We start from the raw sequence: 72,089 nt of genomic DNA, 5'->3' as shown, positions 1-72,089 counted from the left end.
CTCAACTTAGAAACGGGGAAATTGTTTTACAAAACACTGCTTATGCATTATTTAGCCGTCTTTCCCTTTTACTCACCGCTCGTTTGTAGTCCCACTTTTTGGACATGAGCATGGCGAGATCTTCACACAGGAAATGTCCTGGAACACCGCTACTAATACTTTCAATTTGCTATGAGCCTTTGCATTAAATTCACACTTTAATGCTAGAACTGGTTTTAAAATGGTTTGTTGGTGTGAATGTGTCTAGTTGTTCATATAAACTGAGCCAGTCCAGCTGAAGATGACTCTGTGACCATATTTCAGTGACAAGGCGGGGCGGAGATTATGTAATTGTCCATCCATCCGTACATCCGTCCGTCCGTCTGTTGGCAAGATAACTCAAAATGTTCTGGATTGATTTGGATGAAACTTTCAGGACATTTTGGGAATATTCAGATGATTACATTTTGGTGGTGATCCAGAAGAGATCCTGGACTCTGGATCAGTTTGAAATGTTTGGTCGCATTGCAGTCAATGGAGCGTCAACATTTGTTCCTCGCTATCTCGGTTGATTATTGACCGATGTTTATGGGATTTAACACAGTCATGTAGGGTGCGGACCTCTATCGCATCACCGAATTTCATCTGGATCGGACCCAGTCAGTAAAAAACATGAAAACCCCATTTACGGATTCAAAACTCAGTTAAAAATACACATCAACTCTGATTCACTTTTACTTTTCATGTTTGGTGTATAAAGATACCAAGAACAAATTAGAACCTTTTGGTGATGATCCAGATCACCATGTGGACGGTGTAAATCTAATCATGAGGGGAATGAGCTGCTTGGGGGAGGTCTGCGCTCTGAGTGCTTTTCTGGTTACTCCACACAGTGTAGGGGAGGTGTCCATGTGGTGGTGGTGTCTTCTTTTCATTCGGGAGCTGCAGATGCAGAGGAAAGGAAAAAAAGTGTGGAGGCGGTGCTGTGGCGCCTGTGTGGTACGCATCATTTCATGGGTGAGAGAAGATGGAGAACCCCATTTGGTGCCTCAGTTGTGCTCAGAGAAGCCAGGGGACGGAGTCTTTAGGGCCAGGAGATTAAAAGAGAGAGAGTTTAAAAGTCAGAGTGAAAGAGGGGGGGGTCTGCCGTCACATGGGACAGATCAAACCGCAGCTGGCTGATTTCATCCGTCCCAGGCTTCCCACTCTTCCCACACTGGAGATCATAAGGGTTTATGCAGCTCTGTCTGATGATCGCTTACTGGTTTTACAAATTACATTTTTTTTGTACTTAACTTTTCTTCAAAATATTACTGCATGAAAGCTACTAATTTGTATTTGTATTGATGAACATATTATTTGTATAAAATACAATTTTCTCTGTTATTTCCTCTGGGAGTGATTATAAATATGGTGTTTCAAGTTTTCTACAGCCCTGTCTTTCCTTTCCTCTTCTAAAGCCATTCAACTTGAATAAACAGGTGATGGTGAAGCTGGTGCAATGCTAAACATGTCCACCTGGTATCCAAGTACAACATTGCAGTATGCTAATACTGTGTACTTAGTACAACAGTCACGGAGGATTATATCTATACACCAAGGAATTGTTCATACGGAAGTTCCTTCATGTGAAAAAGTCTAAATGATTGTCCAGTGTTTCATGGGCAACCGTTAAATGCATGTCTGCTCATTCCAAAACACATCTCACTGGATAGGTTGAAGATTTTACCTGTTGGTGATGTCAGCTGAAGATTCAAACAGTCTGGAACTGTCTTATCTAAAATATGGGTCCTGGTTTTTCCATTCATGGTTCACTTATTTAATGTTGTGCGTGTACTCGGAGGCATATCTGAGACTACAGAGTAATGCAGTAAACGGGTGTGTGTGGTGAGGCCAAAGATCCACGGCAGGCCAAGTGAAAGAAAATGAATTTACATGAGTTGTGGGATTGTAATTACATGTGTTCTGTCAGTGTTCTCTGGTTCTTTATCCCAAATGTTCTTGAATATAACGTCCAAATAAAAATGCGGGTAATCAAAAACACATGACTCAAAGACACAGGCATACAATCCTCATGACCACGAGCACTTGGCCATATTTCAAACAACGATGTAACTCCCTCCAACACTTCCTGCACCGTGTTCTCCTTTTTTCCATGCAGAGGAGGAGGAGGAAGGAGCAAGATCAGACCACACATACAGATCCAGGCCTCAACCCTCCACCCCCAGCCTCTAGTTCCCCCGCCATCTGTGCATGTCCCTCCGCTTGCAACTTCATAACAACAAGGCCCTGAACCTCTGCTGAGGAGTCAATCCATCACTGGAGAAAGAGAGAGTGAGACAGACAAGGAAGAAAAAGAGAGGGAAGAAGAGAAAGAGGGTGAAGAAGGAGAGGTGAGGAAAAGTGAAAGTGAGATGCCATGAAACTTAATCACAGAAAGGGTCGTGTCGGGCAGAGGAGGGGAACAGATTAAATTAGCATAGCATTAGATATGGAAAATGATCTCTGTCAAAATCATCCGTTGCACAATTATAATATGTTAATTACTTATTTCATTAAGGAAGTTTATTATGGCCTCGCAGATGAAATCATGCAGGCCAAAGACACCTGGAGGAAAAGCAGTGATGCCTGAATATCTCTCTCTCCCTCTGTGCCGTCACTCTTCTGCCTCTCTCACACCCCCAGCACCCCCGCCCCCCTCCAAACACACACACACACACATCCTCCATCCTCATTCCTTTAATCTCCTTTGATTCTCCCCACATCACTCACACTCCCACTTTAAAATAATGTTTTAGAATCTCTATAATCACTATAGAGCTGTTGTACTGATGATCAGCAGAGAAGGCCACACACACACACACACACACACACGTTTGAATATTAGATCATTCCAAGTGTGTATTTTAATTTAATTTGAATTAAAACACTTCTTACAATTGTATCGTGATATAGGAATCCTTACTTTAAAAATAGTTTTTCAATAATGCTAAATTTAGTTGTAAGAGTTCTGCTTGTAGGTCAAACTAACCAAACGTATCAGATCATTGTCAGACTTTATATGAACAACCACATTTTTGCTGCCTTTACATGAATCAAACTTTATCCGTCTCTACAGAGCAATATACCAACGTGCCCGATTCTCATTCATTATTGAAAGCCAAGTGCTTTTATTTTCATTTATTCATCTGTGAAGCCAATTTACTCTCTCCCCAACCTAAGAGATAAAAAAAACACACCTAATTCACACTCCATTTGTTGTCAAAAGTTTACATAGAATTTGCTTGACAGTTGGACGCAAACGGGGCGCACAGGGCAGTTTGGAATTGGTTTCCACAGCCCTGCTGTCTGGCGAGCTGGCCGGCTGCCTGTCTGGCCTGTCATCGCCGGTCGGACAGACCGACGGTGATGATGACAGTCATCAGAGAGCAGCTTTCCACTCGTCCGTTCAGCAGTTGGAGCGAGAGAAGCAGGTGCAGAAATTGGAGAACAAAGAGAAATGAATGAGAAGAGAGCGCAGAAGGGGGGGGGGAGGTTAGCCAAGGACAAGAAAACCTTCCTCATATTTTATCAAGGAGTCCAACGCTGTGTTTATTAAAACTACATTTGGATAAGATTTCCACAGATAAAAAAAAAAAAAGCATCAGCAAAATTATGGTGATGCAAATATTTACACCAACCCTTTCCTCATTTTATTTACAAGCACAATAGGAAAATAAAACTATTGAGTCAACATGCTCAAAGCTACAATGCTAACATGGTGAGGGAATGAATTAACCCTTCACTGACTTATTTTAGAGTGGTATAAAGCTGAAATTGGCAGTAATTGCCAAATATCATTGGTGCGTAGTGCTTTAATTCTCATAGAGACAAAGGTCATAAAATTAGACACAAACTAAAAACATGTTATGATGCTCTAAGGCACTAAGAAAAAATAATATCCAAATAATTTTTCTAGTCAAACAAATTTTAAAAAGTGCAGGAACTCTATACTATAGAGTAGATAGCTGCACCTCGTAATTTTTTGCAACATGTCTTACATCCCTCAGGTAGAGGGTTTTTTGTTTTTTTTTTGGTAATAGGTGATAGTATCATGGCAGAGTATAAAAGAATCATCCTCCAAAGGCTCGTCAATCACAAGAAAAGATGGGCAAAACTGGACAAAACATTCTGAAAATCTGAGTGGGCAAAGAGTTTAAGAGAATCTCAAAGTTTTTAATTGAAAGGAATTGCATGAAATTTGATGATATATCATGTACATTTTAGGAAATCTCAGCAAATCAGAGCTCATTGACACAAACCAACGGTGACCTTCACGGGCTCAGGAACACGATGGCAGTTCTTCTGAATCTACATGTGTACTTTAAGACTTGACATTCAGACGTGCTGCGGAGTTCTCTGGATCCGAGCTCCTCCAATTAAACCTGCACTTCCACCATTTGGTCTATTTATGAAGAGAACTTTTTCTTTTCAAGAATTAAACGAGTGAGTATACTCACAGGAATCGTGTTAACTCTCACACACTGCATGCAGATCTGATGTTGTAGTGTTGGTTTCAAATGAAGCAAAAATAATTTCAAAGTAGATTTATGAATACATAAATATGTATATCACATGTTCATTTTGTAACTCTAACTGCTACATCCCCGATTTAGTGATTCATTAATAGATTCAAATGCGAGAATCGGAAACATTATATAAAAAGATACAGGGAGATCAAAGGTAGCTGATAAAAAGATATAGCGTCTGATGCACGTAGAGTGTGCAGCTGCAAACTGGGAAAAACAAATTCAGACATTTAGCATCTCTTAGATGATCCCAAATTCTCAAAACATCTTCGCTGTTTAACATGTTTAGCATCCCGACTTCAAGAATCCCATAACTCCTCTCATATTGCCCGCAAGGATTGAAGTGAAAACAGCATTGATCAAATAGTGAGAGGGTTGCAGAAGATAAATGAAAGGGAAAAAGAAAGGAGATGAGAAGAGAACGGGATATGTATACGGCAAGTGAAAGAGAGAAAAGGAGACACTAGCCAAATAAACCAGGGGCAATATCTTCAGTATCTGGGGCTCTGTTCTGTAAGGAACACAAGGAGGAGGGAGGGAGGAGGGGAAAAAAGAGGAGAAAAGAGGAGGAGAGCCTGAACATCTTAGAGAGTGTGTACAAAGACAAAGAAAACACATACGGACCCGAAGGCTGGGGTCACAGTCAGAATGCTAGCGAGGTGCAGCAGAGCCGGCGGCGATGGAACACCTCGCTCTGCCTTTAATATACCCTGCCCACCGCACAGACTCCAAAACAGAGAGTCAAAAACAAAAATCAACACCCCCAACACACACACACAACCATGTACATAAACTCTGCAGCCCCATGCAGATGTTGAGTAGTCTTGTTAGATCGAGCTCAGAGGGTGGGAATGGGTAAATTCGACAATGGCAGCCTCTGGGGAATTGCAAACAATCTCTCTTTCTCTCTCTCTCTCGTTCTCCACACACACACACAGAGGAAGAGGGAGAAGTGAAAGGTAAGCTTTTCTTATGGGTTCATGCATAATTCTGCCCTATAGCACCAAACATTTTGATGCATTTTCAGAGGGAATCTTTCTTACCTTTGCGTGTTTTTTGGTTGTGTGTTTCGAGGCCACGATGTGCTGTGATGACAAGATAGCCGAGCTGGGTCGAGCAACAGCATGTTTTCAATCAGGACATTTATGAGAGGTTAAATCATTTATGCGCTTGGTGTCTCGGGCACATGACAGATCCCTTGGAAACATGAATTATCATGTTGACTTGCAACAAACACTGTTTAATTACATCATGGCCTGTCGAGAGGCATTAAGGAATGTTCGCCGTATTGCCAAAGTAATGAGCCGCTAATGCAGCAACGTATGACAGTCGCTGGCTGTTCAAGGATGCACACGCATCGACTGACCCTGAATAATGATACATGTTCAGTTTTGTAGGTTATGATATTGAAAGTTCTCTTGCATGCTGGCTCGATTTCAATAAAAGGTCCAGTAATAGATTCACAACCAGGGACCAATGTTTCTGCATCCCGCCTTACATCCCCCCGTGTATCAGTCCTGTTTCTAATTTCATTTATACATTTCTATTCTTAGGTGAGGAATAAAACTGCCCTGACTTTGAGACCTATTTGAAATCCAGCTGCTCCCGCCATGCAAAGGAGCCAGAAATGGGACAGTCCTCCTGCATGTGTTAGAACTGCACCGAGCATCTATCTATTCACAGAGGCCTCTTTAGGAGCAGACTGCTCAGGGCTGTTTGCCTTCCCAATGTAAGAGCGAGAGAAATTGGGAGGGCCATAGACCTTAATGGTGTTACCCCCTCTCCCTCTCCCAAACGCCCCCAGCCTCCTATCCTTAAATCTGCGGGGAATAAAGAGTGCTGTTAAACCAAACTGGAAGAGAAATGGTTTTGTTCAATGGGAAGCCACCTCCATAAATCCCCACTTAATGCAGCGGAAGAAGGCTGAAGCAGAAACAGGTGAATTCGCTGCGGTGATGGAGGCCATTCATTACCTCTCCGGAGTGGCGAGAAAGAGAAGAAAAGAGCACTTGGATGGACAGAAGAAGGGATGAGTGGAGAGAACGATCTTCTTCCGGTTTCATTTTGGCCCAGAGTCGAAACACTTATTCTTCTTTCTATTTTTGTGCTCATTCGATGCATTGCTTTAAAAAATGTGGATGGAAACAGAAGGATTTGTAGAGTTGAAAAACCTTTCATGGTGAAGGGGGGGGGGGGGGGGTCTAATGCACATCAGGATAGGAATATAGCTTTTCCAAATACATTCTGATGATGCATTTAATTCTGTGACCTGTCAGTATGAAACATCTTTCTGGATTTCCATTTTATTAACATCATCTTTTGGAAACAAAAGTGTAATTGTCCATCATCTACCTGTCAGTACTGGAAAATAATATATATATATATATACATATAAATGAATCCTGATACACTTAATATGTCTGATCGCACTATAACTGCGGGACCTGTGAGGAATCCCTGCCCGTTAAAAGCTAAAAGTGACTTCTGTTCAATAATGCAATATTGGGGCACACGACCGTGGATTTATTCTCCGAAGAGATGAGGCGAGGATAAATTGAGACGAGAGACTCTGAAGGGTGAGATAAGTGAAGGGGGGAGGAAAGGTAGGATGGGAACGTTGGTAGAAACGGTGGTTGTGGGAAGAGGACTGTAGTTTGGAGTGAGCGGTAAGTGAGTTATATTTAAATCATTAGGCAGCTTATTCGCTCAGTACAAATGCAAATGAACTGGCATTATCATCACGGCCTCTTCCCTGGAAATCGAATCCCTCTGTAATACCTCGGCAGAAGTGGACCGGTCGTGAACCCGCCTCCCTCAAACGGCCTACATAGACGACTCGACGCACGCGCACAGACACGCACGAAGCCAGTAGCCCTCCTCTCCTAGGCAGCCGCCCAAATCAGAGATCAAAGGCTGGATTTGTAAAGCTAATGGCTGCTGCGCTGCAGCCAGGGACAGGCAACGGGAGAAGAGAGCAATAGCAGGAAGGAGGGTAAAACAGACAACAACAGTGGGCACAGATGCATGGGAAATGAAAATGTATTGTGTTTCTGAAATCCAGTCCCTTTAACACAAAGTTGCATGAGAATGGGAACTGAAAATGCCACGCTATTTAAAAAAAAATGATAATATGGAATATAAAACACCTTGACGAAGCCACACTGAGACGTTCACACTTTAACTTGTACTGGGTGCAGTTTTACTTTTAGGCAAAGTGATAAGAAACACATCCACAGATGGTGAGTCGCTCTCTCTCTCTCTCATCACTGTGTGGGATTGTGGGATTGATGGTGTTGAAACAGACCTTTCTCTTTGTCTCACACATGGCACAAGTGCTGCTGCTATTCCCACAGTGCAGTGAGAGGGCATTGAGATAAATGGCATGTATATAAAAAAAAGAAGAATAAAAGCGGGGGGGGGGGGGGGGTGTAGTATATGCCTTAAATAAAGCAGAAATCTTAAGCATTTGTCTGCCAGCATGTATTGTCCCAACATTTATAATGCTTTGCTTGTCAGTAGTGCTCAGTCACTCCCACTCATTACATTGAAATCCTCACAGTCACAAGTAAAAAAAATCACATGGAATGATTTCATGATCACAGGAACATATTGTGAAGCTTATTTCAGTGCTAAACTCACACACCAAGTATGTGGAATCTCATATATTAGCAGCTCAGTTCTTTGCTGTTAGAATCCATTCTGGTAGCGAGTGTCTCACTGATGGGGGGCTGGCCAAAATGCTAAATTTCTCCTGGTGACACAAATACTGTGACCTAATTATCATGACAATAAACAAGCAATATTAGCAAATATGAACGTGTCAGCGCAGCAGAAATGTGACTGAGGCTCGTAACAGCCCCACCCTGTCGTAACACCATCAAATATAATTTCCCTATGGGATTATTAAAGTGTTCTGATTCTGATTGATTCTGATCTATGATGTCCGTATCCCAACATGTTATTTGATTCTCTGTGAGACCCTGTTTTTTTTCTACAAAAGGTTCAGTCTGGATGCCGACCACTTTGTTCACTAACCCTCAGGCAGGGATTATTTATAGTTTATTTGTCAAAGCTCCTTGCTGTTCGCTCATCTTAAACAAATTGATGGTTCATTTCTTTATTTCCTGCTTTTATTGTCTGGTAGCGCCGGCTGAGACATCAGACATTTCCAATAGCAAAGTGACACCCTAATCGTTAGCCTATCATCTTGCTACTGGTTTTTTATTAAATGATACATCCTCCATCCAGTTGATTCACTTGACTCAGCAGAGTAATCGGCCACCACCACCATCAGTGTTTACGCTCCATAGGGAGCTTGACTATCCTGCTGCACAGGCCAGATGTCCTTCAATCAGAATCTCCCCAAGTGCCAAAGACTGTTTGACAGAGCAATAAACACTTATCTTTGCTTCATTCACTTGCATCGTCCAAATGAACTCTATTTAACCCATTTTAATGCACGGAGGCCGATGGATGCCAAGGTGAATGAATCATTTTCAGTGTTGAGCAAGCTGCTTGGAAAGTGTAGTGAGCTAAAACATCAATTACTTTACATTAAATTAGGCTACCTCTCAAATAAATGTAACAAGCATTAGCTTCAGCAATACGGCAGCAATAGCTTAAGGTAGCTAATTTTTGATGGCTCATCTTCATTGCATCAAACTATTTTCTTAAATTACAAAATAAAGTTCTGGTGTGTATTTTGATTAAGATATGCCTTTGAGTAGCCTATCAGGCTACGATCACCCGACTCACTTCTTTACTACCCATCCTTGAGCCTCCATCAGTCATCATGATGGGCCACTGAGACCCCTCCATTCCCGTGAGACAGAGAGGATGAGGAAGAGGATGATGCAAAGGGATGAGGGCCAAAGCCAGAGCGCTTTGTCAGGTGACAAAAGCTTTCCAACCCAACAATAGATATCATTCACTCCCCGAGCCTGTCGGATTATATGGATCACTATACAGCAGTGGATGTATGTGTAGGTGTGTGTTTATGTGGAGGAGGTTAGGAGGGGGTGAATTGGGATTGTGTGTGTGTGTGTGTGGGGGGGGGGGGGGGGGGGGGCTGCTCTGTTCTCCTTCACATTGAACATTCACTCAAAGCAGTAGATCATATCAGCCTGCTTACATACCAGACAAGACTTCAACCGATGTTAATGTAGACAAGGTCAGGTGATAAAAACAGGAAGTTATTCTGCTTAAATACATATATGGTGTGTGTGTGTGTGTGTGTGTGTGTGTGTGTGTGTGTGTGTGCATGTGCGTGTGGATACACTCCATTTACTCAATTAAATTATTAGTTAATTTTAATTAGCAAGAAGAGAAGACATAGAATTGAAAAAATCTAATCGTATAAACCAGTTGTTTTTTGTGGTTAGGGTTCCTGGTGGTTAGGGTTCCTGGTGGTTAGGGTTCCTAGTGGTTAGGGTTCCCAGTGGTTAGGCTTCCCAGTGGTTAGGGTTCCTGGTGGTTAGGGTTCCTAGTGGTTAGGGTTCCCAGTGGTCAGGGTTCCCAGTGGTTAAGCTTCCTAGGTTAAACTCCTGGTATGGGAACTCATTTCTCTACATTTCCCTCTTGGGGATAAAGAAAGGCTTTTGAATTGAACTTTGCACAAATTAATATTAATATCCATCTCCATAAAGAACATTAAGCGTCACCGGCTCATTTACACCAACAAGTCTTGTAGTACAACATATCCATCTTGTGTGTATAAGCTAAGTGTGTATGTCTGTTATGAATGTAAAACACTGCAGGGGTGGAGATCGGAGCATTGCCAGTGACCTCCAGCTCTGCTGTCTCTCAGGTCAAAGTTCACGGTGAGGACAATACAAAAGGATCTGACTCGGTGGAGCCTCAGAGGGAGGCTAGGTAAAAAATAAAATAAAAAATCAATGTGTGGCAAGTGGTGGGTCGCCTGCTCAATCAGCCACCATGATAGCTGCGCCAGATGGCCGTTTTCTGTCAGGCCATCAGTATCATTATTACCAATAACATCCAGCCTGGTCAAAAGCTCAAGGGGTGGCCTTGGTAGAATTGTCACCCTGAAACACTGGGGAAGAGCCATGCATTTATATTACAGTCAGAATGTGTGACATTTATCTATTTTATGTAAATAGAATATCCTAATGTTCGCCGAACACAAAGCGAAACACGCAAACACCGAAGCAGTGGTGCAGAAAGGGATAATTCATCATGAGAAGTCAACACTTCACATTTCATTTGTACGGAATCGGTGTAATCGCTGACATGGAGAAAATTTTAGCTGTCTGATTTTTTTCTTGTTTTATTCTGTTTTCTACAATATTTTTTTTTTAAGTCCAAATATGGAGATTTGACCAGATTTGCTTTGAGAGCAGGACAGGCCTTCTAGGAATAATAGTCTCCCTTTGTCTTTAGAATGAAGACGACCTCTGTGAACTCGGGAGTAACGCTGCCCTGATGAATCTGAGGTCACGGGGCCATGGCAAGGTCATAGGTCACAGAGACGGCTCCTGTCTGACCTTTAGCACTGACAATCTCTCTGTGGAATGAGGAAGCAGGGTGTTAGGAGAAAGTAATATGGGAACATTAGTTCCTTTAGCATGGAGTGGTTTGGTCATCGGTGATCTCGCCCTACCTCCGTGATGCTGGTTGAAGTCTATGGTTCTTACAGGATACTTTGATATTTCAGGATACAAACATTTCATCGTAAAATCCAGACACAAATGTCCAGCATGCATCTTCTCTCAAATGTCAAACTTGAACAAGAATTGAAAATAATAATGGGACATTGCACGCATTTCATTAAGATTCTCTTGCCCAGGGGGAGACGAGGATGCACCACCTCACGTGATCACTCCAGAAGCAGCTGTGCAACATAAACAAAATGACTGATGACGTTACCGTAGCGATCAGCCTATTTTGCAGCCAGATAACAGCAAACAGAATGAGGAAATCACTTGGAAGATGTGGTCAACACAGGCTATCCAGCAGAGGTGAGATTTTAACTGCATGTTTTAATACTTGTCAACAGCAGTATTCTGCATAGCGTTAGTCTCCAGGGACAGACTGTTTATCGTTGCTTGGCAGCACCACCGGCTGCTCCGGGATGTCTCTCTCATTGGCTACCGTACCTCGCAAATACTGATAAACAAATGCACAAATATAGATGCAATCATCCCTATTCTGACTCCTAAATACACAGCATGTTTAGAAATGACTAGATTAGCTTGATGGGTCCATAAGCAGGTCAATAGACATGAAGCAGAACTTGCAACTAACCAAAAGATTCAGAGCAGATTCCACCACAAATTGCATCAATCCAGGTTAAATCTTCCCACAAAGCCGTTTTTTATTGAGGCCTAATGGCAGCCGGCAGCCGGTCGGCCTTGTATTGACTGGAAACAGGGAGAAACCATCAGACTATTTAAGTACAAGGTAGCAAAATCTGCCACAGAGCTGTGGCAACATCATCTATTCTGCATGTAGGTGTGCAACAAATAGATGGGTACATCAAATGCTACAAAAGAATCTGGTCAACAGAACATTCAAAAAGTGTTGACTTACAAGTTCTGTCTTGTCTAGTTAATTCAAAAAAACACTGACCAGTAAAAAGAGACACATCGTCTTCTGCTGGTAACCTAAACCAGCTGCTGGTTTCTAGCTTTACACTGACAGCACAGATAAGAGAGCAGCGGCAAAAGTTGGTAAATGAATAAAACACAGGTTCATTCCAACAATCACAAACTTCTTGAGTCTTGGACTCTCAGATAAATCACAACACAATTGTCCCACTTATTGAAAAGGAGCATTGCTGCATATGCTTGATAGCAATCATGACATATTAGCATAATTAGCTGTGTTGCCGAACAACTCTGTAATTGTTTGCACGGTTCAAACATAAAATCAGACAACATGCGTGCAGAAACCTGTTAGGCCTGCTCCAAGTTAACCACGTCTGCTGCGTGTTCTTGCAGTGTATTTAGCACACTGTTCTGAAGCTATACAATTATGTTTAGTGATGCAAATACAGTCAACATCTAGCAGGAGTGCGTGTCGTAAAAATTAAAAGGCACTCTGAATGAAGGTGATGTGCTGCTGCCTTTGACAGACAACTGAGTTCCTTTGTTGGCTTCAGCTGATTAAACACAATGAAGGATCAAGCCTGTTTTGTTTTAGGATTGCTGTCTGTTTACTGCCCTGCCTGGTTAAAGACTCACAGTGTGTGCATGTAAACATTATGTGGCGTCTTTCGTCTGTATGGGAAAAACAGCAGTCATGTAGGAGGGATTGCAGTTAGAGTGTGTCTGGTGAAGCCACAGATTGGCATAACCGTCCAAACAACAGATGCAGCCTCACGTACTCCGGAAAATCACACACGCACACACACACACACACACACACAGACAGACACATAGAGTCGCTGTGAAAAACACACCCACTTGCTACAAAATACATGGGCTACAAGTGACCTTGGCCCATTGATGGCACCCACCTACGCTACAATCTGTGTGATAGGGAAAGGCAAAACACATGAGATGCCCGCTCCTCTTCGTATGTCTTCTTGGATTCCTCCGTGGCGCTGATATTCTGATCTGCGTTTGCCTGCAGTGCGAACTGACAGAGATCTGTCTCTCATCAGCTCCCTGTACAGATGCTGAAAAGGCTGAAATCTTCAAGTTCTTAATGGTTAATGCTCCAGGTGAAAAAAAAACAACGTTTCACTTGAAAATGTGCTACTCGCATTACTTATTGCTGTGTTGCCTGGTCTGATTGGAGCTCTGGTGAAATGTCTCAATCACTTCCACGGTAAAGTGTTTTATTTGTTCGTATGAATTCTAAAGTTTACCTCAAAAAGCCTTTTTTTTTTTATTATTGATTTGGAAATTTGAGTTTCAAATTTAACGAGAATAGCGGTGGCTCATCAAACTCAATGCTCCTAAAAGTTTGCAACAAAATACAATTTCAAACACCTACGAGTGCGAATATTTCTTTCTCAAACACGTATTCTTGGAGAACTGATCTTTTGAACCCTGTAAAAAAAGAAAAGGAGAAAACAACAAGAAAACCTAAAGGCTGTTGAACTACATTTGTCTCTCAGACAGCACCTACAGTTTGCTCTGCCAGGCAGGAAAACAAGGAAGGAGCAACCAGGGGGGGGGGGTGCTACTCTGCCATGTTATTGAAATCTCCTAGTCCTGGAGCACTCTGCTGTACTTCTCATTAACCGGCACAATGTTGCCGGGGTGTCTCTTTCCTCTTTAATAATAAAACAACGCCCCCCCTCTTTTCTGCCGACTTAAAGGATTTCCTAATTTAATCAACACAGGCAGAAACAATAACAACAAAAGCATCAACAATGGTAACATGGCCCCCAGTGTCTTGTCGTACTTCTGCGGAGCAGCAAACATGCCTGGATGTGGGACGTGCGTTAAAAACTTGTATTGTGGTTTCCATGTTTGGATGGAGCGAAGGAGGCGAACGGGACAGATGACATCACTGTGTGCTAATAGTGCAGCTGTAAATCTGTCGGCAGCTAACTGATGAACGCAGGTGAAGATGACACTGTGTGTATTCCGTGTTGGTCTGAGCGCATGTTTACACTAGAGGATGAGACGCAAAGTGTCCAGCAATGAAGCTCCTCATACCGAGGCCCCGTGACCACTGTTTGACCCTAATAGCGCACCGTAGATACAAGGCAACCTGACCTGACTCTCACCCCCCAATATCACTCCAACACCCCAGCACTCCCACAGGCACTCGCTCTTACAAACACACGCCACTGTTAATAGGGTCTGCTGACCTCATGATCGCCCTCTCATGGTCCAGCTGGCCTCTTCTTCACCCTTTGGCCTCTGGATCACCCCAGACAGCTCCCTGACAGAAACAGAGGGGTGTGGGGGTTGTAGGTGGAGGATACTGTCAGCCATGCACATCTCAGTGGGAGTCATGACATTCACTTGAAATGAGAACAGCATTTAAATATACTTTCAAGTACTCAGACATACCTGTAGGATTACATTGAGTATCAAGGTTGAAATTATAGCCTTATCCTACTGCACTACTGCACATAATGTTGTATTTGTATATGACTGTATTTTAAATAGGGACAGCAGGGCAGTGTCGTGGTGGCGCTGGTGCCTCACAGCAAGAAGACCTTCTTAGGTTCAAATCCAGCTTGGGGCCTTTCTGTGAGGAGTTTGCATGTTCTCCCCGTGTCTGTGTGGGTTCTCTCCGGGATGTCCGGCTTCCTCCCACCAACAAAAAAACATGAAACTTATGCAAACGTATGCAAACTCAATTGTCCTATGTGTGTCTATGTGTGGCCCTGCGATGAACTGGCGACTTGTCCAGGGTGCACCCCACCTCTCGTCTGTACACTGCTGGGATAGGCTTCTGTAACTCGACCGGGGTTCCGGATTATGCGGTAAAGAAAATGAATCAATGTTTTAACATTTTCCAGATAAGCAATTTTTCTTCATGTTGTCACAGTCAAAACAACAACAAGGACAACTTAAGTGCAATAAAATGCAAGCAATGCACCCGACATTTTAGGGTTTGGGGTGAAGAGAGCTTTACTGGAGGATTTGATTGCCCCCCAATAGTCTCCATATAACAATGGTCACTCAAATGGACTTCTACCCGTCATTGCAGTCTATTTTGTCACGTTATTTTATTTATATTATTACATCCATCTCTCTGTCCTCATGGTGGCAACCCGTGTTCACAAAGTGAGTGTGTAATACATCACCGAGGGTTGCTGACACTGTCTCTGCCTCCGACGACTGACAAACCAGTGTTTTGACCTTTTTTATTATTATTATCATTATTCTTTAATTTCCAGACTGCCCTCTCTGGATGTGAGGAAGCCCACATGTTCTGGAGGTGAGGATTTCTTTTTTTCTTTTTCTTTTTTATTGGCCGTCCCGTGGATTGATGCTTAGTCATCTCTTAAGAAGGTGAATCTAATTTGAGCTAATGTCACAGATATATTTTTAAATGATCAAAAAAGCATATTAAGTCAAAAAAAAAAAGACTTTGGGTACCTGGATCTAGATTATATCATGCAATTCTTTCATTTGACATAAAACCATGAACATATCAGCCCCTCTTGTAGACATACAGTATTGCGTTATTCACTTCTCACATCTTTACTGGTCCAGACGATGCTCCCACGGGACTTGATTAACAGTTCTGAACTGTAGCTACATAACGCTAACAAAGAGCAAGTCCTCACACAGAAGACAAACATTGTAAAGGAAAACATTTTAACTTGGTCTCCCACTGAGGATTAACATGTTACATACAAGAATCCAGGGACACATTGAGGGAAAAGGTAGAATTTTGTGCACAATATGCAATAGCTCCATCATATTTGAAATGCAAACTGGCTCCTTTGGTGAGAGACTAGTGGGAGTTGGAGGTGCACTGCAATGGCTTCTGGGAGTAGAAAACAAACAGCGCTGTCAAAACAAATGCTTTAATGCCTGCGGAGGCTGTCCTGCACTCTGCAGTTAGCAAGACTGGTCCGTACCAGCCGGCTTAATGGGCTAATATGGATGAGAACATTTTATCCTGTTCTTTTGTAAGCTGAACTTTACATCAAAGACCCATGATTAATTACTGATAAGGGGTTAATAAAACATTAATGCTTTTTGTAATTAACTACGACTCTGGAATACAGTACCCCCCTCCCCACCGCTGCCGCTTCTCTCCTCACTCACCCCCAGCTATGTCTTGTCTTCATCTTTTCATGTCACATTCTGCTGCATCGTGCCATCTTGCTTTTTTTTTCGGGGGGGGTTGAAGTGAAATCATTAAAATAGCGTATAGGATGGGCCAGAAGGGAACAAACACAGCCCCAGATTTGTTTATGCTGCTCCAGAGGACGGGGTGTCGGGTTTTTAATTAAGGGCTTTTGAATATTAATTTGGAAGGGTGATGGAGGCTCCAACAAGGTCAAGATAAAATAAAATACAAAAAACAGGCGCTTCATCACGCTGACTTTTACAAGAACTGAGCCTCCAGAAAACAAAACACTCTCATTAATTGTCTCGCTCAGACCAGTGAAAGAGTTCAGACAAAAAAAAGTATGTTGCATCATCAGAATGGAGATTCTAGCTGTTTTCTCCTACCTGAAACCAAAACACCCGAGAGCTGAAACATGGCGCATGTTGTCTCGGATCTTATTGTCATTATTGTGTGGCTGAGTGAACGACGTTAGGTGGGCGGCGCACGCAGGCGCGTAGTGTAACCAAACTTTATACTTGATAACCACGGGAGGGGCGTTGTGAACCGATGTGAGTGTGAATGTTGGACGAGGAGCTGGTTGCGTAAAAGTTGTGAAATATTTTGAGGTGAGCTGAACGGGCTTAACTGAATTATTGGATTTAATTAGACAATTAATTTAAATTTTTATGCTTAAACTTCAGTTTGGGTGCTCGGCAGGAATAGTCTATTGAAAAGCTCCGTATTTACGGTTTGACGTATACCAGGGACTAAAACTCAGCTTGGTGTTTTGATTTGGACCATTCGTTTAAAACCTGTCCCCTCCCTTCAACATTATATTCTGTTTGGAAATATATTTCATGTGACAATTCGAAACCAGTTTTAATTGGAAGGATATTTCAAGCAGGAATGAAGCGGAAAAGCCAAGACGATTTATTTATCACTTTCCCTGACTTTCTGTGCATATTAAACGTGTAAAAAAATAAAAATGTCCATATTTTTTTTTATTTATGTCTTGTCTGAGTGTGATTCCTGCGGGGTGCAAAACGAGAAGAGTCGACCAACAGTAAGGCAGCTTTACCCCAAACATCTTTACAGTTCGCTTTTTGTCAGAGAAGGTTGGGGGGGGGGCAAAAGGTTTCTGGATGGGTCACCGGTTCCTCAGCATTACTATAACCAACACACTCACACAAACACAAATAGAAAGGCCACACATGCTCTTTCTGTCCTTCACAAACACACACTCACTCACTCACACCTAAACACAGTGGATGAGACAGCGGGGATGCGTGGTTAATATTTAACAAACAGGAGCAAAAATAGATGTTCAGAGCTGAATGGGTTTCAGGAGCATAGCCTCTGTGGCACATGAAACATTTAACACAGCACCAAACACTAAATCATAGCAAATAGAAAAAGCAAAGAGGATCACCGATCCTGGTTACAAATATTTTATCCAAATGGATGTTGCTGCAGCCAGAAACTGTATGTTTATGTCACAAACAAGTTATTTATAGGACATTACCCAAAGTGACTGTCGGTAGCGATGAGGACATGCTTTGGTGACGGCGACGCGTTTACATTTAAGCAGGAAAAAGATTGATCGCTGCGGCGTATTACAGATTAAGGCAATCTTCTCTGATAACTTAAAGTCATCGTATTACCAGATTTGCTGCATGTGAGGCTCACGTTACCTCAGAATGAAAAACCATCTGGGCTGCAAGTGTGCGAGTGTGTGTTGTTTTTTGCTTTTCTTGGCGTTTTGGAGCCTGAACATGTGCTACCAGTGTGTATGATAAATCTGCTCTCCCTCATAATCTATGTGATTCAAAACGTGATATATGTGAGCGTGAACTTTGAATTATGACCCACACGGAGCATCGTAAATCTCTCCTCCCAAACTCTCCCTGAGTATACACTGACTCTGGTTTGGTTCACTCGTAAATCTCTCCAAACTGGAGCGGAGGCGCAGCTACCTCTCTTTCCAACACTCTCAGAAAAGTTGGTGACTCCAGATTAGACAAAGCAACAGTGAAGAGGAAAGCCGACTCTTGCAAGAGCAAAAGCATCTGTGAAAGAAGCAGAAAGAAGCGTAGACTTTGCTAAGAGATCATTTTGACTGCGTGCTTTGAAACCCTGTGAAGCAGATTTATGAAAATCTTTTGGTTCGTAGGTCACAGCCAGTCAAAAATACCGTGAATTTACCGTTTCTGTAACTGGAACGCTTTGTTCTATCAATAAAACATATAAGCAAGTAACATAATTTAAGAGATTTGGGATTTTGCTCAAACACATTTTAATCTTGCTTAACAAGGAGCTGGTTTGCGCCGGTTCCAAGCTGACAACCCCGTAACCGGAGCCTGGAGGGAGTTTTCCGAATGCCATTTTCTCTCCGTCTCATCCGTGCTGCAGCCAACGTGGAAGAGCTTCAGAAGAGCCACGACGTCGGCAGCTGCAGCCAGAGTTGTGAGAGGACAAAAGAGTCGTCTACTGTTTTTAACCGGACTCTCTGCAATTTACATTAGTATGAGGTGCAATGGACTTGTTACAGATGTAAATTCAATCGGAACAGTTCACAGTAATTGTAATTGCGTTTTTCATTATTTGATTCAGATGCCACTCAAAGCGACGCAAACACCCCGGTGTTGAGAAAAGCATTGAGTTCTTTCACTTCAATGTTGCAACACGTTATGTTATGTTATGGGACGATATCTGAAGGGTGTAAGCATGGATTCATTACACAGACAATTGGCTGTAGCTATTCATGCCATGTGGTGCTGGATTATTATTCCTGATACGTTCATGCAGCATTTTAGTATTGTACTAAAGTCGGAGCTCGCGTAAAACTGTGCCATAGATTATATGAATAAACTATGGATCAGCAAAGTATGTCAAATTCATGTTCTGGAGCATAAAGTACAATATTTTCCTCTGAAATGAGGTAAAAGTATAGAACTTATAGAAGTAAAAGAACTCAGGTGAAGTACAAGTACTTCGGATGTGATCAGTGATGATCTCTGCTTTGTCTCCACTCTGGTTATTTCTTTAACAGAGCCAGCTTGGGTTTCGTGAACTGATGCACCTGATATGGTTCATTATGATTGTCATTTCCACTGCTGCTCCTACTGGCGCCGCTGCAGCCGTTTAGGCGCCGCTAACGGCGCTATATGGTGTAATTAGCAAGGGTGTGTTGCGGCGGGTTTTACGGGACGTAGCGTTGTCGCCGCCATTACGGTTGACATTCATCGCTCATCAGTCCACTCACAGATGATGATGATGATCAACATACGGCGTATCATCGCCACTAATGAGATGCGCTTTGCTGATGAAAGCCATTCGTCGAAATTCAAGCGTAAAAAAAAAAACCCAGCAAGCCAGAGAGGAAGGAAAAGAAGGCAAAAAAAAAAAGCACATACACAGGAAGGCGCGATCGGACAGCACTCATCATTCAATCTAATGGTGTTAACTAAAATGCATTAACCACCAGCCATCTTTGTCCTGCAGGAATCTTGGAAATGTGCTTGTGTTTTTGTCTCCTCTCTGTTTATCTTCAGCCCACTCTGCAGCTCGCCTGACATGTGGTCATATTGTGTGTGAATGTACTTTTGGCCATGAAAAACACAACCAAATTAATCTGTTTCAAAGGGTTCACTTCATGCCATTATCCGTAGTAGAAACAAATTCACAAATGGCTCGCTCCTGGAAATGTGGCTGCACGAGTGTGTGCGTGGCGATGGGTGCGTGGGTGTCGTCTGTGCAGACGGGGTGCTCATCATCTCCTGGAAGGATTGATACGAACATTCTGTCACTCACGGGCAGCACAGATGGCTAATTTCCGGAAAAGAGCAGATTTGAGCCAGGTTTCAAAGAGAAAAAATAGAAATGGCGCTTTTTCAAAGCATGTGTGTGTGTGTGGAGGTGTGTGCGCGTGTGTGTGCAGGGTAGTTTGGGAGCGAGTGTGTGTGAGTGTCTATAATGTAGCGGGGGTTCTGTCAGGCTTGACCACTGACAGATAAAAGCTTTGTGTTGTTGAGCTGCCAGGCCAACATGGCTGCCTGTCAGAGTGTGAGTGAGCAGCGTGTGTGTGTGTGTGTGTGTGCGTGTGCAGTGAAACCTCCCGTGTGATCAAGGTGCCCACAGCTGTGGATCTCTTCCAAAGTGCTAACATTTAGACAAACAAACCCGGCTCCACATCCATTGGAGAGGAGAAAAAAGGAGAGAAAGAATCCAGATAACGTCACTTCGATACCCATTTAACGCTCGCTCCTCTCGCCACCAAACATTGGCCGAGGCTTTGTGGAAGGACGAGGGAGAGGTTGTGACAGGATTATAGCACTGTTTGCTGTAAATAACCGATTTAATGGCCGCTGGCAAGCCTCGGGCTACAGGCCAGAGGCTCAGAGAGACAAACAGAAATACAAATGTGAGTCATCTGGTTGACTCCCCATTAGGCGAATTTAGCAGAGGTACTTTGGAGCGGGTGCTCGAGTGACGCCGTCAAACTTGGCGATGGAAGACAGTCATCCAAGCAAAAGGAGTGCATTTACACAAGAAGGACTTCCTCTCTAGTCCAGCGTTGAGGGGGGGTGATCGGGCGCTGCCACAACCTGAACAAAGACAAGATGGACACCAGATAATACACAAGAATCTGTGTGGTTTCCCTGGATGTACACAGTCCGGTGCAAAGTGTGTGTGTGTGTGTGTGTGCGTGTGTGTGTGTGTGTGCATTTGGTTGCACCATTTCAGTGCACGTACTAACAGGGCTGCTTTTGAACACATGTTGCCTTCATGTGCTGGGCCTACCTGTGTGTGTGTGTGTGTGCGCTTGGCATACAGTGCACAGATGCATATCTCTGTGTTCATCTGTGCTGAGCGCATGAGGGACCCTGTGAGCAACATTCTCGTCCTTGCCCTTGTCAACATGGCGCCGTCCGTTATCCCTCACCTAGCAGACAAAGACACTTCTTACAGGAGGGATCATCAGTCGCCTTTGCAACTCTGCAGATTCACTCCATAAATCCTAATTATACCCCTCCCAAGACCCCCCCGCCCCCCCTCCCTTTCCTGCTCTGCAAATAAATGGTCAGAAAGTGTAAAACATCTGCTGCGTGGATCATCTCAACGACTGTGAAGGTAAATCATCCTCGTCTGTTTCTATTATAAAGGCAGCCGAGGCGAAGGACCTCAACTCCCCTGACTGTGAAGCTTCGGTTAACTTTTCAAACACCGACGGTGAATTGTTGTCTCTTGTGTTTTTTTTTGACTTCAACTCGTGTTCATCTGGTATTAAAAGCAAATTATGAAGCTAATGCAAAACACAATATATCTTATAATTAGCACAATGTGATACTTGATCTGTCCTTTGTATTGTACTTTTGCACCTTTACTGTTTTTTGTACTGTGCAGAGCCTGCTTAATTTCATTGCATCACCGTGTGTCATGACAATAAAGTGCTATTCTATGTTTCGAAACCCCTCATTTTGCTGTTGCATGAGGCTGATGGATGCCATCTTTTTTTTAATGATTTTCCCAATGGCTTGTACGTTGGCACACAACATTGTATATACTGCTTCATTATGCTGGACGCCATAACATCTGACTTCATTTATGAAACTTTTGGCAACTTGTGAACTTGGCATGCAAGATCAGTTTAAACAATTTATTCCCTCCCTCAAAAAAAATGTATAATTAACCATGACAAACAGTTCTTCTTCTTTTCCTTTGTTGGCACGTTGCTTTGCATGTTAATGCCACCAACTGTCAGTCAACAAAATAACTTTCTACATGCATATTCAGAAAACAACTCCACAGTGCCAATCCAAAGGTTTCCTGTCATTGAGTTAAAAGGGTGCATAGAGTTATAAAGTTAGGTGTTATTTGTCTCTATAGAGCAGGATGTCTGATTCCAACTTGTTCTCCGGGCATCGTGAGGGCTGCCCACTGCTCCTAAGGGATGGGTCAGATGCAGGGAACAAATTTCACGACAGAGTGCTATATATAATATCATGCGACAATAGATATTGGGTGTGAAAGACGGAAAGGACCAAAGAATTTCCATTTTGAAGGCAACTCCTAGAGTATTTTCTACATTTTTGAACATTGGAAAGCAAACTGCCATGAGACTGGAAGGGTGGGGACATGACACAAGAACAAACTATTAAATGTCAAGAGTGGATCTGGATTAAGACGATTTATGACTTTCTCTCTCTGACAACCCTGAAGGCAGTCGTCATGGCGATGCGCATGTCTTGCTGGAATGTAGATTAGGCTTGATTTAATGAGAGTGAATGTTGGGCCTTTGTGGAGGAACGCTCTCTGCGGAGGGTTCTACTTGTCATTAACCTGTCTCATGGAATGAACACACATTCAACATAGGTTGCATCTATTGTTACTCTAAGTAGGTTACATTTTATTCTAGGTTTTATAATAGGAACTATTTTTATTATATATTTTTATTTTTTTTACCTTTCATGTCAAGGGGGAAAAAATCGAGTTGTAACGGACAGTTTAAAGTTGAGACCACGTTGTATGAGATGCAACAGACTCGTCAAAGTAGATGGCCTCGTGATCGAGCAGAGGTTGTTCAACTCCACGCCGCTTTGGGAAAAGTGTCATCTTGAGTGTCGAGCTTTGTGACAACACAGGCCTCCTATTGTAGCTGCCAGCTCCATTACTTTGCCACACAGAGGGAGGTTGTGTTGCAGCACAAAACGAGAGAAGGACGACGTGTTCCAGCACCAACAGAGATGAAGCCTTATGACTTTCTCCTGACACCAGATGGTGGAGGAGATGAAAGGCTGAAGGGAAAACGCTTCCACAACATGTTTGTCCTCCACATCTCTAAAAATGCATTGGAGGGAACAATAACGGGGCCCTTTGTAAAGGTGTATTTAAGTCTAGCAGCGCTGCAGCACCACTGGCATGAGGAGGAGTCCATATCATACTGGCTGTAAGACCTTTAACTTCTATAACTGCGGTCATTTATTTTTGTTAAATATTAAACAAGTGTTTTCACCTGGCCGTGTTGCTATTGACAGCGTTGTTGTTTGCTTGTGTAAAAAAAAAAAACAGATGGCCTTAACATATTTGATGTGGAGGGGTGGCGGCAGGTTCATGCTAGTTGAGTTCCGTGTGTGCTTCTTCTGCAGGCGTCTGGTATTTTATTTGCCCTCGTCCTTTACTGCCTGTCTTCTCCCCTTCGCCTCCTCTCTCTCTCAGCGCTCCTCAGCCTCCAGCCAGCCTCGCTGCAGACAGGAGGTCAGCCCATGCCACTCCGCTCTGGCTGCTGTGAGCGCCGGGTCACCGAGCCAGATAACACCACCAACTGTTCAATATTTGAAGAACTCAAGAATTCTGTTTGTTTGAAATGTTAGCATTTGTGTGCATCCTTTCCTCCTCCCCTGATAAATCTTGTGCTCATGCGAAGCGGTCGACTAAGTTCAAGGGTGGAAGACAACAAATTAATGCTTTGTGAAAGCGGTGGCTCTTCAGAATAATTTTATGAAGTAAGATAAATCTCTTGCTCTGTCTCCCGTACTTCGCTGCATTTCAGAACCCACTGATTGTGAAATACGCATTTCACTTTTTTTTTGCAGGTCATATAAATCGAGTGAGTTACTCCTCAATGAAGCTTAAATTTTATTCTTGTTCAATTGAATATAAAATACATCTGCAGCCTCGAGGGCCCATTTTATGCTCAATGTTTAAGATGCATATGGATGTAGACCCGGCCTTCCCTCTGTAATCCGCATTTATTTCGTAAAGATTTAGAAACGTTTCTGAAGAATGAAGCTGGAAGAAGGACGCAGCAACGGCACCACCTGAAACGGTCGGGAGCAGTGTTACCGTAATTCAGTCAAAGCACGACAAAATGTACAGAAATAACAAAGAAGAAGAAAATAAAGCCCTCCGTCCCCATGTTACGGCGTCAGCGATGTCTTCACAGACCGCCACAGCGTGCCGTGTTGAAGGTATACAAGCCATGGAAATATAGGAGCAGTGCTGGATGTGTTTTACTGATATCTAAAGCCATTTTAGATGAAATATTCATTAGTAAATATTCATTTATCGAGCCTAAATGTTTGTTTTGAGTTGAGACATTTTTGCACTTCTCTTTTCTTATAAATTGTTGTCAATGTCAAACTGTATTGAATTACCAGCGGTAGAAAACCACACAGGTAGATCAGTGAGCAGAACGTCTCCACCACAGACAAGGAAATATAAAAGGTGTTTTCAAAGTCAATGTGCTTTCAGTTTGGTCATTTATTGACCCACCTAATAGATATGATTAGGGCCACTGTTGTGGGCGTGTTCTGTAAAAACACTGAAAGCGTCACACAAGACTTTTTGGTGAAATTTATTGCCAAGCCAGGCATGACATTTCATAACGTGTCATTTGATCTGGATTCACTACTTTTCAGAAACAAAAAAAAAGACACATATAAACGATGGGCGTGCCGTTCCAACGTAACACAGAAGTCACATTAGCTTGTAGCTACATAGCATATAAAAATTAACTCATTAAATGTAAAGACCAATATTTGCCAAAACAGACAGAGACAGAATATCAGCAAAAGAAAGATGACATGGAAGCAGAAATAACGCAGTTAATTGAATTGAATTGAATTAAACTGAATTGAATGAAAGCAGGCAGCGCGGTGGCGCAGTGGTGAGCGCTGTTACCTCACAGCAAGGAGGTCACAGGTCCTCCGGCTTCCTCCCACCACCAAAAGGTGAACTGGTCACACTAAATTGCCCATAGGTGTGAGTGCGTGTGAATGATTGTCTGTCTATGTTTGGTCCTGCCTCTCGCCTGTTGGGACACTTATCTAAGTGTTGCAACAACCAGTAGGCTTCCTCAACCAGTAACACTCATCTCATTTCAAAAGCTGCTATAATTCATTCGACCAATAGGTGAAGTAGATCTGCTGCACTTGAATTGATCCGATAGGTCCGGAGCTGCCAAAGCCTTTGTTAGCTGGATGTGAGCAGACCTTCCTCACCTTCAGATGATCAGCTTAATCTCTCAGGTTCTCTCAGCCTGTCTCACTAACTCTCTCTTTCCATAATGCTTCTATGCAGACACCAGTACACTGGAGGGGTTTAAGGTAATTGCACTCAGGGCTTCATTTTAGCGCTACTCTCTCACATGCGGAATCATTATCCAGGCTAACAATTACAGCCTGCACTAGTAATTGATCAGAAAACTGTCACAGGGAGGTTAAAAGGTATTAAATATCACCACTTTCTTAATTTACTACGCCTGTCAAATAAAAAGGAAGGTGGAAAAACGGAGTGAAAATGAGAGTCTTCAGCCTTTCCCTCGCTCATCTTAAATAATGACCCCCAATTAGAGGTGGTTTTTTTGTTACTATATGCAGCGCTATAATGCAGGCCTGTTGGAACTATGGCTAATTTTGTTTACACAGGGTCATGAAGATTTAAAGTCACAATATGTTTATGTGCGTGCATTTGATTTTGCGTGTTTTCTCTTAATTCTCCATTTGACTTTCACCAAATCACCAATTCTAATGAGTTGCCACCGGCAATTATTGCCCACTTTAGTGCTGATACTACAAGATGGGGGGGGGAGGTCAGAGTGTGGTACTTTGTGTTTGCATTCATCAAACTGAGGAGATTATTAAAATGTGTAAAAACAAACACAAGATGTTCGTTTTAGCCAAAGTGGTCCATGATGTGCTCAAATCTCATTTTGTATGCTATTATAGCACACTGCATTTTTAATTTTTATTACAAAAATATTTGTCATTTATATGTATATATGTTTATATATATTTATATATATATATCTCACACACATACGCGCACACGCACACGCACACGCACACGCACACACAACCCCAACACCTCTATTGATTCCTATTTACCCCTATTTAACATCCAACCTCGACATATCCTTTACATGTCTCTCTCACTGTTGCAATAAGAATAGCTGACAATGATAGACAGGAAGGGTGAGATAGAGGAAGATGAGGCAGGAATGGACGGATAGAGGGTAACAGCAAGGGACAGCAGGGTGAGCGACGCTCGGTGCCTCACAAATCAGGTCCATTTTTTCATTAGCTCATATCCTTGCCAGGCTTTACAGCTGGCTGATCAGCAATCAGTGGCCGTTTGTTTCAATCAGGCAGCACCTCCACTGTTACAGACAGGGCGAGATTACCAAGAGAGAGAACAAGGGAGGGATGAAGAAGGGAGGACAGGAAGTGAGGTGAGGGGAAGAGAGTCAGTGGAGGGAGGATGTCTCCACCTTCAACATGAAAGGGGCTAACATGCAAATACAAAAGGTACAAAAAAAGGAGAGCGCGGCAGTTTGAACAATAGAGTGAAAAGGAGAGGAAATGCTTGATGCCGCTGCAGAAACGATCGGGTGAGGCTACTTTTGTTTCGCTATTGCCAATTCTTTGCCAGAAATGTAAACGGCAGAAAGAAGGAAAGCGGAACGATTGGCACGCTGCAAAAGGTGTCTCTTTCAACAAGTCTTACCAGTTTTGTGAAAAGAATCTGTCAATTGGCAAGATAGAGATTTTCTCTTTTTTCTTGTTAATGTAGGGCAGAAATCTGCATATTCTACTGTGTTTTAAGATAATGTGGCGTGTTGACAACAACAAAAAAAACCCTGACAGGTGAAGCTGCATGAGTAACAAAAGGAATTATCTTATCTTGCCTGTCCAAACTATCTTCTTATTCCAACAAAAATAAGCTTTAAGACTTATTGAGAGTTAAGGTGTTGTTTTTTTAATATTATTATTATTGCAGGGAAGGGAAGCATGAGGAAATAAAGAGAAATAAGAATGATATCTCTCTCATCCCTCTTGCAGTCGCCCAGCCGGCCTCTCGGTGTTGAAAGCAGAGAGAGAGAGAAAGGATGAGAATGAGCGATGATATAAGGAGGAAGCCAGCACCATGCCCAGAGAGGCCTTGTACCTACTGAGCGTGCCCAATGAGTGGCGGAGACTGAGGCGTGTTGGATCTATAAGCAAAGTATTTATCCTGCCAGAGACCCTGAGAGATTAGCCTCTGCAATGGTGATTTATACCGACACATAGCCATCCTTTAACGCACACTACAGACATCCCTCTCTCTCTCTCTCCCTCCCTTCCAATCCCTTCCCCTTCATTCCCCATGGATTGTGTCTGTCAGTGGGCCCTGAAGCCCAGTTAGCCTCCAGCTATGATATTTGATCATAGTAACTACTGACTCTGTCACCTCCATTTCTTTCCTGTTCAGATGCATTATATATAAGACTGCTAAGACTTGGTTGATGAAGACGGCCGGAATCACACGGAGATAGATTAAAACCGGTCGGATAAATCAAGCCGTTTTAGAAGCTGACATGTTTGGATGCAGGTTTATTTAGTTCTTGACAAGCCGGTTTTCTCTCTGTATAAATGTGTGACAATAAGGAATAAACCACAGTCAGATAATATTGTAGTGATATATAAATTATAGAGCAAAGCAGGTACATGCACATACTTTCAGCTGGCTACATATTTTTGAAAATGCATAAAAAGTGTGTTTGTTTTGCTCATCAGCATTTGAGAGAGAGAGAGAGAGAGAGAAGTATCACACTGCTAGTTTGAAATGAAGAAGGGATATCAATGGAGCTGTTGTGATTGGTCTAGACTTCACATTATAGCATCCATCCATCCATCCATCCATTCGTCTTCCACCTTTCCGCTTTGCGGGTCACGGGAGTCGCTGGAGCCGATCCCAGCTTGCTATGGGCGAGAGGCGGGGTACACCTCGGACGCGTCGCCAGCCCATCACGGGGGGCACATTATAGCAGTCAAATGAATGTTGTTTTCTTTATATTGTAAAGATAAATAATTGTCTTTATTAAGTATTTATCTATTCATTTTGACAAGACTCTACAGAAATAGTTTGGAATTAATTTGAACCATTACACTTTCATGTGAACCGTCTTGACAGATATATTACTGAACCATACCACAGTTGAAAATGGTGCCAAACCAGTCCTGTAAGTGCTCACCTGCATGCATGATGTTTTCTAGCATTGCTTTTCAGGGAATGGAGCTTTCTCGAGCACCGCCTGCAACTTCCTGCTCAGTTTATGGATTTTACATTCAGATGACATCAGAGGATTTAAAAAGCTGCTCTTGCCTTGAGGAAATCTTTACAAATGCAAAGCCTCTCTAGATCAAAAAGTCATAATAGACAGAGTCATAATTGATCTTTTGCAGTTTTACACTGTGGTGGTCGATTAAAAAATGCTTTTAGCACATGCACTCTGTTGCTCTCTCTCTTTCACTCTCTCTCTCACTCTCACACACACACACACCTTTTTTTTTCCAATACACTGTCAACATGAGAGCTCTAATAAACCCCTGTAGTCACTCGGCTAGCATACAGTCTATTGTCAGGTCTTTGGAGATCACCAGCACATTACATTAACAGCCATGAGGTTTGGAGGATCATGTGAGCCTTTATTTGCCCCCCAATGTGCCCCCCCCCCCCCTACATGGCTGATGTAATTGGCTGGGTTCAGCCAAATACAGTGTGACAGCTAAAAGCAGCAGACAAGTTGGGACATTATGCTAATTATGAGCTGTCATTACATCTTTAAGGGAATCGCTGGTGGGCTCAGGGAGGAAGCAGGATGTCAGCAGAAACCATATCAACATGCTCAATCCATTAGATCTCCCAACTCCATACCCCCCCCCCCCCCCCCCCCCCCCCCCCGCAGTCTTTAGCATCTCACCCATGACATTGGCACCCTAAAGCCCTGTAATTGTCTCATCTGACCCAGTTACAGACACACCAGTGCTGCGATGGAGAAAGGCCTCACCTCAACAGGTAGTGGAGAGGACTGATAATAATGAAGGTAAGCATGCACAGTAATTGACAGATTCTGGTCATCTAACCGTACCTAACATAAAAATTCATTGTATGCTCCAGGAACAAATTTGACTATCTAAAAAAACAATTATATTTATTTTCTGTTAGCCATATAGGAAATAATTAAGCACATCAATAATTTAACATGCAACAGGTTCTATGTAAAAAGACTTAAGGAAACCTTAGAATAAAGTATTAAAACAAGCATCTTTATACTAAACACCAAAGAGTCTTATGAGTATCACTAAAATAAAAGAAATTATTAATAAGAATTGTGCTCGGGAAAACATTTGACTAGTTAGAGATTGAATGGAAAATAATAAAATCATCATCATCATCATCACTACAGACTGACATACTGTACATTATATATATATATATATATATATATATCACATTAACTGTTGGCTGTGTTAAAAGTAATAGATAAAGGGGATGTGTAGCTTCACTGGCCCTTTGGAAGGAAGGTTCTTGTCTGTGAGGTTTGTGACCTTTCACACCAGTGTTTTCACAGTGGTTCTAAACACAAACACACATGCAGACGCACAACTTATGTCATCATGGCCATGAAATATCTATTCAGTAGGACCTGACGATTCTTCCTTGTGTCTCTAAAGGCGTCACACTGTCAATCTAAGTGCATTTGTGTGACCAAATTACAGAGCAAACTACCGGGTGTTGACGTTGTTATCGCTGTGTGTTGAGAAAAATTAGACATTTTCTCCCAGAGTGACAACAGGTAGGGTGAAGAGAGTAAAAGCAGCAGGCGCTCACACATTCATACTAAGACATTAAGCATTCCTCTCTGACACCTCTAACCACAGGGACCCTTCACCGCTGTGGCCTCTAAGAGCAAGAGCCGTTAACGTGGACAAGGTTAGTTGATCCGGGGTCTTAACAAGCCAGACCCCTGTCACCCACCGCCATTTGCACTATTTCCACACCATGCACACGTAGCCTGGAATTACACAACGACCCTCATACATGAACATCATGAACACCATTTAGGAATATCAGCTCAAACAGAGATGAATGCGTATGCATATGTGCCATAGCTCACCTCAGTCTGCTGCTAATTGAATTTTACCCATTATTCTCCAGACTCCACACGTATAAGGGACAACATGGCATATAATTTAACCATTCAATTTAAATGACATGATATTAAATGGATTTTATCACCAGGCCTCCATCAGGGGACGTGTATCGATGAGCTCATATGGAATAGAATCTGAGCACTTGTCTGTCACTGTTCGTCTCTGCCCGTAATTGAGATTAAATTAGAGTAAAAGAAGTCAAAGAGGAAGAATCATCAAGACGATAATAGGATTATTGTTTGTTGTTTGTTTGTTTTGGGTGGCGGATTGGATTATAAATAAAAGCGGGGTTCAACCCAGGGGAGATTAGCACAAGCTGCGTAGTTATCACCCTGCCGTTTCATAAAATTAGCAAACGCAACAGACTGAGAGCTCATTTGCATGAGGAGATAACGCTGGCATTGTTGTACGAGTGTTGCTGCTAATTAGAGGTTGTGCGAATACTGTTATGATGAATTAAACCCTTCATCATTAACACTGAGAAAACACACAAATGATTGGATAGAAGGGGGGAGAACTGAATCAGGAGCTGGGGAGAGTATTTACAGGATGTCAAGTTGATGGACATCACCCCCCCAACAAAAAGAGCATCATGGGAGGGGCAGCGTTTCTTTGCAATATTATCAAAGTCAGTAAAGCCCCAGATTGAATGTTACGGGGTTCATTAAGACTTGAGGGTGTGACCTGTGTGTGAAGCTTTGTGTGTGTGTGTGTGTAGTTCTGCACCATACTATGTGTGTGTATGCTTTATCTAAAGTGGTTAATTAAATAGGAGAGTGGAATTGTCATTTAGTTTTAATTATGTGCCATAAATGAGGAGAAGAGCCGGCTCGCTTCTCCTTTCTCTATGAGCCGGTCCTTCAAAAAACATCAGTGAACAAAAACCTAACGCACAGTTCAGCTCGAAGTTATGCAATTTGACGAGGGGATGGGGTGGGTGAAGAGCGGTGGATGGCGGAGGGATGGGGGGTGGGTGGTTTAAAAAGGAAGACGGTGCTAATTAAAGTCAGCTCTCTGTCAGTTCTGGTGGATAAACACTTCAAGAAGCTTTGCAGATAGACGAGAGATGCGTTTGTGTCAGGGAAATCTCTCTTACGTGGAAACGTACTCCGCAAAGGGTGACAATCCCAAGGGACAAAGCGTCTGATACGGACCTTGTCTCAGTTTTAAAAAAAAGCCAGAATAGGCCTCATTAAGGACCAAAGTCTCATAGATGTGCCCTTTGTCGGTTGTCTATAGCAAGCGAAATGTAATAAAGAAAAAAACTTGGACTGAATCGTACCGCTAACTGATCGGAGAACCTAAAGTTATAGTCGCTAACCGATTTGATTAGCCAAACTGAAAGACCACATCTAAATGTAGAGTCATTTTCTTTGAGTAAAAACTCATCTGATGTCATAATTAATGAAGTGCTTTCCAGTTATTGCATTCAAGAGGCACAAGGACTAATAAGCATGTCAGCAGTATTACTCTGACTGTTAACAATTATTTTCTTCTGTTCAATCAATGCAATAAATGAGTTTTGGTTCTTATTGGCCCGAGTTCAGACCCATCATTAATTCATAGACGCTCAGATTTGGTGCAAAAACAATATTACAAAGCAAGATAAGTCTACGGCCATGCTGGATGTGCTTGCAGATGGATGAATGTCATCCGTTATAGAACAAACCACTGGACAAGCTGTGGCGCTTCATGAAAGCTTAGGGATCACAGATATTGATCTTCTGCAAAATATGCATATCTGTTTCAAATTCCATGGCAAATCATTCAATAGTTATTCTCTCTGGACCATCAAATTGAAAACGAATTCTCAACAAGGATCCCTGGAAATCGGCCCTTTGATCTCATTTTAGGACTTCAGGCTTGTTAAGTTCATGAAATCTACCAGAAGCAAAGTATTTTTTTTAAATGCTCACAATGTGTTTGTGAGCATAGTGTTTCTTACTTAAAATCAATATTGTTTTTGTTGCTGTTTGTTTTTTCCAGTGCAGGTCTGTTTCCTTCTGCTGCAGAATGAGTTCTGCCATCAGGATTGTAAATTCAAATTATTATTTTACTGCTCGGCTAAATAGCTAGCTAGAAAGAAGACCAATAAGGATAGAAAGAATAATGATCATCGTTTTATATCAATCTACTGAGCATACCACACTAGGTTAATGGTAAAGTAACCGTCTCTATCCTGTACTCATCCATCGCCGGTGGTTTGTGTTAGTTGGTTAGTGTTACCAGATGCAGCTTAATTCCTGTAGCTTCTGGTTGATTGTTGAAATGGGTGGCTGCTGCAGTTCCGACAGACCCCGTGCCTGCAGGCAGACCTGACCCCGCCGTCCCCCCTGCAGCTATCTGCGATGAGGCGGCGATCCTCGCTTCAGGCAACAAACATACGAGATGGGGGGGGCGGGGGGGGGGGGGGGGCTGCATGGGGCAAACGCTTAATTTGTCTGTTCAGTCAATGCAAAAAAGGAGCTGCTTAGAATTAAGTGTTACATTTTACACAGTGTTTAATCCCACTCTGTCAAGGCAAACAAGGGGCAAAGAGGGAAGACTGGGGTGAAGGAGTTGGGGGGTGGGCTGGTGGAAAGGAAGTGGTTTGCATAATATTAGATAGAATTTACGGCATGACAATGTATATTTTAATACATATATTTATGACATATTATTGAAACAATATATTTCACTAACTGACAAATTTCCTGAACTCACTTGGAATGTTGATGATTTTCATTAATGAATGTTTTCTTTGACACGAGTGTCTCAGACTGTCCTCAAGTCAATGCAACATAATCAGCTGTTGTTTTTCAAAAGGTTAGGATGGCATGAAAAAAAAAAAACTTTATCTGACAAACAGTGTTTTGAGTGAAGAAAGACTTCCTTCTTTCAGCACTGACATGTGATCTTAGTCTGCCACAAACCTCTGGAGGAGGATGTCACGGGTGGCATTTTAAATGTGTGATACCAGGAACTGGAACTTGCTCACTGTGTCCTTCCCATAGATTTCTTTAAATGAATACATTGTGAATCATTTTTCTATTGTGAAGGAAGAATTGCAAAACGGATGAGAAATTTATCATTGGGGATGAGACACTTTAACTATGTTTACCCTATTTTCATTTTCATTTTTTCATTATCAGGTGAGGCGATGATGCCTTCGATGGAAGGCATCTGATTATTTATTTTAGCACCAGCAGAGTTTACTCACCTTTTTATTTACCGCTGCAAACACTGTGCATCTTATCGTCGGGCCTGTTAAAAGGAGAAATACAAAACAAAAAGGTATTTTTGTGAAAGGTTTTGGGGGGGGGGGAACTACATCACATCTCTGTTTGAGTGACAGCCAACAGTATTGTCAAGGCTTTCCTTCCTTGAGAAACCCGAGCGACAAACTGCACATCACAAGCCGGCCAAGATGGCATCCATCGCACAGCCCCCCCCCCCCCCCCCGCCACTGATCCCACCGCCATCGGCCGCCACTCAGACCCATCACATTGCAGTCTTTTGCTTGCTGACAGCCACCAGGGCCAGAATATTAACTCTTCCTCCACCGGCCTGGACAGAAATACTGGAACAACCGCCTCTGACTGTGTCTCTCCTTCGCTGTGTTTCTGGTCAGACTTTATTTGCAGAAAACGGGATTGAACCGCAGCGAGTGATCACTCCCTCTCCGGGATCCACCTCAGCCTTCTCACTGTCAGCAGGACAGCAATGCAGCTCTGTTTGTCTTCTACTTTTTATTATTATTTTCTTTTACAGCTAGACCAGCTTTATCAACTCAGCTGGCATACACAGCACTGTGGTAAATTATTCTGTAAATGTGCATTGTGAACATCTCCAACTTAATTGGGAATATTGAATAGCAGATAATTAGATATTTGATGTGACACGTGGCGTCTAATGGGCTTGATGCAGTGGTCTCATGTTGTTCCCATAGCGAGAGGGATTTTTGATGTGTTGTCAGGCCCCAGTGTAAAAATAACTGAAGTGACAGCAGTGACTTGGTTGTCAGTGTTGTTGAGGCTGGTGCGGATTTTCACAGCCGTGGGTCTTGCATATGTGTGTGTGTGTGTGCGTACGCCTGTGTGCACTTGTATACATGTGTGTGTTTGTGCACGGCAATGTTGTGGGTGACAGTGCTGATCGCTGTGTGATGACAGCCTATCATTGTCGCTGTGCAAGAGTGAGAGTGGCAGGGGGGCCTTTTTGGCATGTGTTTTCTCCATGCCTTCATCTATGTCTATGGCACTCCGAGCTTGGCTTAACAAAGGAGAAGCAGGGTGGCGGGCGCCGATGTCGGAGGCTGGGTGGGGCAAGCCATGGAGGAAATGCGGTGGTAGAGCGGTCACATGGTGTCACTTCCAACAACAGTCCAGGAAGAGGAAGCAGAATCTTTGATACCAGCTTCGCTTAAACTCTTCTTCTAGTATCATTGTACTGCAGTAAAAACAATCCAATGGTATTTGAATGTCGATCAGATTAATGTGTTTGCAATATTGCTTTGTTTTTTTTCCACGTTCGTTTGACATGTAAGCATCTAGACATCAGATGAGATCCCTCAGCCACGCTCATACCGTGATTACCCTCGCCGAAGAGGAGGCGAGGGTATTGCAATTGGGTGCGTTTGTTTGTCTGTTTGTTTGTTTATCCGAAAAAAAACTAGTAACCCAATCGACTTGAAATTTTTACACAAGCAAGGTTCTGTCCGTGGCTCGGTCCTCCCCGAGAATGGCGTTGATCCGGATCTGGATCCAGATTCTAGAATTATTTTTACATCTGGAATTGTGCCTCTGAGGGTCTGCAATCTCTGATTGTCTTTCTAGTTCATCTGTGTTTCTCATGCCGATTAGACCAATCAGATCTGACATTTTCAACAAGCATCATGTGGGACCACTGTTTCTTTCCTTGGTCAGAAACACGTCATATGGAAGGACTTAGAAAATGCTGCCTTCAGCCATTATTCACAGCGTCTATTAAACCGATGGATTACATGACGCTCTGTTACAATAAAGCGCTTGCAGTGCTGCTGTTGAAACAGTGTGAAAAGCTTCTTTCTCTTTGCCGGCATTTCAGTTCTATGTGGGGGAAAAACAAACCAGAGTAGTATTCATGTTGGAAATCATTTCTCCAATTCGCATAGTATGAGCAAAAACGCCCAAAGAGGGGGATTTTGACATACTTCTGAGCCAACATGCTTCATTTGAAAGCACCTGTAATGGCTGTTATACACAAACAGCACACACTTCCCCCACGTTGGCTGAGTAAAATTATCCTGGAAAGTGACAAGGAAGCGACAGCTCATCCACTGAAACAACACGAAGAAGCTGCAGCTTTCTACCCCTGAAATGATGCATGGCCATTAACTGGACAGTCTGCCCGTCTGCAGACTCCTCCGTTAGGAAAGTAATATTACAATAGATCACAAACAGCAATCCTTTCCCCTGACTGACTGGTGTGAAAATCATTTTCTATGTTAAAAATGTAAATAATGTCCGACGAATGGAAACTTATATTAATGGATTTGAATTTGCTACTTTCAGGTGTCCCATCCTTTGGCTTCCATTTCTTCTGAAGTTCAGCTTGTTCAAGTTTTCAAATAAACTGTGAGAAATATTGCCCTAAAGTCATTTATAGAACACAAACTTTCGAAAAGTATCAGAGACAATCTATTGCATTGAGTTAACTAACATCATCAAGTGTGTCGGCAGTTAACCTTTGAAAATATAAAAGGAGTCGTTACTGGTGTTAAACAGACGGACAAACTGGTGCTATAAAATTAAACAGGCAAGCTGCCTGTAATAGCTTCATTTTGACTTTGATTCTGTTTTGGATCATTAAAATTGATCTGCTTCATTCCCAGGATGTTAAAACCCATTATTATGGGACATCATTTGCCATCGCACACCAACACTAAAGGAACCTTCTTTGTCTTGATGTGACGCAGATGGTTTGGTGCTTCGGGGAAAGCAAGACTTTCACCTCGGAGGCTAGAAAACACGTCATCAAGCATCACAAAACTTTGTGTTCAGCTTAACCAAAGACCGTTTTGTGTTTCGTGTTTCATGTTAAGAACAAAACCAATTGCTCTTGTCCTGAGTCTGACCATGTAGCTGCTGGGCCTAACATTTATCCAAAGCTCTACATGTGGCAAAGGCACCTTATATGTCTGAATGAGCGCCACATGACGACATGAGGTTTTCACTTTTCACTTATTTTAGTGAAACACATCTGTTTGCTATGGGGCAATTGCAATTAACACTAGCGCCATATATACCCCACCTATACCAGTTATTTATACAATATAGATTTATATGTAATTTCAGCAATCTCACAGGGCCTCTGTTAATTCCCTCCATTCTGCGAAACCCTGTCAGCAACCTCTGACTACAAAAAACAATAATGTTAATGGGGGAGTCACAAGGGAGCTGTGATTGAGCCAGTTGGGAGTAATGTAGGGCCTCCCAACAGATTGAAGTTCTGGGCAGAAAGGGAATGAATATACATTCGATTGCTCTGAAGTTTAACGTCTCCTGGATCCAATCATTTTATGCAAGACTTAGAGAAAGCCTTTATAAGTTTATGGGCCTTCAAAACTCTCCATTAATATCCATTTAACACAAACATTCAGTGAAGGTTTGCCAGAAAGAAAAAAAAATCACGTTGGAATTATTTCTGTGGTCAATAATCTATTTTAGACTAATATTAACAAAAGCAGGCAGCATTCAGAATGAACAAACCTCAGTCCTGATAGAGATTACCGTTAACGGCACAGTGGCGGAGCGGTTAGTGCTGTCGCCTTGCAGCAGAAAGGCACCGGGTTCAAATCCTATCTGTCAGAGTTTGCATGTTCTCCCTGTGTCCGCGTGTGACCTTTCCGGGTTCTCTGCTTTCCTCCACCTCCAAAAACATGCAATTGAGGTCAATTGGCCACCCCTGTGGCGATGCATTCGGGGTGTCTCGTCCATAGCAAGCTGGGATAGGCTTTGTGAGATCGCATTTTTCCCATTGCAAATAAAGGTCTAGAACCAAATGCATGTTATGTTTTAGTGATACATTTTATATTCAAACAGGCAAACTTGTATCCTACTGGCACCGCTGTTGCACAGACAACAGCATCTTTGAGAAACGAGCCAAATTTGCAGCTTGAAGGGCCTGCAGCTAGTCTTCAGAACTGTGTACAATGCACCAATTGACAAGATGAATGCCACTGCCTTTGAATAAGTATTAGTCAGATTCATAAGTGTAATGAAATTATAGACAGAACTTCTTCTTTAAAATGGCACATCGGTCTCACACTGGCAACAGTTATTTGTTTATATATTTATCAGGAAACACACAAACCTTCATTCACATGAATGAATGTCGTCAAAGGTTGTTCTCGATTTCATATGAAGAGGGATTCTTTCCCCACCTGAGGATGACGAAGATCATTTAGACACACACACACACACACACACACATCTATTGATGTCTCATCCCTACAGGTCCCGTTACTTCTTTCATTTGCTGGTTACTGAAAAGCACATTGAAGGCCTGTTGCCTGCTCACTTTCACTAACATTTTGGGAAAACAAGCGGTCCTGCCAATGTCGCAATGCTGTGCTGAGTGCACTGGAAGAACATGACTATGATTGGCACCCCCCCATTGTTAGACTGGGGCATGGTGAAAGAGGGCAGATAAATCTGGGGCTACAGGAGCAGCAAGGCGACTGCCCAGCATGAAAACATCCAGCTTTAAAGGCAGTTTATATTGCACTACAAAGAATCTTGGTGTACCTTTGGGGCTGCCGTGTCTTCCTGAGAACAGGCAGCACGGTGACAATGGCAGCAGCAGACATGGAGGCGGGACATCTAGAGTATGATTAAGATGTTTTTCGTTTAACGACGAAATCGTTTAGCGACAGGGGTCTTCGGAACGTAAGTGAGGCCCAGCTGGTGAAAATTCTCTTTGTGACATCGAAATTGGATGCACCGTGTATTAATACACATATGAACTTCAGAACCTAAACTACATATAAGGGCTTGCTACTTAAGCACCTCTGTTCTCTGCTACAGCTATTCCCAGAATATGGGGCTGTCATGGTAATAATGTGAAAAGACCCCCCCCCCCCCCGCCCCCCGACCCCCTCAATTAAATTCCAATGTTATGTCAAACAAAGGTAAGACATGCAAATAAACTGTAATGATTTGACCTGAATGGTGCAGTGATTCTCTGGTTTTAGGGTTCATGACAACGGCAGTGGCATTTTCATTAAGCTCCAGCATCGGTACAGTACTAGTCAGGTGACCTACTGGTCCATGGATCCTCATCAACGCCTTCCATGGACCAGACATGTCCAGAAGAGGCCCCCGAGGGTCCGTACTGTACATCACAATCTTGGTTACCGTGGAAACGGCAGGGATTAGGGATGTGATGAGGGAGGGTCTTTTCCAACAGGACTGGTCATATACATAATTCATGAAAACACACAGGCAAAGGCGGGGCAGAAGTAGCTGATGGCTGATGAGCACTTCCCAAAGCAGACACAAATAGCACTAAAAGCTGATCGTAAGATAATTTACATTACAATGTTCATTTTTAATTATGTGAAGAAATATGTGCAAAAGCCTTTATAGCCAATTTAGCACAAATGCTTCATATTTCAAAGGCATTTAATGATTTTAGAAAAAGCAGACAGACATGTAAAAAAAATGTCCACATTAGCCCAATTAATACTTTTGAGCTGTTGACAATAATTGGGGTCAGGTGGGCTTTAACAGAACCGCATCTGGAGGTAGAAGTGTAATAACATCAAATGCAGAGCGTCATTTCAACAAGTAAGTCTTTTTTTCACTCAAGGTGAGAGCATGGCTGAGATTTAACATGCATGTCTGTGAAGCGTGAATGCTCCACAGCAGAGTGAGGTTTAGATTCCGGAAGTCCACATTACTGAATTTGAATGCACTTGTATATGAATATGTTGCTTCTCAGTGGACATGACAAATGTGTTGTCACCGGCGGTGTGTTACACCAAGATGCTGCCTCCTGTGGTAAACACACACACACACCCTTCCACCTCTTCACCCTCACTCTCCTCTTCCTGCCCCCCCCCCCCCGCCCCACATACATAATAACCCCCTCCCTGTCTTCCCTGCCAGAGCGCCCATGTCCAAACCAAACACAACAGATCAACAACCCGGCATGCAGATCGCGTCACAGGATAAATTATGCGTAGCATGTCAGCTTCATATGTGGGCTCTTGGCTGGCTGTCTGTGACATGTGTCAGGATAACCCTGCATCTCCGCCATGCAACCATAATGACGCGATGCCGGGTTCGCCTCTGATGCACCCCACCCCACGTCTTTGCCTGCCCTCAACCACACCAACCGTTCTACCCCTTCACCCACTCATCATGTGACGATGAGACAGTGTGTCACCTCCCAGTGGGGGGATGGGGGGAAAATAAGGTATTTAGGGGATGTAAATGGACAGCAGGGTCTGGTGCAATGCCAGATTGTGGTGGAATGGCTGAGACTACGATTGGAGCACTTGACCAGTACAGAAATTGAAGTTCTTCCATGTTATCATATGAACTAAATATCTTAGCATGTCAATATAATCATATGCCAATATTTCTGCTGAAAAATCATTCTAACAAATATTACTTTTTCCAAAGAAAATCAAAATGGAAAGAAATATTACTGTTGTTATTATTAGTATTAGTAGTAGTAGTAGTAATAGTAGTAGTAGTAGTAGTAGTACAGCCGCATGTCTTTCCATTCAGACATGTAGGATATCAAACCACATGCCAAAGGCCAGCACCGGGTCTGTATGTAATTCCTTTTACATATACATGACATTTGAGACCTTTTTAAAACTATTTACTTGTCTCCCACAGCCCATCCAACCCCCTGTAACATCTACCTTCTATTCCTGCTCAAGATGGTGCATTTTTTATTTATGCTCTCCCTTCTTCTTTTTTTGTGTGTGTTTTTAGTCTTTGTATGCAAATCCTGTCTGACTTGTCTGAATTATGTGTGTCTGTCCGGGAGCCTCTGTGATTCGGAGTGACTGAGGATTGCACACACGGTGATTGCATCCACTGGGCCTACTCTGAGCCTTGCATAAGTAATTGAGATGTCAGTATGTGTTCTCATATTCCCACAACAAAACTGTAGGAAAACATGCACTGTTGAAGGTCATTTGAATAATTCCGTAATGGAAGGAAGCCTTGTTTTTCGGGATGCATGAAAAAGCAAATGTCAATGATCAAAATCAAGCAGCATCATATCTCATGGAGGCAGCACTGATTCCTGGAGCACTTCCCCCCTTCTTGTTCTCTCTAAAAAGACAGATAAGGGATAAGTGTCTTTGTGCATATCAAACACAAAACCAGCCACTATTTCTCAAGAGTCTGTTTGAAACACAAATTGGTTTTGAGGCATTTTCAATGTTGACCTCTTTGATTTGAAATATGGAATGACAGGGACATGGAGTTCTGACGTTCCCAAAAAAAAAAGAAATCCTCTGAGAGGTCAGTTGTACATATACAAAGAGGATCATGGGAAATGTGTAATTAATCTTACATGCCTGGATTATTACTGTAGCTATAGACATGCCCCCAGGTGATCGGGCAAATAGATTAGCCGTTCTACAGAGAAGGTGTGCCTGGGAAAACATGAAATGTGGTACACATGTCTATACTGGTCATCGTGTGAGAATAATGCCTTAAAGAAAGTAAAGGAGAAAGATCGCAGTGTATTGTACGAAAGGAATGACTATAGGGATCACATCTTGCTTTGTTAAACCGCATCCCTTCATTCACCAAGATGGAGTTTCTGTCCAGGCTTGTGATGGATGAAGGGCCTGGTGGTGACACACACCTGCAGTTCTGATCCGCAACCACATCCGAACGAAAGGCTCGGCAGACTGAGATGATCTCCTACATCCGTTAGTCTGCTGCAGTCAAACACTATCATTCTCCAGAGACAACGCTGTCACATCAAACCGCCCACTGCAAAATAAACCCACCTTGATGAAAGACGGCCGCACGTCCATAGAAAGCACGCCAGCGCCGGGCTGCTGACGCCATCCTGAGCGCTGTATCCTGCAGTTACGGGGACCGTCTGCCACACGCAATGATGTAGCGCGAAGATGAGTGTCTAAAGTATTCAGTCTCGTAAGCCTTTTTTAACAAGTCTATATGAATAAATAAGTTTGCCTGCATGAGCAAGAATTAATTTATAATTCTGTCCACTTTACTAATCTTTGAAACAGTGGCTTGGATCTTTTATCTCCTGTAACTGAACCATAAAGGTGATGCCAATTCTTGTTTTTCAAATTAGAACCACTTAGAAATAAGGCATTATAGACTGAGTTTAATAAAGTTGTGAGAAAAGTCTTTTTTTTTTTGCGTGTGTGCATTCCACCCACCTCAATGAAACACTGTTCCTTTACTGTGTCAGAAGCCTTTTTTGTGCATGGACAATAGAATTCTCGCAGTTCTTGAACATTTTGCTGCACGAGGCTGCATCATTGAATCGAGTCCACAAACTGACTTAAATCAACATAAAAATAGACTGAAGCAAGCAGGTGTCGTGTAAAAAAAAACCTTGCGTACTGACAACTACTTTCTGAATGCAGTTTCCACAATGAGGCGTTTTATCAGGATCCAAGCAGATTTCTCCGACTTCAGTTTCGTGATCCAGCACAAAGGCTCTCATTGCTTTGTTTGTTGATTCTCTTTCAGACACTGTTTGTTTGGTTTGAGGTATTTTAGAAAGGAATTAAAACATACGTCTGAGTTGTGTGCAAAGTTGGAGTTTATAGGTGGCAGACACATGCCAGAATCCTCATTGGCAGCTTTGGCATTGTTTCATAAGTGACAATGATCTTCTTGCTGCTATCATCTACAAACCAGGAGCCAAAGGCTAAGAAAAGACCGGCAGACTGTATGCATGTCATATATTTCAGGTAAAACGTGTTGAAGTATTAGAGGTGAAGTTTTCTGTACAATCAGAAACATCAGAAGACTGGAACATGAACTCCATTTCTCTGACTCCAAATCTCGGAATGACACTTCTGATTGTTTAACAGATAGTAAAAGTATTCATAGTGTACTTAGTGCAACATGCAGAATTGGAGTAGAGTAGAGTACGTCCACATTGTCACGGAGGTGAAGTATATCTCAGTTCTATCTGGGCAAAGGCAGGTGTGAGTTATGCGAGATAATACTCCTTCCCTGTGCTGCCACCAGCCCTGGTAATTTTGCTATTCCATTTGTGCGCTCTATCTACACACCTATCCCTGTCTGCCGTACATAATGGTCCCAGCCCTGAGAGGAAGCAGGCATTTACTAACACAAAACCTTGAGGAAATCCCTACCAATCCTCAGGGCTCACGTTTAGCAGCGCCCGAAACACAAAGGCTATGCAAATCGACCCAGCCTGCGTTTATCTCTCCTCGGTTTCCGTTTGCACCACGGGAACCAGCATTGTGTCGTGCGTTGCGATTATCGCATGTAATTTACATAGAATACGCACAGGAAACAGTGCACTGATCTCCGGCAAAGCAGGGAAAGAGTCTCCATCGGCTCAGCAGCTATCTGACGGCGCAGCAAAATTACAGGTTTAGCTGTGGGGTATTAAACCTACAAGGTGTTTTTTTTTATTTCTAGTGCACGGGGAACACTATCTCTTCCAAATGTTGCTTGTTTATCTGTCTTGTTTGTTTTATAACCTAACTCTGGCAGCCCCTTTCCGAGGAAGCTGCATCTTCAGTCGGGTTAATCTGCCCTCTGCCTGTTGTTTCCTTTGTCACTGAATCCATGTATCAACACAGCAAGGTGCAGGCAGATCGAGGAGGTGTGTAATTGCACAAAAGGCACTCATGCTAATACACTAGGAAGGTGTGTGTGTGAGAGAGACTGACTCGGCCAACATGAGACATGCTGTAAGTGTGAGCCAATGGAATTCACAACATTCCAGCACGGCGTCAACCTCACAATGGACGGCACTGTAAATACTGAAGAAACCTGAGACATGAGGGCAAGAAGGGAGATCAAATTCCAGATGCAGACACTTTACCTGCAGACTAACTTTCACCCTACCTTTGGTGAGGCCGGGCTAGCATGGGAGGTAGAGTTCAAGAAGAGGCCATTATGCAAAATTAAACACTTGAAGCTCTCGCTTAAGACAAATGTTGTTAAAGTTGTGTGTATGGTTCATCCGCCCTGAAAGACAAAGATGATGCAGAATCTGCTGAACCAGTCCTCCAAAGAGCAGAGGTCGTCTGCTGAACTCTGAACACGGCTACGTAAACAAAGAATGGGTAAGTGAATGAGAGAGGCCACTTTGTGACACTTAACCCTGCACAGATATTGTTGTACCTGAATAAATAGGCTAACGGTGTGCCGAAACCGTGACATGTTGAGGCCACATGGTGGACAGAATGCAGTTCCGACGAATGGCAAACTGGGCTCACCCGCTGAAATGTGTTTAAGAGTCTCCACCATGTCAACGACCAAAGTCATGGCCCTTACCTACAAGGATTTTGGTGATCTTAAATTAGAACAGAGAACAATATGCCACGTTTTCCTATTAGAATTTATTTGACCTTAAGAAAGGGCAGCTTGGTGCTCATTTAACATTTGAATGGCTGTCACAGCTATCGGTTTGTTCAGTCAGTGTGGGGCAAGCAGAACAGACAGCCGTCTGATTTTGTTCTGAGAAGGCAGGGAAAAGTACACAGCCGTCATTAATATTATAACACTGATTCTTTGAGAACGGGTCCTCCGAATGCCAGTCACAAGTCTAGCATGAGTTTCTCACAATACAATAAGCACCCTTACATGGGTTATCATCCACATCAGCTTTATCATATGATTATCTTCAGCAGTATGATGTGGCTCAGTCATCAGTTAGTTACAAGTATAAAAACCAGTAACATTTTCTTTTCCTAATAACCTTTTGTAAAACATAAAGGCAGGCCTGTGGAGCAACACAAAATATGCCCCAACAGTGACACGGAGATTTTCACTCTCACCTCTGCAATGCAAAAAGTATAACCAAAGAAAATAAATCCTCTTACACTGGTTCAGGATTGGATTTGGATTTGATTGCTTTAATTGGCCGCAATGCAAATACTACAAGTTTTATACATATTGAGTTTAGTGCACCACCACGACCACAAAATGAACACACGACCACAAATGTATACTGTTAACAACTGCTTTGGGGTTTATTTTACAATTGAGAAATAAATGAAACAAACTAATAGGTGCTAAAAAAAAGAAATATTTGACAATATTGTCGATAAAACATTGAAATGTATAGTCATTGTGCATCGCTTAATTATTTTCCACACCATTTCATGCATCAAATTGGATGCAAGTATAATTAAAATCATTTCTGTAAACTGAGCCAAAGAAGCTAAATTTGTATTTTTCTTTAAAAAATGGACATTTCGTAGCTCTACAGCATATATCTATGTACACCATCTGTTTTTATTTTTTTTTATCATGTTTGCATATAAAAATGACAATATAAAAGTTAGAGAATGCACACACCTTAAGATACAAAGAATGTTGAGCCTTTGTCAAATGCTAAGATATGTCTTATGGATTACTGACATGTCACTGGTAATCATTTACACGTAATGGACTGTTCTCTTAACAGTTGAGTAAAGCGACACAGTTAAGAAAGAGAAAGTTCTACCAAACCATACAACTGGAAAATTGCTATTAGGTGATACTTCACAACGAGGAACAGTTGAGAAAACTTGCATACTGACGGCCATTCATTTTCACTGATTGACTCGTAACCAGAAGCAGCATTTCAGTTTCCAAATGTTCACATGATCTTTTTTTTTGTTTTGTTTTTTACACCGACAGATTTATGAGCATGGTCAAAAACATTGCATTGACTGGAAACAAAAAAAAGGAGGGGGAGGGATGATAAACCTTGATCATGTAAAATCACCATCGGATTTTTGACAAATGCAAAATATTTCAAAACATGTTCTCTTTACAAATTCAAAATTCACTGTCTAAGGTGCTTCTTTAGTCTTTCATTATTTTGGTGTATACATTAATTTTCCACCTTCTTCATATCAAGTATTATACAGTTTTCTCTTCCACCGATGCTTTTTTTCCTCTCAACACTATTACCTTTGAAGCAGTAGTTGTATTTTTGCCATGAAAAGATTAAAATCTCATCTTTAACCTTGATTCACTAAAATACATGCACAGATCAGACAAATAGCATATAAATATTTTACAAAATAAGTGTAAAAAAAAGAAGCTTTTGGCAAAACAAAAACAAATCGACATGAAAAGATATGGTCCAGTCAGGCAGTCATCACAAAAAAGAAAAAGAAACAAAAAGAATAAGACCGATTCTTTTCTGGCGGCTCAGTTTGGCCCAGTGCAGTAACTGTGAACAATGTCATTTTAGTGCAATGAAATTCTAATCAGTTCCACAACTGTCAGTCTCTACCCTCAGCTCGAGATCCCGCTTAAACCTTCTCCATCTTGTCTAGCTTCTCAAGTTTCTCCAAAGCAGTGACGTACACCAGGTGGTCCTCTGGAGACTTACCATGGGTCTTGCTGAGGTGCAGTTTGACTGCGTGTTTGCTGACGAATGTCCGATTGCAAAGTCTGCACTGGTACACAGAGCCTGTGTCGTCCTCTGGCGTGGTCAAGGCTGACAGGGGGCTGCCGTATGTCATTTTGTCTGTGATCACCTTTGAGGCAGCCTGCTGCTCCCGTAGGTGCTCAGCTGACAGTTTCGACAGGTCCTTTAAGCTGAAGCCCAGGTGAGACTCCAGGTGGCTGATGTAGGAGGAGGGAGTCCTGAACTGGGAGGCACAGTCACCACAGAGGAACACGGGCTGGCACGAGTCCATGTTCTTGATAAACTTGGTGCCCCCAGTCCGTCTCAACTGGTACTTGACATTGGCCAGCCAGTGGGATATGGTGGTCATGGAGAGGCCTGTGAATTTACAAATGTGGACCCTTTCCTGGGGGCCCAGGTCAGTCATGGCATAGCGGCCCTCTGAGGTCTCCCTCAGGCTGGAGACAAACTGCGCCTGGAGGATGAGGAGGTGCTGGGGATTCCAGTTGGATTGCCTCCCTTTCCTCTTTTGTACTGGTGAGAGGTCCTCTAGGGGATCCTCAAATGCGCTACCATCGGCGTCTGACTTCTCTGAGATGGAGGAGGGAGTTGAAGATTTGGGCGTAAGTCGTCCAGTGAGGTTCTTTACCATGTCAGAAATGTCCATCAGGGCATTCTCCCTCAGAGGAGAGGAGACTGAATCAGGGAGGGAAATGAGTGGTTTGTTACCATTTACACTATTGTTGGTCAAGAGCACCTTGTTGCTGTTAGTGGTGGACTTGTGTTTGCTCAGATCTATAGGCTGGTCGTTGTTTTCATACAACTGATAGTGGTTCATAGACTCAGCTGATTTGCCCTGAGGAGCTGGGTTGAAAGTTGGCTTATCCATCACACTGTTGCTGATTTTGTAAAGCATAGATAGCGGGTCTGCAGCTGGGCTCACTGTTTTGGAGGCCTTACCCAGGTGAGTGTTCATGATTGACTGGAGTGCGCTGAGAGGATTGATGAAAGGACTTTCTGGTGAGTGATCGGTTATGATGCCAAGACTGTTGCCATTAGTTACCGGGGATTGGCACGTCCCGGAGCCATTCTTTGAATGGCTGTTGTTGTGGCCATCTACCAGGCTCTCTTTTGGCTCCTTCTTACAGGTGAACTCTGAATCTAGACTGGCCGGGCTGCTACTTCTCATTCCAGAAGGTTTACCAACAGAAAGGTCATTGGGAGAAGCTAATTGTTCTCTGTGCTCTCTCAGTGCAGGGGAGGGGGATTTTACTAATGACGAGGCCCGGCACCGTTCTACACTCACCATTTTTTCCTCCTTTTCTTTCTTCACGGTGGCAGCTTTCCCTGTCACTTTTTCCACAAGTTCCTCCATGGCAGTGACATTGCTCCTGAGAGGGGTTGGGGAGGAAGGGCTCTGAGGTGAGTGGATGACTGAGTTGGGGTCATTCATGAGGCCACGTAGTCCACTATTAAATATTGGCTGCATGTGGACACTCTGGACCATCGGGGGTAGAACAGTACTGGAGCTCTTCAGGACACCGTGCAACTGGTAGGCTGCATGAATGCTGGGGTAGCCACCCCACGTGGGCGTTCCCGTCTGGGCCTTGCTGATGGCACTGGATACTGTATTCTCCAGGGATTTAAGAATATCCAAACCCCCCTTTGGAGTCTCCTCCAAGTCTTCTTCTCTAAGATATTTATATGATGAGGTGTCCGTCTCAGATTTTTCACCTGAGTCATCTTTTTCCTCTTTGATTTTCTTCTCTGGTTGCTCAACACTTTCCACCTTTTCATCCTCACACCCTTCCCTTTTTTCCTCTGAGCCAGAGGACAGAGCAGGGGACACAGGCTGGGACTTAATGCCAGTGGGAACTGGGAGTCTGGTGGTGGTTGGTGGCAGTGGAATAGACTGAATCTTCTCTTCAACCACCGGCTCAAAAACCAGCTGTTTCCCCTTCTTGGATGCAGAATGTGTAACCTTCAAAAAGTGACCTGTAACCATCATGTGGGCAGTCAGCTGTTGCAGTGTATCATGAGAGCTCCCACACTCCATGCATTTGAGAATCTGAGCTTTACGGGCCTCAAACTGCCATGTGTAGCTGGCACCATTCTGGTAGCCATAACGGTTGTTTGGCGTAACATAAGGGTTTGCTGCAGATTTTGCATCTTTGCCAGCATCCCCAAGGGATACATTGCCACAGCCACTACCAGCATGGACAGAGTCTGGGGAGCATGGGGAGAGTATAGCATCTTGAAGAGCTCGTTTTTTAGCTGAACTGGCCACCAGTTTAGTGGCCAAGGCTGGCACTGGTTCCTTGAGAGGCACTTTCTGGTAATGCTTGGTCTTGATCATGTGAACACTGAGATCTTGCAGAGACTCAAATGAGTGGCCACAGTACATGCACTTCAACACCTTCTGCGCATCCTCTTTCCCCTCCATTTCCATCAGAGAGCGTTTGCGTGGTTTTGACCAGCGTTTCCCGTGCTCTTCCTCTTTTTCCTTGTTGTCATCTCGATAGTGGCCTGTCTCATTCATATGGACCGTTAAACCCACCAGTGTGTCATAAGCAGCGCTGCAGTCCTTGCAGCGAAATTTGCTTGCACCGGTGAAAACAGAGCCGTACAGCTTGTTGTTCTGCCGGTACAGCTGCACCGTGCTGAAAAGGCTGGGCTCTGGCAAAAGGTGGTAGGGGGTCTGCTGGAAAGTTTTGGCAAGTGCTGCCTGGTGCCAGTCATATGCCACACCACTACCATTACTAGCTGCTCCACTGTTGCTCCCACTGCTACTGGTTGCACTGTGGCTGCTAACAGAGGAAGCTGCTGTTCCATTCGTATTGCCACTTGTACTGCCTGTGTGGTTAACCGTGGCGCTGGAGCTCCTGCCATTATGGTGATTGGTGGCCATGTTAACCACAATGCTCTTGCTTGTGGTTGTCGTTGTAGATACAGAAGCAGTTGAAGTGGGCTCTGGAGGGGAGAGGGCACTGTTGACACTGCCAGCTGCAGCAGACTTAGATTTCATGATGTCCATTGTGATGCTGGACCAAGAGGCATCGGAGATGAGATTTGCATAGACGGCTTTCATCTGTGCCAGGCTGTCCTGGAAAGAGAGGCCATTGTTAGGGCGGAAGGGCAAAGTTGTGCCTTCCCTATCCTGACCATCCCTGGAAGAATTGCTCTTGAAGTCTGGAAGTCGGTCACTGGCATCACTGAGTGGAGACCCATATCCAGCATCAGGGTTCGTGCCATTGCTGAGTGGAGAGTCTCTGTAACTAGTTGCCTGGCCTCCATCTGCATCCTCCTCTTCTTCATTGCACAGGAACTCATTGTCCTGGCCATCTAATGAGAGGCCGTCGTCCTGCAGGTGCTCTTCCTCATCTTGAGCGTCTGCCTTAAGCTCATCCTCGGGCACGTATGCTGGAGAGAAAGATAGCGAGCGAGAAAAGACAAAAGGAGGAGGATACGAGAGAGGAGAAAGAGGTCAGCTCAGCAAAATTAAATATTTACAGCACACCAACAGGACGACTGACAAAATAACACGCAATGAATATGCAATGATGAGAACTGGACTCCTTTTGTTGCTTCCCAATGTCAGTGTGTGTGTGGGCCTGTATAAATGCATGCATGTTTGTTCACATTTGGGTGTGTTTTACACACATGTGGCTCTGGATGCCAGCAGTGAAGAAAGCCTCCAAGGGACAAATAAATCACTGAGTTTCTGACAGTTGTCCTGCCTCATGTTCCGTTGGAACTGGCCGTTAAGTCTTGTTAGCCAGTTGCATGTTTGCATGATCAATTTTTCTCTCTTTCCTTCTTATTTAAGCTTTACTGCCTGTCCAGATCGTGACGTTCGGCGCCTCACATACTACAATTATGCAGCTGATTGGAGAGGAAAGGAAGCAACATACTGATATAGAGCTATTGTGGCATTTCTTAAAGACTTTGAAAAGCTGAAGCTCATTTTTTATTTGATCTGATAGGCAGGAACTGGTTAAACTGGTGTTTGGAATAAAGAGAGTGCTGCAATGATTGTTGGAACAGAGAGTTTGTGCATTTCCGCAAAATACTACGGTAAGCTAAAAGAGAGGAAGGTAAACAAAAGATCAGAGATCAAGGCACAAAGCGAAATAAACAAGACTGAGATGTAACAGTTTTACAGGTAAAATGTGTAAAGACATAAAAGATAGAAGGTTAGACCGTGTGTGTGTGTGTGTGTGTGTGTGTGTGGATGCATGATACAAAAGGCACTGCAAGCATCAATAAGTAGGAAAGATGGGAGGTGGTTGGGGGAAACGAGTGAATGAAAAGAAGATGCAGGCGAAAGAAAGAAAAAGTGAGCAGAGGAAGGGGTGTGTAAGAGAAAGGGGGGAGGAGGGGGAGAGGGTGAGGTAAGTAGGGAGACAGGAAAGACGGCCCCCTAGCTTCTTCCTTTATCTCCTTCCTGCATGGTGAGATGTGTGTCCTAGATGCCAGTATCAGTCTCTTCTGATGAAACAGATGTGCTGTCAGCTTCAAACGGCACGCTAACCTGTCATATCATAATCTGAGTGGACATAATACCTGATATATATACACTGGCACCATTTACTGCTGCCTGAGAGGAGATGGGTGGAGGAGGCGGTGGGTGAGCAGCTGCACCGTCGACTGTGACTGTGTGATGATGCTCATGTATGTGCGTGTGAGTGCATCAGTGAGTGTGAAGGCGTTTGCCCGCATGCTCGCCTTCCCATGCCTGTGCGCTTTATGGACTCTAAAGCGCATATACCTTTGCTCTTGCAGTGCAAACCTGAACCCATTGTCTATAATATTGCCTATAAGCCCGAGTTTGCTGCGAGGTACTGATACACCCTTCTCCAAATGAGCAACATGCTCCCCGAACGCTTGACAGGATTTCAGTGAAATGAGAGCACTACAGGAGAACCTGGCTGCGCTTCAATCCCACTGACAGACTGAGACCGAGACAGTTTCTAAAACTCCTGAAAATCCCTAACACAGCAGATTAGCATTATGTGCTGCACTCTCTAAAACACATCTGCAGAGTGACTCCTGTTACCGTGCCCCCCCCCCCCCCCCCCCAGTAACCTGCTTCTAGAAGAGGATGCTATCAATACATATCAACCATTTAATAAACAAAGCATCTTGCAGAGTGACTATCCTTTTTCCCACAAGCCCACACAAACAGTGCAAACACACAATAGGAATTACCTCTGTGAGTCACTCTCTTCTGCAAAAAAAACCCCAAAAACGATAAACCCCAATAATTGGCAGTGCTTAGCACATTCACACACACACACACAAAGAGAGAGAGAGAGAGAGAGAATGGAGACTGAGAAGCAGCAGATCAGAAATATCCCTGGGTGTATGACAAAACACAGACTGCAGCAGGGAGGGGCTTGGAACAATGAACAGGTCGCCAGGGAACCCTTTGACGATCCCTGTCAATCAATGCCTGTCCTGCCATGTTGTCATGGAAACAACAAAGAAGGAGACATCAAAAGCACACAGACAAAAGACTGGCAGAGACAGACATCTGTAAAAATCACAGGTAGCAATTGGACAGTTTTGCCAACCATAAATGTACAATAGCGCTAATGAAAGGCAGCTAACGCTCGTCTGAAATAAATGATCTCTCCGTCTGTTTTGAAATGCCACATCTATTCTGACAGGATGCAAAAATCTAAAGCATGAGAAAGAAGACACATTAAGATCTAATAGCTGCCACATTAAGCCCCCTCTCTGGTCCTGCCCGGACGCACATATGCGGAACAACACCAGCAGAGAGGGGCGGGCTTGCGAAGGGGCAGGGCTGGCGTGCCGTCCCTGGCGGTTTGGTTTACCGAGTGGGTGATGGCTGTGAGCAGGGCCATCTGCACGGGCGCCAAAGCGCCTGTCACTTTTGCTCGGGGACGTAGCGCCATCAAGGAGACAGGCGGCAGCGTGGCCAGGATAGCACTGCAGACTCACTGTCAGAAGAAGCAGCGATCAAGCCCACCACCAGCCATGCCAGATCACAAGCAATACGTACAGAGGAAACAGGAATTAGTGTCTCAGTGTATGATCTGGACTGCCTATACCTGCATATACGGACACCACACTGTGAATAAAATGCACCCCATATCTGTAAAATAGCCTCTTAACATCATTAGTGGTTAATATCAATGCTTTCAGGCTACCATATGCACTTAAATCAAAAGACACTTATTTGATTCAAGATAAGAGCTGAAGTGTTTTGTTCTTATCTTCCTCATTTATTATAATTCTTACTTACATGAGAGTTCCTGAAGCATCACAGACCGGTTCTCAAGGATCAGACCTGAGCCGAGTGTGTGCTGCTTTCTATCATGCAGAACAGTTTGATGTTACGTTGCTCTGGTGAAAAAGGCTTTGCAGAACGCCCTCTATCCCGTCTCAACACTGGGATGCACGTTGAGATGATCGGACCTGGGCGTAGATCATCTCTAGCACATTCTCCCTCACACACAACTCAACTGTGACTTGATTGTTGTAAATGATGCTCTGAGAATTATGACCAGCACACGCGTCAGCGTTTTGGCTGGGAGTAAAGCCAGAATACATTCCTCCTTTTCAAAACTTTGCTGTTTTTCTCTGCCCTGCCCATCTTTGACTTCTCCCTTTTCTTTGCTGAGAGTATGCTGGTTGTTAAATCAATAAAACTCCCTGTCAGGCTTGCAGAGCTTCACCATTTGGCCGCTGTCAAAGCCAAACAAACCAGATAAGAAAGGCAGAGAGGCGATGAAACAAGAGAAAAGACGGGGATGAAACCAGTCAGCCTCCTCTCACTATCACCTCCACCACCAGCCCCATTTCTCCAACACCCCTCTTTCTATTTATTTACACACATGTCTTTATTTATTTGATGCAAGTTTGGGAAGAGGGGGCAATCACGACAGTCATTTGCCGCACTAATGTCCAATCACGGGCCCCTTCACTCATTTGATTTAAGCAGTGCAGGAGAGGGTTTGGGGCAGAGAATGCTAGGGAGGTAGGTGGCGATGGGGGTGGGAGGCAGAGGCCGTTTAGGCTGGGTCCTAATAGGAAACTGGCAGTCTTATTCCTTCCCAAGATTCTGTTTGTCACCCGGCTCTCCATTACGTGCCTCTCAACCCTGATGGCTTTGGACAGGAGCTGATCAAAAACCCATCGCTTGACCTACACGCCGTGGCAGAACGAGACTTACACCCTGCTCGGCGAGAGGAGGAGAGGGGGAGAACGGGAGATGAGATGGAAGTAAAGGAGGAGGGGTGTATGTTAGTGTATGTGCTGAGAGGAAAGAGAGTGCAGCGGTGAGGAGGGATGACGAGGGAGGAGGGGGGGGGGGGGGGGGGGGATAGCTCTCGGACCGGGACAAGAGGGCTGTAAATAAAATGACATTATTATTTCCTCTGTCCCGTCATGTAGAAAAGCCAATTATGGTAATGCTGCTGCCGGCGTGTCAGAGGGAATGCTGGGATGTGCTTCCCGTGAAGCGGCTAACATGAGAGCAATGCCCTGATCAGGAACACAGGCCTCAGTTTGACAGGAGACTGTACAGATACGGGGAAGAAGAAGAGCGAGGGAGAAACAAGAGAGAGAGAGAAAGAGATAGGGGGGCAACAACAAAGCTGCAGCTGGGCCTTGTTTTCTGAACTGATAAACATTGAGCTATCTGCAGGAGAAAAGAGGGTTTAAAACGAAAATCCTCCCATTACAGCTGACAAAATGTCGGGTTTAGTGGGCACAGTTTACTCTCACAATTTATATTACACATATAAATATAATTTCACTCTCACTGTTACAGTCAGGTAGCTGCACCATTTGAGTCGCATTTGAGATGTGGAAATGAATTTTATTTTGTGAAAAATCAAAAAGCAACAAAACGCAATCCCTGAAGAGAGATGTCTTTTCATGTGCATGAGATGAAAATGATTGAGCAGCCACAGCCTAAGAGAAACGATCGCGCTGAAAAGTTCAGCAGTTTGTGAATTATACACTGTCGCACCTCAAAAAATGTGACAAGATAAATTATGCAAAGATGGCAACGAAAGAGGCGGATATTGAGGTTGAAGGCGATCATTTAGTTTGGAAGTTAATTCGTTCTCATCTCTGGCTTCTCCCGCTGTCCTGATGTTAAAATTCTCCCTACGATTGATAGGGGGGCTGTCCACACTCTCCTCCATCACTCCCTCTTTCCCGTTTTCCCCCCCCCCCACTTTCCAGGCTTGCTCATATGCCCACACGGGCCCCTCCCAAGTGGAATAATGGGAGCATATGGCCCAGGCAGCACCTACAGGGCCTTAAATAACTGCTGCAGCATTCCAGCCCGCTGTACCAATTTATCTCCCTGCCCGCGCTCCGCCCCATTTCAAAACACTTGGAACCTGACTTGAGCTCAGCAGACAGTGGCGGATGGGACGTGTTATTCCTCAGACACACATCAGCCGTGTAAATGGGCTGACGCAGAAAGTAGTGTGAATGTGAATAAGTGCTGTGCAAACAGGATTAGCAGTGAAATTCTGTATTATTGCCAGATATTGAGTGAGCGGATCCATGCAAACGCTTCACGCCATGTTGATTTACAGTGGGCACGTATAGCCTTATGTGAAGTCACACACTGATCTGACGAGGCAGCAATTTGTTGTGTCGTGCAATGCAAGGCGGATGGTAGCGTAGGTCTGCCTGCCGGCCTGCTCCTCTACAACTTGGGTTTCTAGCTCAACAACAACTGATCGTGAAGGCCTGGGGAAAAAAATATGTCCGTCCTCTGAGGGACAGTTTTCTCGCCAAAGTGGTCCAAGTTCCATATCTTTAATACCAACTGCTAAAGGAAAAAAAATAAAAATAGCGACTGCTGCTTATTCAACACTTTGGTGAAGATGTTATCTACTTCCTCTAAGAAAAAGCATCAGCTAAATACCAAAATGTGCACACTATAGATTGTCCGTTCAGCTGACTGGATTGTGCAAGGGAAGGCGGGGTCAGAGGTCACGCAGGTACACGGTGTTGTGTTTGTACAGGTCACAGGCTCATGGAAATATGCCAATACGTCCCACAGATATCCTTCCGTCTGACCTCCAGAGAATGATGTATGGATTGATGGGAGGTTTGTTTTGCATATGATTGTGTACAGTCAGGTGTAAGATCCACATTTTGCACACGCACACACACACACGTGTGTGTGCGTGTGTAGTTGAGAGGGAGTGAGTGTTAAAGGTGCAGTTGTTTTATTTATAGAGCAAGCGCTATTTATACCGAACGAAAAGATCAGTTCAGAGAAGCAGCTTGTGGGCCAAAGCCAAGATCCTTTTCCATTACTGTGCACACACGCACACGCACACACACACAAACACAAATAATGAAGCTGAGGCGGAAAATATCATCTCAGCTTTTTAGATGCATGTACAACAGAACATTTACAGTATATGCAGCCGTGTGTTCGCTGGTGAAGGGGTGGATGGCTGACTGAGTGTTCCTCACGGAGTACAGGAGGCTTTAACATTCTGGCGGATCAATACAGTGAACCAGCACCAATCGATTGCAATTCATCTAGCTTCTTTTTTTTTCGTTTTCAATTTTATTCTCACCCACTCACACTCCACATTGAGCTGCTGCTGCTGCTGTCTAAGAAGGCAACACATAAATAAACATACACACACATATACATACACGTGAACGCATAAATACAATAACACACACACACACACACACACACACACACACACCTGAGTGGCTGGAACGATCGCACCCTCCATGCAGACGTGGGTTCAATAAACCCGTATGGAATGTATTTATTTTTATTGAGCATATCAGCCCATCCTGGTCGTCTCTGCATAACAAGGCCTGTATAATTAAACCATAAATTCCAGCGCGCTCCTTTAATTACCACAGACGATGTCAGGAGGCAGCAGAGTAAACAAATGGCTTTGAAGTGAGCAAGGAAAGAAAGAAAAAAATGCTTCGACAGAGCAATGGAGAAGCTGTTCATTTTGGTGGGGATGTTGTTTCACTTGAAAAGGATGAAAGGTTCAGAGGAGTGTGTGAGCATTGGGAGTACAGTATGTATTTTTTCCTCCTCCTGCCTTTTTCTAAGAATGCTTTATGAGAGATGCAGGTTTTCTTCCATGGAGTGACGAGAGGAATAATCAGTGCATCGCTGCGAGCTCGACGGAGTGCAAATAATGTATATTTGGATAGGCATGACTTGCTTGCGACAACTAACAAAGTGCGTCAGGAAGCAAGTGGGTTGAAGCATTTGCTTTGTCCTGAACAAACAGGAGGTGCAGGAGAGATGTTTGTGTAATTCATTTCAGAGCCAGGGGTTCTTGTCCCTCTTGACCATGACTGGCGTCATCTACAGATTAGTGTGTTTTATATGCTATATGCTTGTGTGTGTGTGTGTGTTGTCTGCATGTACACACAGGTGTGCTTCCCAGCAGCTTAGCTAATTACACCTGAGACCCAAAGGCCATTTAGAACAGGTTAGCTAATTAACAAACATTCTGATTGCAGATTAATTGAGAGGTGTTCCTAATCTTCACCCCGAAACGCAACGACAAATGCTAACTGGAGCTAATTAGGCCAACACGGCGAGCCCAGAGTGAGGATTGTGTTTGCAGTTAGCACCGCTCACGTGGATGTAGACGGCTGCCATCCGACTGCTTGTGACAGACCTGGGATCAGTTGAAGCAAATGCAGCATCACAGAAATCACCGACTGCTGCTACTAACAGTGTCATCAATGCACTGTTCCGGCTGCTGACAAGCCTGTAAGTGTGTTTTCTTTAATTTACATGTTGATTAGTTTTTAAAATAAGATCCTTGGCAGTGTTGGAACTTGTAAAATGATTATCATCACTGTTATTCGTAAACAGCACTGGGTTCTTTTATTAGCAGTTTTCGCAGTAGTATTTGCTTGTTTTTTAGTTTACACTTCTTAAATGTTGACCTAATTATAGTGTCCTCTCACAATTACAGCACATCATCAGCGAACACGTTCAGCCACCCTCCTGTCTGAGCTCTCAGTTAATTGTGATTAGAAGTGTGCACTTTGAAAACTCGTTTTCACATGTTGACTGAACACAGCATTAAGACTATAATCTTTGCAGCGTGTGTGTGTGTGTGTGTGTTGCCTTTGTGTGTGCTCCGACGGGAATGGGTTGCTCAGATCACGAAACCTGAAACGACTGTGACACAGTGCTGACGTGGGTTACGACTGCAAAATTAGGACAAGTAGGCACCTCAGTAGGGATCTGAACCAGCACCCCCACCACACACACACACACACACACACACACACACACACACACACACACACACAATCTCACAATTTTCAAAGCCACTAAAACTACACCCCAAGGCCCTCCTTCTCCCAATTTCAATCTGCCTGGATAAATTTATCATACAGCGCCTCTGTCTATCACACACACACAAACACAAATTCCAGCTGGCCTCCCTCAACCTCTGACCCCACCCTCACCTAAGCCTTTCTTCCACCTATAATCCTTCCCTCCACCCAGCGACTCCTTGGCTTCCGACCATCTTCTGCAACACACCTGCGCCTTTAAATCCCCACATCAGAATGGACCACTTCACCTGCACACACATATAAACAAACACATGCAAAGCTCCTTCACCCAAATCCCAGGAAACATGCACAAATATACACAAGTATGTACAAACACACACACACACACACACTTGCACTGTCCCTGACAAGACAACAGCCAGCAGCAGCTGCTTCCATCTCCTAGCAACGGCTAGCCTGATAGATGACCCACCAATGGATAATTACCGTAAATCACCAGAGCTCACACAGGAAAGGAGAGCGTGAGGGGAGAGAGAGATTGAAGGGATCAGAAATAGAGGGCTGGGCCTGGTCATGTGTGCACTAATGCACCTTGATGAGCGCAGATTCATCTTCCTTTAAAAAAAAAACACAAACGACGCTCAAATGCAGGCTCTCGGTTTCAAGGCACGCTTACATAAGCATAAATCACACACTACGGCACATAAAATAAGCCTGTACAAATATCGTAAAAATACACACGCCATACTGTGTACTCGTTGCGCGTTTAACACACAAGAGCAGTGAGATGAACGCACTCCAGGCTGTGTGGCTGTAATCTGAAACTGCAGGCACCGCCTTCCTATCGAGGAACATTTGTCTGCCACAGATTCACCGCTCGTCTCTACGCACCTCAAAGGGTCAAACGCAGCCTAAACAAAATACCGCGGCTGCTGCACGTAGAAGCGCCCCCGGATGTACGAGGCCGTCTTTCCTAAGCCATTGGTAATAGCGTGACCTTTGACTGTACAGCGACACTGATGAAACGCGTCCGTGTAAAGTCGTTCCCGACTGGCGCACAGTCTGTATTCCACACATTTCAAATTCAGCCAAATGACAAACTACCTCCAGAAGTTTGAAATAATTGCACTCTGGATAAAGTACACTCCACATTATCACCAGATCTTTGCTATGCACACGCAGCTGCTCCACTTACTTCCCCTTCATTTTCTCCTCTCCCAGACATGCAATCTGTCCTTCTTATTCCCTTCTTTCTTCCCTCACTCCCTCCCTCCCTCCCTCCCTCCCTCCCTCTCGCCTCCGCCCCTCCCCGTGGAAGTCCTGGCCGCTGCAGACATTTGATCTGGCTGCCTTGTGATAGATTGACAGGTAATGAGGAGGTTGAAGGGGCGTTGGAGACAGGAGCAGGTGTTCAGCACAGTCTTTTTGGCCAGCACTAAGCTGCCATGTCCTTCACTGCTACACCACACCACTCCGCTTCCTCCCTCCCTCACTCATTCTTTCCCTCATTCTTTCCTTCCTTCTTTTCACCATCCCCCCCCCACCGCCTTTCTCTTCCAGTGAGAAGAGGAGTATGCAATCCATCACACGGTGACACATTCGGACATAGACTGTCTTTATATGGGAGAGAAAAAACACATGGACCATGGTAATAAATACAGAAAGCAACATAGAGTCCCAAGCAGGCTCTGGGAAGTAAACCTTAGGCTGAGGGAGAGGATGAGAATGATTTAGAGCATCCTGTGTAAAAGAGAGTAATTTGGTCTCTTTAGACGCTCATACTGATTTTTTACGAAGCGAAAAGTTGTGCTGTCAGTTCAGAAAAAGCCTCTCCGGCCATCAGTCAATTCCAGAGGTCTCTAGAATGTCAATCTGATGACATGTTTTTAGATTTAGCAGCTCTACAAGGCAAGGAATGTCGGTTTCACTGTGCAATTTACACGCTCATGTCAGTGAGTAAATCCTCCCACACTACAAAGAGGAGCATTTTCTGGTCAGCCACCTGAAACAAAAACATTACTAATGCATTTATAGTCGCCCACTGTAGTCAGGCAGGAATCACTGCATCATACGGGGGGTGGGCAGCCTCCCCTGGACAAACTCCAACAGGAACCCAATACAAACAAACATACTGAACAGTGTATATCAGTCTGATGCTACACCTATCTGAGCCACTGTACACTCTGACCCGCTTCAGCACTGCTGACACAGCGAAACACCGCCGGGTACAGCGCACCTCACAAACCAGGGAAGAGGAAGGAGCAGAGAGGAGGATGAGTGGGAAGAGTGGAAATCAGAGGATGAGGAGAAAATACGATGGGTTGTATAAAAGATGAGGCAAAGCCGATATGAATGTTTCAGAACGTGCAGTAAAAACAATTCACTTTGGTTGGAGGAGGTGAAGGGTCACGTGAGACGCGAGCCCGCATCTACTTTCTAGCTGGAAGACTTTCCCCACTCGGATTTCTGTGGGACATGTTGCAGAAATGCCACGGCGTCGAAAAGCACCTTAAATACATCAAGGGTGGAGCTTCTGCTGTCGTCATAGGAACCGGCGGACAGAGAAACAAGGCTTGAACCTATAAATCCACCCCTCCAGTTTATTACCCAGCATTAAAGTCCATGTAACCCTCCTAAATCAGCAGGCGGAGGGGAGACAGCAAGGCTAAAACAGGGAGCATTTGCATGTTCTCCACATTCCTGAGAGGTGAACTAACCGCTCGACCACCTTGCTCCGCTGATGCCGATGTCATCGTTCAACAATGCGAGATTACCATCATGACGGCTCTTCCTGCAGCCATGAGTGTGGATGCTGAAAGGAATTTACATATCCTGTTATCCAGATTTGATTTTCGTTTCATCATTTACCTACAAATGGATTTGAATGCAACTCCGGGGGTCAGACGTCCGATCAGCTTCCGCTCTCAATTCACGGCGGCAAAAAAACAGCTTCACCTGGACAGCCTCACAGACAGTTTAATTATTTAAAAACAACACGAGATAAGAGTGTGTAGAATTAAAGAGGCAGCGCCACCAAGCTTAAAATTAGCCTTTCTCAATTGTCACACAAGTCAAAGAGAACCTGTTCACTGGGGGGGGAGGGGGGGGGGGGCGTCATTGACGTGCAATCACATTCAAACACACACGCCTGTCAGTTTATAACTCTCCTACTCTCTATTACGCACGCACACACACACACACACACACACACAGAGACCAAACGTTGGCCACCACACAAATAGACACCCACACATACAGACTTTTTAAGCCCTCGCCTGGCATCAGCTGTCACCCAACCTGTCTCGGAGAACTAAGCAGAGACAGACGCTGTCAACTTAGAGTGCCTCAAATGCCCACATCCAGCCAGGCAGAGGAGAAATCAAGCCTGTCTCCCGGTATAATTTGCGCTAATCCTTCATAGGAGATAGTAAAGTCTCTGGCATATCTGCCTAATAGCATCAGTCACCGGCAGGTTCTAATCTCATATTTAGACCCATTTCCATCACAGACTGGCGACAAAAGTGCCAGCACAAAGTGTGATTACCTTCTTCTTCTTTTTTTATATTTCTGCATGAGTTGTCTCCTGATAATGGCGGCGGCGGCGGCGGCGGCGGCGGGTGGGGGGGGGGGGGGGGCGAATCTTTGAGGCTGTTGTCTTAGCGGAGGAAGAAGAAGATGATTTCAGGCAAATGCTGAAGATAGGTAGAGTAAAATAGGAAAGTAAGTGGCAAACTGTATAAGGAGAGAAAAAGTGCAGGTAAAGAGAGTGAAAACCTCTCAGGCTAACGCATTCCCATCTACACATCCTCCCGCACACACAAACACACACACACACACACACTCTTACACGCACTCCCTTTCAAAGCGTTTACAACCTGTAATGTTTGTCCTGCTCTGCTGGCTTGCTTTACCACGTGCATTTGAATGTCGACTGGAGTGCATCCCTCTCTTTCAGGCAGCGCCATAAAAGACGAAACACACAATGAGGGGTCCTTTCAGCCGGGTGGAGCTGCCTGGGGGGGGGGGGGGAGCACCTCCGAAACCGCCACAGCACTTCAACTCTCGGGGCACAATGAAGCGCTGAGCCTTGTTGAATAATAAGAGATTATTCATAAAGATGACAAACAGAACAGAAACAAACTAGACAAAGTGTAGGGATTAAAAGTCCTTTAGTTGTCAGCTTTCCTGCTGCAGAGTGTGTGTTGTCTGCAGCCGTTCTTACATGGAGATCGCGCAACAGGGCTGCAACGAAAACCCTTCGCCGTCTTTGTTTGTTTATACCCGGCGAAACGATGGTAGCGTAACATAGGTCCAGTGTGCGATTTCAGATAACGTAGATCGCATTCGTATGGAAGACATTCTTCTCTCACATTACTGTCAGGGTGAGACGTGCAAACGACAGGGCAATGTCCCAAAACACAACCTGCAGCGCAACCTGCATGTAGACGAGCATCATCAAGAAGGAGTTTGGGCCACACTTTCAGGTTTGACAACTTATAGTAATCATTTTACACAACATTACACAGAAACAGGACCTCTAGTGGGCCGAAGATTCCATCGCATGCAGGGTCAAGAGACGGCAAGAGAGTTCGCCTTAGACTGTAAGCAGTCGTATCCAGTCGGCCATCATTTCAGGGGTCGATCATTTGAGAGGAAGTGATGTAATTGTGATTTGGTTTGCTCTTTACATTGAACATGAACACAGCACCATGACATCAAGCCAGCAACCCTGCACGTCACGTAACAGTAAAATGGCCGCCGTGTGAATATGGTCCGTGCCGGCGCTTTGAAAACAAAAGAGGATTAACAAGTGGCGCAGCAGCCTCATCGCTGGGAGTGATGCTGGAAGAACAACAATTATTTGCCGTCCCGGTCGGTCTCGTCCTGTGCTTGATGTGGAGCTCATTGTCTCCACAGTTTTGTGTTGCCTTTATTTCTCTTTGAGCTAGCTGCCAACGGCTAGCCACTTCTTAAAACGCCTGTGTAACGGCTGCACACAGAGCACGTCAGCAAAATGTCACGTCCAGCCGCCTCTCTGGCTTCTATCGATTCGCCGTTAGTCCCAAGTAGAACAATGAGTGCCCATTCCAGAACGGAGAGTTACAATAAAGGCGCAACTGTCTCAAATTCAACGAGATGTGTAAAAGGGGCCTGTGTGTGTGTGTGTGTGTGTGTGTGTGTGTGTGAATGAAAGTGTGCACGGCAATGGCCTGGCAGACAAAAAGAAGGGGAGGTGGTGCAAGGATCCAAATGAAGCCGTAAATCAGAGTCCGAAGAGAACAGACTTTGAAGGAGGATCACAACACTGGAGATCAATGCAGACAGCCACACACACGCACACGCACACACACACACACGCACACGCACACACGCACACACACACACACACAGGAAAGATAAAGACAAGAAACACATTCCCAACTGAGGCTAACTTATGGCAGTCGGGGTGAGTACATCAGCATAAGCACACTTTCATTTTTGCACACGCTAAGCGATACACTCTTTCATCTACAATCTATTCAACTTCTTTACCCCCCCCCCCCCCCCCCCCCCCCAAACCACACCCAGAGGCTCTGAGTCCCACCTCCCGGTTTAATCACACTCATCTAAATAATATAGGTTGTGATGAATGGCGCCATAACGCTGGTATCCACAATCAATCTCTGCTATAAAGGTGCATCCATCTGTACGTTGACCTCCTGGGGGGGGGGGGGGGGAGTGTGGTTGAAGTGGGGGGAGGCGCGAGGGTGCTGATTGAAGTGAGCATGGGGGGGGGGGGGGGGGGTACTAAGTGATGTCTGTCAGCTCACTTCTGGCTGCAAAAATAAATGAGGCTCATGAAGACAAATGAAACGGGGCTGTCTTCCCCGTCACCCAGCACCCTGACACACACACACACACACACACACACACACACAAAGCACAGAGGAGTAGCGGCATGATGAAGAAGAGAGATGAAGGATGCATCTTTTTTTCGTAGCTCAAAGTTACTTCCTTCGTTCTCAACTGTGAAATGATTAAAAACATGTGAACATTTAGCAGCGAGGTTAGCGGAGCAGTCTGTCGGAAACAAGAGACAAGCGTCCTCTAGATATCACAACGGACTGACCTCTCAGAATTACACTCATACCCACGCTTGTGTGTCGCGGGAAGGGAGGTGGGAAGTGTTTAGTGCACTGGGGGGGTTGAAAGCATGAACTATCCATGACCTGTTAGAGGGGTCACCCCTCAGTGACACCACCACTGAATATTCCTCTTAATGATGTTACTTTTAACCCCCGCAGACAAAGCAAGGAAACATTATACAGCCAGGAGGGCTCCCCCATCCCGGCTTTTTTTTTTGTCTCTGTTCCCCCTCTCTTACTCTCTCTCTCGGTCTGTTCACCAACCTCGTGCCGCCCAGAGTGAAAAATGCAATAACTGGACAGCAAATTCACCCAAAGTTTTCCAGCCTTCCTCCTGCAGGCTGTCTGGTCTGCCTGGTTTCTTTCTGCACCGACTGCTGAGAGCAGAACTATTCTGTTTGGTCTGGTATTAGAAAGCAAAAGTGAGCGAGCAGACACTGCTTTCAAAGGCAAACACGTTGGCAAAATGTTCTGCACTTGAAATCCCGGGTATGTGTTGAGAATAAAATGTCCTTCTACCTGATTTTCCATCAGTGTCAACACATGGAAATGACCTCAGATCTAAAAGTTATCAGCCAGCAAATCATGATTGTATTAGCATAACCCTAAAAGACGTGAAACCTTTATTCATTCGTCCACCCTCACACACTGGAAAGGAAGCAGCATGGCCTTCTTTGCTGCAGCAAACAAGTAAAGAGGCCTGATCGCCTTAAAGTTTAATGTGAACAAGGTGGAGGAAGGGACACCCCCCCCCAGGTGAGATATTTTATTGATTCTGGAAGTGGCCAGGATGGAGTTAACCTAAGCGGGGGCTGATGATGGGGGGGGGGGCAGAGCAGGGTTTGAGATGAAAGGTGAGCTGATGATGGATGAGAGGAAGCTGATGTGAGACATTAGCACAGAGTGTTGTCCACGGGCCTGCCGTGACTGGAGTGACACAGCATGCTATTGTGACTGACACGTCCGTTACAACAGGCGTTGCTACGTACAAGCTGTTCTGCAACGCAATGCGCTCTTAAACGGGGCCCCGATTGTTCTGTGCCGCGACCCCGCAGACCTCCGACTGGGGCCCTGACACACCGGGAAAGCTGTAATCTCTCTGTCAAACAACTCCTCCGTAGCAGGTATGAAGAGTGTGTGTGTGTGTGCCTATAAATGCTTCCAGGCTGCCAGGAGATGACGCGAATAAACATAAAAATTAAGAATAAACGACAGTTAAATAAGTAAAGAATGATATAGAAGCAGAGCGCTGGCAGTAATCTCTGATTAGGGCTACAATAATAAAGATTAAAAATGAAACGGTCGTCTTTAACCAGATCAGCAGCGAGAAAAACAACCTCTTACCTCGGATCAACCTCACACACACGAGTAATGAGGTTAAGATGCAGCCAGGCTTGTGTAATATTATCATAGCGTTAACAATAATAATATAATGTAACCCGTATGGTTTTAAATATGATTAGAATATATTGATCATGGTAATGGCAATAATCCAACCTGTTAACGCAATAATGTAAAAGCAGCAACAAGCATGCAGAGCGTCGAGGTAGACTCGGTTCCAACGTGGACTCTGTTTGGTAGAAAAACAACAGCCAAGTAACTCATGACTGGAACGACCAAGGGGGGGCAAAGCAATAAACGGATCTCACATTCTCAAGCAGAAGAACCCGGTCGGGTGAGATCAGCCCCCCCCCCCCCCCCCAAAAAAAAGATCTTGTGAGGAACACTGCATGTTACACGTGTCACTAAACAAGAGTTCTAAAAAAATAAAGTATCTTCAGACTTTTCTTCCAGAACTCCAGAACTTCCCTAATAATATTACAATAATATAACCCCTAATGACCCCGTTACAAATCTACTGACACCGAAAACGTAAAACTACACAATAATATTAGCGTATGATCACATTGTGAGTACTGCTACTTGAATGACTTGAATCACATTCCTTGTCGGTTATTTTGAAAGGTTGGTTTTACTGGAATATTCTCCTATTGTGATTTATTCTGAGTCTCTCGGGTGGAATACCTTTGGTTGTAAGATATGACAAGTGGCTGTTCTCAGTGGGGCATTCGTGCACACACACTCACAGCAGCTGTGTGTGTGTGCATGCACAGGGACAACATTACAGGGCCCTTTTTTGGCACCAGGCAAAGTGAGTTGGGAGGGTGGAGGTGGTCGAGGGGGCAGAGAGGAGAGAAAACGAGGAGGAGAGTGAACGGCGGGGGCGGGCTGAGGGAGAAGAGATGTAGGGGGGAGGGAGGGAGGAAGGGTTGAGCGTTGGAATGAACTCTCTCAGGCTTTGTGGTGCACGTTTCCCAAGGCCCCCGCCTGGCCCCTTTGATAAATGACACATGTCATTCTGTCAGCTTGTGACACTGCAGCTGGGAGGCCCTGTGATGTATGGCCCTGCTGAAAAAGGAAATCAACTTTTTTCCCTTCTCACCCCCTCCTCTTTCCTTCTTTCTCTCTCCCTCCCTCCCTCCCTCCGTCCCTCGACCCAGGCTGAGTGCATGGCCTTTTTATATGAGGATTTGGGTTTCCTCTGGTTCAGTAAGTCCCCCTGTCTCCCCCCCCCCCCCCCCCCCCCCTCCCCTTACAGCAAGGCAGGCATGCATGCGTCCAGGTTGAGCTTGGCTTGTTCTCCCTTGCACACACAGACACAGAACGGCAGCGACGCAGCTATTATGAGCCGCAAGCTAATGAGAAGGAGGCAAAGCCACATCGGAGGTGGATCCAGGATTTATGGCTACGAGCTGAGGAAGTGAACAAAGTATGCACTTTTTAGTAGGAAGGGGGGAGGAGGGGTGCAGGTGGAGCGGGAGGGCAAGATTCCGGCTGGGCAGGATGGCTGGTGTCTCCCACTGGGTCATCTGTCATCCATGTGTCTGACTGGAGGACGAGCATACACAACTCTGGAAACATCGCGTGTACACACACACACCCCCACAGGAACTGGGATGAACTCAGAAAACTATGCCACACGCACACACACACACACACACTCTGTACAGCATAGATACAGGCAGACAAATGTTTCCAGACTCAAAATGAAATTTCAGACAAACGCACACACTATCAATCTTCAAATAGCGGAAAAATGAAAATAAAGACACAATGAGATTTTATTTCACAGGGCCAATGAGTGAATGCGCTGCTCTCATAAGGCCTGCCCTAACCCTCCCTTCCTAGCAGATTAGCCTATCACAGCATCCCATTGACCTCTCCACTCCATGCGCCACCCACGCAACGAGTGAACCAGCATAAACTACAACATCTCGTTCTTTTCCTTTTTTCCCTTCTGCATGGACTCTCTCTCTCTCTCTCTCTCTCTCTCTCCCTCCCACTAATCACATCCTAGTTCTTGTACTTCCTCCTCACTCTCCCTCTCTTCTTTTTGCCCTCCCTCTTGCTCCCTTTACACTCCTCCTCCCTCTCGTTTCTCTCTCAACGGCTGACCTGTTATCAGCACTCTGGAGATTTAACAACCCCCCCCTCCCCCCTCCAAAAGCACACACACACATACACACACACACACAGCCAAGCGTGAGTCAGGCATGACGGAGGGACGTTTCTCAGTGTCGCCTCTCAGTCTTCTTGTGATCTCACACAAACATACGATTCACACGCCGTTGGAAGACAAGCAGCTTTGGGGGGGCTGTGTTATTTTACTCCGGTAAAATTACAATGAGGTGGCGAACATGTGGGTATGAAATCACAGGAATGAGGAAAAGGATTCCGGCCATTCAGCCGGGCTGCACACACACACACACACACACACACACACACACACACACACATTAATGAGTAAGAGTTCACTATGTGTTGCTATGGGGACCAGGGCTACTTTGACTAAAGGAGAGCAAAAGAGCGAGAGACACAGAGACAAGGGGAGAAAAAGAAAACAGAATGGAAAGGAGGAAGTTGGAGAAAATGCAGGAGACAAAGGAAGAAAAGGAGGAGAGGGTTAAACATTTTCATGCAAATGCTCACTAGAATTTATCAATATTGATCTTTTATGAGCTGCTCCACACGGCTGTGTAAGGCTAGCTCTTTGAGCTGAAATGAATAGCAATGTAGCATTATGATTGGATTCAAGACATTTTCACTTTTATTTATGATTATTACTCTCATTTTATTGGATTAGAACAATTTAGTCTTGTGTATTTCTGTTTCATAGAGGAAAATATCTTTTTGGTGCCAGGGAAAATATTTAAAATAATTAGAACCCTCCACAGGGTTGAACTTCCAGTGGTTCCACGTCGACGGAACTGGAGCAGACAGAAACAAGCATCCATTGATCGTCCGGTCTGCAACAGTCCGGGGTTCATGACCTGACTACGACCCCTTCAGAGGTGCCCTCCGGTCAGGGAGGGTGTGTGCGTGTGTGTGTGAGCGGCAATGGGGGCACGAAAAGTATCATTAGAGCTTAATTATTAGTGATTGCCACGTCTGATGATGGCAAGACGAGAGGACCCACATTGTTTTTATAAATACCAGAAGGCTGTTACAATGCCATCAACAGCACTGTTGCAATAATTTTGTGTGTGTGTGTGTGTGGCCAATGAAAGTTAATTCCTTCCACTGGAAGTGAATTCCTGCCACTAGTGTCGACAGATATTGTAAATATAGTCAACATTTAAAAAAACTATTTTTTTACTGTTTTCTAATTTTGCTGGTTTGATCAAAGCTGTAGGAGGGAAATATGGAGGCTCGAGGAAAAGGACAAGAGGAAGAGAGTGTGGAGGTAAGATCCTGGGAGTTGGTTGTTTCATGTGTGTGTGTGTGTGTGTGTGCATGTGTGTGAGGAGCAGCTGTGTTGGGCTCCAAGGTCAGCGCTATGAACGCCACAATCACAAGTCAGAAGTGGAGGAAGGTGGAGAACCTGTAACCACCCGATCTTATCCGAGCATTGGCCTCAATTAATCACTGGAATTGTTACTCCATGGTAATACCAAAAACAATCTCCATGATCACACGCACAAACAAAATTTCAAATTGCTATCATCCATCTCACCTGCCCCCCATTACAAGGAGAGAAAAAGGTGGGGGGGTGGCCCATTCATTGGCCTCTAAAGGCCTGGTTAGTGAGATGACGGTGAAAAATTAACAGCAGGAAACCAAACAAGCAAAGGCGCCATGGTGAGGGGATCAATGCACGGCGTCCGCGGCGGGAGCAGCTATGTAAAACGCTTGCCTTAAGTCAGCCACATCCGGTTAATATTTAATCCCTCCATCCATCTCCACAAAGAGCATTTCCCTTTTAGCTGTGGCTGCAGTTTACTTTGATTACATACAACCGTTCAGGGTGCATCGGGTGGGGCGAAGCAGGAACGATAAGAGAGGATGGCGGGTGATTTGCATGGGGATGGAAAATATTCTCAGGTTTGATAATCGCTGGGAGCCGTCTGGAGCCGTGTGCGAGACAGAGGAGAGGAGGGAGGCCTGGAGAAGGAATTAAATAATGGGAGAGAGGTTGGGGCATTAAACAAAAAAAAGGTGATGCCGAATGAAGCTCAGAAAAACACATTTCACTCCGAGGGGTTGCCTTATTTAAGACAAGAGATATGCAAATAAAGCAGGAGGAGAAAAATAACACCGATATCATCTTCCTCCGTTATTTTCTGCGGCAAATGATTTCTAGGAAGGAAATCCAAAACTGTAACTCCCAAGTGAACATGCAAATCCATCTGTGTATTCATGGGGAGCCTTCTGCACTCGTCGCTGTGTTTTTTTTTTTGTGGGGGGGGTTCCTCTTTCCACCGACTGAAGCTTCTCGTGTTTAGTCGACGCCGGCGCCGAAAACTGCATTTATTACACAGCCCGCTAATAACCACTGCACACAGCATCAACGGCGTGGCGCACAAACAGATAAACACATGTGCATGTTATTCCTTACTGTATTACTAATCACACACACACACTGGCCCACAGCTACAACACATCACGCTTTACACGTCATCAAAAACAACGAAAGGGAAATTAAAAGGCGTCCCACCATGCTGATTTAAATGGTGGAAAAGTGAGAAAATATGGCAAATCGAGAAACGCATTCTTAAATGTCCTTGTTTTTTTTTTTACTTCTCACTGTGAAGTCAGAAAGAAGCGTACCGTTCCTAAAATGTGGTCGTCAGCCAGCGGGTTTACTGGGAGGGAGCGTTTGAGAAGAGCAATGGCAACTGTTCATTTTCTCACTCATTGACCTCAACACCACACTTAACAACGCAGGAGAGCAGCGGGTCGGCATTAGCCAGCAGAGGATGAAGGCAACCGAGATCTAGTCCGCCGCTGCTCTGCAAACGGTTAACACAGAGCACGCCGTCTGCACGCCGTCCACACACCGGGGACGTCGTGAAGGAGCTGACACACGGCGCCGCCTGCTTTTAGCTGAGGGTTATTGAAGAGGTCGTAACCGTTTGATCGAGGAACTCAGTCCGAAGTCAGCAGCACATCACAGCGTTCTGTCAATGCTTAGTTATACAGTGGGATTCAAACCACAACTTGAGAGGCGACAAATACCCCCCCCCCCCCTTACCAACCGCCGCTCCTCCACCTACAGACGCATCAGGCTGCTTAAACGTCGAGCCGTTCGCCAGCAAGCTTCTGCCGCTGGCTGCTGTTTAAAGGGGAAAGAGGGCCGGGCCCGTGGGGCCTGTGACAACACTGACAAGGGTAAAGTGTTATTTTTGCTTGCATGCCGACAGCTGGACAAGGGGGTGGGAGGGTTGGACGGAGGGCCTCGAGCCGGGAGGGGCGTTCGGCCGGCCGAGCAGTAATTCTTAATTGACACCTGTCAGGATAATGGCGGCAGTCACAGCTGTTGCGGCAGAATTTGTTCATTGTCCCGTTCATCTGTCAGCTTTAATACCCGTCCTAAAATCTGCCCCCCCCCCCTCCCCCCCCGCCAACACAGCATTGCACAATAGCACCACACTCTACCTCACCTTGCACTCCTTCCGCCCACGGAGAGCCCAGCCCACTAACGCCCTTCTTTGATGCTGCTGTCTGACTTAACAATAATGCCGTCATCGGCTTCTCCATCCAGCTTTCTCAATTCCAGGCAATTATTGAAATGATACTGGATATAAGTGCCAAACATAAAACAAGTTGAGACAACGGTTTTTTCCAAAAAAACAAGGATGCAAACTAAGACTTTCTCTCCCCCCGTGTTTCCTTTCCAGTTGTTTTCCTTTCTTGCATGACCTCCACCTAAATGTTCCTGATGAGATGCAACCAACAACTAGAAAAGAGGAGCACTTTTCTTTTTTTAAAGGAGCTAAGATGTATTTCACTCACCCCCCCCTTACCCGCACTTTTCTCTCTCCAAGTGGCAAAAAAAACTTGTTTTTATCCCAAAAAGAGATAAAGAGACATGAAAAACATTCTGGAGACGGAAAAGGAGCACAAAATAAAGGGGGCAGGAGCGTCGAGAAAGGAGAAAGGAGAGACGAGAAGTACGTGAAAGAGACGGGGCGAGATGGAGCGGTATGGAGGAGGAGGAGGAGTAGGCTGGGGTTGGGTGTCCCCCGGATGGGGCTTTCGCTCTTGTGTAGTGGGCCCCTCTCGTTTGTCTTGTTTGTTTGTTGCCATCAAAGCGCTGCTTCTCACTCTCCTCGCTAACTGATGTAATGAGTGGGTAAGCTGCGTGTGTTTTATTTTCCACTGCGCCGAGGAATTCAAATACTTATTAGACAAAATATTCTGTAATTGCTCATCTTTTATTGATAGAAGTAACATGTTAAATTTGGCTCCAGCAGACTCCCCGTAGCCTCCCGAGGAGACGCTGCACTGATCAAGAGAGCAAATTTACCCTCGGCAAATGTATTACTTTACTTAAGAAAATTTGAGATGTCAATTCTGGTGCCTTAAATGTTGCACGACTACTTCTCTTGAAGACTTCCCCTCTAATCTTTCTCATGTCTTAAGTTATGTGCTGACGGGGGTAGGGTGTAAATAAATAACTCCACACAACATACAAACAATTTTTTCATTAATGAGCTGAAAAACCTTACATCCACACTGTGGAGCCCGAACAAAATGCAATTACTCAGCACAACACGAATATTACATAGTAATTAAGCACACTTGACAAAGAGCTGATAACAGCACCGGCACGCGGTTTATCAAAGCTCTGGATCCACTTTAAATGCGGAGTTAAGACACGTGCGCGCCATGGCGCTGCAACACTGAAAAATTAGAACAAATATTCTTTATTTGGGGGAAATTGTTTTTCTATGGCAGCCAGGAGTAAGACTGCTTGTCAGCCCCGTCCCAGAGGGCTCCTTCTATCTGTCTCAGACTTGAATTTCTCAGACTGAATTTTTTTTTCTTTCTCTTTTTTGGATCCCATGACTTGCTGCTGTTTTTTACGTGCTGCAAGGCAGGCAACAAAGCACATCTGGCTGCTTTAATGATATGATTTCCCATCATACTAAGCCACCTCCATTATGACCTACCACAGAGACATGCTGGCTGCACTTAAACATTAGGTGGAGGTGTGTGTGAGTGTGTTTCTGTCTGTCTGTCTGTCTGTCTGTCTGAGTTTATGGTTGACAATGTGCATGCGTGCGTGTGTGTGTCTAAAGTGCAACACGATCAACACACTGCTAGTGATCGTAGCAGCGTGCCCCGAGGGCAGCTTTTGTTGCGAATGCCCCAAAAAGACTCAAAGAGAAAGAATAAAAAGAGATGGAGGGGTGCATTACTGCGATGGTGTGAAATATGTCCTTATCTAATGTGAACAGACACACGCTGTTAAAACCTCACCAATAATTTATATTTGATCACATTCGTTATTCGGCAATAATAAATACCGCTCTTGGAATTTGGGAACGGGAATTTTGGGGGGT

The 72,089-nt window shown here is 44.3% G+C and overlaps 1 protein-coding gene across 1 annotated transcript; it reads right to left on the bottom strand.

Annotated features, from left to right (window-relative positions):
* Window positions 1-45,623: 45,623 nt before the first annotated feature.
* Window positions 45,624-66,113, bottom strand: LOC137916401 (teashirt homolog 1-like). Its single transcript, XM_068759427.1, has 2 exons — window positions 66,011-66,113; window positions 45,624-49,234 (listed from the first exon to the last, which is right to left on the bottom strand). Exons 1-2 carry the CDS (start codon window positions 66,111-66,113, stop codon window positions 45,717-45,719), a joined length of 3,621 nt encoding a protein of 1,206 aa, XP_068615528.1. The 3' UTR covers window positions 45,624-45,716.
* Between the last annotated feature and the right edge of the window lie 5,976 nt (window positions 66,114-72,089).

Source organism: Brachionichthys hirsutus, chromosome 3 (genome assembly GCF_040956055.1).
Source record: "Brachionichthys hirsutus isolate HB-005 chromosome 3, CSIRO-AGI_Bhir_v1, whole genome shotgun sequence".
In the NCBI taxonomy this organism is placed as follows: Eukaryota; Metazoa; Chordata; class Actinopteri; order Lophiiformes; family Brachionichthyidae; genus Brachionichthys; species Brachionichthys hirsutus.
Note: the sequence above shows the minus strand (reverse complement) of the source record. Positions and strands in the feature narration are given on the sequence as shown.

Bases quoted from the DNA above. Each gene is read 5' to 3' on its own strand.
- LOC137916401 (XM_068759427.1), bottom strand. From the start codon at position 66,113: ATGACCCAGTGGGAGACACCAGCCATCCTGCCCAGCCGGAATCTTGCC. The intron at 49,235-66,010 runs GTTCACTTCCTC...CTTTCTCTCCAG, and splicing joins TACTAAAAAGTGCATACTTT to CATACGTGCCCGAGGATGAG.